Below are 51052 nucleotides of genomic sequence, written 5' to 3' on the forward strand. Positions count from 1 at the left end.
TAAAAGACTTATATTGGAAAATGCTATCCATATCCAAAGAAAGAATAATGCAGTCTGAATGCACTGTTTAAAAACCTTTTTTTGTTGTTTTTTTCTTTCTTGTGCTTTTTCCCATGTGTTCTGAGTTTTTTTTTTTCACATGACTAATGTGGAAATATGTTTAATATGATGGTACATGTTTAACCTTTATCAGATTGATTGCCATCTTATGGAAGGATGTGGGAGGGAGAAAAAAATGGAAACCAAAATCTTATTGTAGCAAAAACTAGTTTTTTTTTGTTTTTTTTAAAGAATCTTTACACAGTAATATCTTGGTTCTGCTTATTTTACTCTTCATTCTTTTGTGGAGACCTCTCCATACTTTTCTACAATTAATGAACTCATCATTTTTAATAATAGAGTAATTTATCATGAACATATATCACAATTTTGTTAGCTGTTTATTAATTGATGGTTATCCCTGAAATTTCCAGTTTTTTGCCACTACAAAAAGAATTGTCATAAATATTTTAGAATATGTAGGTTCCTTTACATTTTTCCTAATCCTCTTGGGAAACAGATCTGAGAAAAGTACAGCTTTGTCAAAAGGTATAGGCAGTTTAATAATTCTAGGCACAATTTCAAATATCTCTCAAAAGTAGTTGGGTTAACTCACAGATCCACCAACAATGAATTAAGGTACCAATTTTTCCATATCTTCTCCAGTATCTGTCACTTTCCTCTTGTATCATTTTAGCTAATCTGCTAGGAATAACATATCTCAAGGTTGTTTTCATTAGCATTAATACTGAGAGCATTTTTTTACTATACGTAGTTTTGATTTATCCCTTAGAAAACTACCTGTTCATACCCTTTGATCACTTATCAACTGGGAAATGATTCGTATTCTTTGACAAAATTCTTTATTTGTTTGAGATATGAGACCTTTATATGAGAAAATGTCTTTAAAATCTTCCCCCACCCCTTCTCCCAGTATTCTGCTTTCCTTCTAATTGTGGCTGCATTTGTATTTTGTGGTTTTTTTGTTTGTTATTTACAAAACCTTTTAATGTAATCAAAATTAGCTAATTTTATAGCTTACCTTATCTCATATTTGTTCACAAATTGTTCACTTATCCATAATTCTGATAGGTAATATGTTCCATGTTTCTCAAATTTTCTTGTAATATCTCCCTTTATATCTAAGTCATGTATCCATGACCTTATCTTGGTATATGGTATGTATACATCTTGTATGTGCAATTTTTTGCATGTTATCTCCTTCTGCTTGAGAACAGTGTTTTTGCCTTTTCTGGGGGAGTGGCTGGGGTTAGCCTCAAAATTTAATATAATGCCTGGCACATATACTGTAAACCCTTAATAAATGCTGATCAGCTTGATTTGACTTGATTAATGATGTGAACATTCTTTGTTATTACTTTATTCCTATTCTTATTGGAAAGATTCCTCTCAGTTATGGTTAATGTTACTGCTGGGTTTGATATTGGATACTATTTAAGAAAATCCTCTTATTGTCCAAGTTTTAGTAGTTTCAACATAAAAGGTGGTGTATTTTGTCAAAAGCTTTTTCTGCATCCACTGATATAATTGTATGATTTTTATTTTTCTTATGTAATAGTGTTGTTTCTGGTTTTCCAGACATTGAACTAACCCTGATTTCTTAATATAAATACAAGTTGGCACTTATATTTCGCTTATCAGTTGTACTAGCAAAATAGTTTTTGGTTTTTTTTTCTTTGTCAGACTAGTTAATGCTTTATCTGCTTTTATCACCTCAGATTTTAGCCAAGTGTGATGTTACATGTTTATATTCTCAGGTATCTTTTTTTCCTTTTACAACTTTTTTGGAAGAGACAACGTTTATTTATTTATTTTCTGGTTATACATGTACGTTCACTTTAAAAAAAATACATTTCTTTATGAATCATGTTGGGAAAGAAAAATCAGAACAAAAGAGAAAAACCATGAGGGGTAAAAAACAAGAAGAAAAAACAAAGTGAACATAGTATGTACTGATTTATATTCAATGTCCACAGTTCTCTTTGGATACAGATAACATTTCCTAAAGTTTATTGGAATTTCCTTAGATCACTGAACTGCTGAGAACCAAATCTGTCATAAATTATGCCACAAACTTGCTGTTGCTGTGTACAATGTATTTCTATTTCTGTTTGTTGCACTCAGCAAGTTTGTGTAAATCTTTCCAGGCCTTTCTAAAATAAGCTTATTCATCATTTTTTTATAGAACAATAATATTCTATGACTTTCATAGACCATAACCTATTCAGCCATTCCCTAATCAGTAGGCATCTATTCATTTTCCAATTCTTTGTCACCACAAAGAACTACTACAAATTTTTTTTTTTTTTTTTTTTTTGCACATGTAGGTCCTTTTCCTTGCTTTATGATTTCCCTGGGACACAAACCCAGTAGAGACTATGCGGGATTAACGGATATGCATAGTTTTATGGCTCTTTGGGCATAGTTCCAAAACATTTTTATTCTTTTAATAAGAAATCATCACAGTTTTATGTTAAAACTAACTTAGGACTATATATGTGCATATTTTCCCCTTGGCACTCTGCCCTAATTTACCACCATGTAGGGAAATAGTAAGAATATCAGGTGATAAATGAAAAGTTGATTGCCTAGTAGGGTTTTGGAATCACCCTGAAGCTCAACTTCCTATAACTGAACAAAGCAAATCAGTATTCTTATGCTTAAGAGGAAAGTTTTCAAAGAATCTTAGTGAAGTGAATGCCTATGAATAATTTTAAATCTTCCCTTAAAAAATTTGGGATTGGCATTCCCTCATGGAATATACAGTTTCTAGTAAACAATAACAGAGGTGACACTAAAAAAGTTTTACTTTAATCCCACTGCCTGTATGGGATGTGAAATATTTCAGAATTGAAGGTTGTGTTACTTGGCTTATAGTACTAGCAATTTCTCTGTTGTCATCTAAGTTGATTCACCAGAATGAGTTAACGAGATTGATGAGATACAGCTTCTAGAGGAAAAGTAGCCCTGAGGCCACGGGGCTTTGGCAGTGCTGCAGTTCCACAGATAATGCTGGTCGCCAGATAACAATCTGTTGGTCAGTTTTCCCCTCCAAACCACAAAATTCAATATTGAGCATAATAAAATTACCATATCAGTGACATGAAGCACCAGATCTCTTTTCTCCCTATAAGTTTGTCTTCTTGCTCCTAATTCTTTGCTAATCCATTTTGAAACTTAGCCCACTGTTAGCAGCATAATAAATCTTTGCTTCTTAACTTGAGGACAAACTGAGTTTGCAAATTCTTTTGCCATACCTGCAACACTGACCTGGGGACTCTAACTTTGTTGGGTTGTCTTTCACTCTCAACAAGATGAACAGGTTCATGAAGAATGACTTATGTTGGTTTGAAATTGACTATAACCTCCATTATTTTCACTGGGGAAGACTTAATTTAATGAAGGAAAAAGAAAGAAACCTTGTGGTTAGCCAGAAAAAAAATCAATGTGAAGTTGAAACAGCTATGAATATCTTAAAATGGTTATGGTTATGGTAGGCCAGACTTTTATCAATGCTTTCTTTCCTAAATACATCTTAATCTTCATGGAAAAAATAGGATGTTTATTAAACATTTTAGAGTCTAATGTTAAGGTATTCATGACATAAGAGACAGAGACCCTCAGTGAGATGTCTCAAACTTGGTGATTAGGTTTTTCTACTTTTTAAAGAACTTTTTTTTGTGGAAAATCCCCGATTCTGCTGATCTTATCCTATATGTTAACACAGAGATCAGTCTGCTGTACTACTTATATTTTAACTTTCTTTTTAAACAGTGGCAGAACATGTGTCCTATTTTATTGGCAGTTTTGCCACTGTTTAAAAAGAAAGTTAAAATTATTGTGGGCATCTAATTGCCTATCAGGACTCTGATGTGATCAATCAGCCTAAAAGTAATCACATGGCAGAAAGAGATTACATTTGGGGAGAATGCTTTTTAACCCAACAGGGCAGTGTCCAGTGCAAACCGCTCCAATGTAATTGCCAGATGATGATGAGAAATCCCCAAAGTGGTAAATAGAAGGGAATTAGATAGGCTAACTGCCTGGGAGAGGAGGTTTGCTTATATTCCTACAGACAGAGAAGGAAACAGATGGGTGGCAATGAGCACCTGGAGAGAAACAGAAAAGGAGAAAAACCTCAAAACAAAGAAGATTTAAGAAATATCTGACACTGAAAGAGCATGGCTGACAATGAGACTGTTAAAAGAACTTTAAAATCTTCAGGAATCATTGGATTCCCTAACACAAGATGACACTGTTTCAAGGAATTGAAAACCAGCAGGAATCATTGAATTCCTTGAGATGAAAAATTGTTGATGAGACTATTGGAGTACTTCAAAGCTTGCAGGAATTATTGGATTCCTGGTACATGAACTAATGGACAATGGATTCCTTTTGGACTATTTCTAGGACTTATGGACATGTGTAAATTCTCATGTTGATTCATGTTATTTGTTTCATCACTACTAGTAATTATGTGTATTACCTCCCATATTGATGGATTTATGTATACCTATTTCAAGTGAGCTCCTTCAGAAACCTGCTAATCTGATTTGATTTCCCATTTCCTTTGGTGTTTTCATCTCCCTTCCTGAGAAGTTAGGGAGGGTATGACCATCTTTTATGATGTTTTTCACTTCTTTTTTGAGCAATCAGGGAAGGCGTGATCACCTTCTTTTTTGGGGTTCTCACCTCCTTGAGAAGTCAGGGAGGTCATGACTACCTTATGTTCTAAATCAAAAGAAAGTGGGAGATGTTAGAATCCTTACAAAGTGTTGAACTCACTGGAATTGATAGAAACAATGCTTATGTACTTTGTGGAAGTGAAAAACAAATTAGTGAAGCCATCTAGAAGAAATGGTAATCTCACAACTTTTTGAAAATAGAACTTATTTTAAAGAGAGTATTCTGTAATTTTGTTTTTTGCTATTAAATGGGCTTATATGTGGAATGTTATAATTTTAAATACAGTCTAGAGACAATGAAACCATGGAAATTACTTAAATTTTTTTTTTTTATTACTTTGTACCAAGAACAATAATGGAAAATAAAAGAAAACTCATTATTTCATGTTTTTTGAAAAATGTATTGAGTTAATATTATTATTAAATATAAAATTGAAATACTTTATTTTGTCTGTTGATAAAAGGGCTCAGAATTTTCAAGGTAACTCCCATTTTCCACCAACTACTCTACTTGGTTTCCACTCCATGGAACAAGATGATACGCCTCCTTATTCACTTTCAGTTTCCTTTTGTGTGCTGTCAATTTTTATCACACTGTAAGCTCCTTGGGGAAAGGGACTTTCTTATTTGTATCCTTATAGTTTATCTAATGTCTGGTACATAGTAGGCACATAATGTACCGAAACTTTTTGTCATATAAAATTTCTTTCTAAAGGTTAACATAATTTTTATAGCATTTTAAATCAAGTTAAGCAAATTAGGCTTCTTCTTAGAGAATCCCAGAAGTCTTAAAGTTTGCTGAAACAGAGAAAAAATTCATTTCATTTAATAAAATTAAAACATTATCACCTTGTGTATATGATCCTGACTATAAAGCTTTCCTTCCTTCCAAACATTCAATTTTTATCATTTCAGGCTTCAAGATTCCATGCAGTGCTCCACTGTTTGTTTGTAATTAGGATTTTGTTTTTCTCGTTTTTTAAATGAAAGAGATGAGTAGGAGGGAGAGAAAGCTAGAAAGAGATTTTTTTTTTGGCCTTTCTTTATAGAACCAGGATTGACTACTGGTGAGTCACACAGTAAGTATAATAAATACCTTTTTTCTTCTATTTATTTTTGTTCTTTATAATCTTTAAAATTCAGTTTTATTTTCTATTCTGCATTGTCTCTCCCTTCCCATCCATTGAAAAGGCCAGAAAAATAGAACATATTATGAATCTTAAAAATATTTTGTTGATTGACTCAACTAATATTAAGTAATTAGTAATTATAAATTAAATAAGTAGTAATAGTAAATAAAGTAATTAGTAAAGTACTATATATGGACCATATATAAGATACTATGAATGGAAGATCTGAAACCAAAATAGTTCCTGTCCTATTTTGAGAGCCCTCCATCATTATAAGAGTGTAGAATAGTGTGGTACAATACAAGGACAACTAGATTTGAAACTAGAAGATCTGGGTTCAAATTCCATTGATACCATTTACTACATCTGAGGAATCCTGGGCAAATAGTTTCACCTTTTGACCTCAGTCTCCTTATCTATAAAACGAGGGGACTAGACCCAGTAGCCTCTCTGGCCACTTCAGCTCTAAACCTATGATAGCATGAATAAGTTTGTAAATAAGTATAATAAAATACAAACTATAGAGGAAAAAAAAGGAAGAGAAATGAAGGAAAAGCTTCTTGTAGAAATGACACCTAAGCAGACCACTGAAAGAAGCAGAGATGAGGAAGTAGTGCATTCCAAACATGGGACAGTTTGTATAAAGAGTGGGAATATGGTGTTCAGCAGGCAAAGTGGCTAAAATGTAGATTTTTATAAAGAAGAGTAGAATGAATGAAACAAAATAAAATAAGGCTGAATGGATATTTAAACCTAGAAGACTTGAAGAACAAAACATCAATAGAAAGGAAAGTAATGGGAAAAAAAAAAGGAAAGGAAGGAGGCCTAGTAAGCGAGTATCTAATAAACATCATAAAAAATGAAATTCAGAACTAGAAACAGATAAGAACCTTTGGGTTTTCCTCCCTGACCTGTTCCCTATTTAGAGGACTGTATGGTAACAGAGAGGAAGGAGGAAATGTGTCATCTGATTAAAGTTACTTTTTACCTTTTGTAATTGCTACTACATACTACAAAGAAAATGTATGGAACAGAATTGTTAACAGAATTATTAGTATACTCACCTGTCTTCTACTGTCTTATTAGAAGGATAGAAAACTTTGAATGAAAATCCACTTCTTGGAAAAGAGCCCTTAAAAAATTCAAGTGAACATTATTATAATTAATTGCAACAAATTTAAATTTGCAAAAGAAATAATTTTAAAGTCAAATAATTAGGCTTGTGCTAGCAGTTACTGTGAAGAAAAATCCATATTCTTTCATGTCAGCATAAATATAACTGGTCATTATTTAGAGGAAAAATCAGATTTTAGATGAAATTAAACAAATCTGCAAATGAGACACTTGGTACTGAATGGGACAAGTGAAGATTTCTCAGAAGACTATAGAGTGGAGTGGATCAGACCCTAAGCCTAAGTTTCAGGAAGCCATGTGATCCCCAGGAAGTTGAAAGTGTTGTCTACTGGTCAAAAGCCATTTCCCATTCCTGAAGAATTCAGTTCATCCAATGAATTTAAAAATCAACAGGAAGAGGGGTGGACCTGTGTCTTTTCTGCTATATAATCCAGTTTCCACTTCTGTACTGTGCCACACTATGCTAGACTGTTCAGGTATGCTGGCTTTCTTATTGTAAGAACTGAGAAAGGCTTTCTATTTGTATCTGGAGAGGCCTTCCAGTAGTCAATTAGGATAAAGGGGGTCTAGCATAAAAAAAGTATCTAGCAAAGTTTCTCACTGGCACAAAAGGTTGAAAAAAGGAAGAGAAACTGTTTATGATACATTAAGTGGATTTTTTTAATGGTATAATAAAAATTTGGAAATATGTAAAAAAATTTGGTTCATTTAAGAAGAATTAACTATGAAGATAACAGATAACAAAAGGAAAAGTTATTAAACGCTTACTATATGCTAGGTGTTGTTCTTACTATTGGGGATACAAGTACAAGCAAGTAAGGAAACTTAATTTTTTTTCCCTCCTTAAGGAGTTTACATTCTAATGGGGGAAGACAACCAAAAAGACTACTATAACTAAAAAGTCAATTTAGAAGTCTATTCATTCTAAAGAAAATTTGAATATAAGAAAAGTTTTTCAAAGACTGTGCTACTTATTTGGGATAAACAACAAAAAGACAAATATTTATAATTCTCTCTCTCTCTTTTTTTTAATAGCCTTTTATTTACAGGATATATGCATGGGTAACTTTACAGCATTAACAATTGCCAAACCTCTTGTTCCAATTTTTCACCTCTTACCCCCCCCCCTCCCCCAGATGGCAGGATGACCAGTAGATGTTAAGTACATTAAAATATAAATTAGATACACAATAAGTATACATGACCAAAACGTTATTTTGCTGTACAAAAAGAATCAGACTCTGAAATATTGTACAATTAGCTTGTGAAGGAAATCAAAAATGCAGGTGGGCATAAATATAGGGATTGGGAATTCAATGTAATGGTTTTTGGTCATCTCCCAGAGTTCTTTTTCTGGGCATAGCTGGTTCAGTTCATTAATGCTCCATTGGAAATGATTTGGTTGATCTTGTTGCTGAGGATGGCCTGGTCCATCAGAACTGGTCATCATATAGTATTGTTGTTGAAGTATATAATGATCTCCTGGTCCTGCTCATTTCACTCAGCATCAGTTCGTCTTTCTGAAATTATCCTGTTGGTCATTTCTTACAGAACAGTAATATTCCATAATACTCATATACCACAATTTATTCAGCTATTCTCCAACTGATGGACATCCATTCAGTTTCCAGTTTTTAGCCACTACAAAAAGGGCTGCCACAAACATTCGTGCACATACAGGTCCCTTTCCTTCTTTATAATCTCTTTGGGATATAATCCCAGTAGTAACACTGTGGATCAAAGGGTATGCACAGTTTGATAACTTTTTGAGCATAGTTCCAAACTACTCTCCAAAATGGTTGGATTCGTTCACAACTCCACCAACAATGCATCAATGTCCCAGATTTCCCGCATCCCCTCCAACAATCATTATTTTTTCCTGTCATCTTAGCCAATCTGACAGGTATGTAGTGGTATCTTAGAGTTGTCTTAATTTGCATTTTTCTGATTAATAATGACTTGGAGCATCTTTTCATATGACTAGAAATAGTTTCAATTTCTTCATCTGAGAATTGTCTGTTCATATCCTTTGACCATTTTTCAATTGGAGAATGGCTTGATTTTTTATAAATTAGAGTTAATTCTCTGTATATTTTGGAAATGAGGCCTTTATCAGAACCTTTGACTGTAAAAATATTTTCCCAGTTTATTGCTTCCCTTCTAATCTTGTCTGCATTAGTTTTGTTTGTACAAAAACTTTTCAGTTTTGTATAATCGAAATTTTCTATTTTGTGATCAGTAATGATCTCTAGTTCTGCTTTGGTCATAAAGACCTTCCCCTTCCACAGATCTGAGAGGTAAACTATTCTGTGTTCCTCTAATTTATTGATAATTTCATTCTTTATGCCTAGGTCATGAACCCATTTTGACCTTATCTTGGTGTACGGCGTTAAGTATGGATCAATGCCTAGTTTCTGCCATATTAGTTTCCAATTTTCCCAGCAATTTTTATCAAACAGTAAGTTCTTATCCCAAAAGCTGGGATCTTTGGGTTTGTCAAAGACTAGGTTGCTATATTTGTTGACTGTTTTATCCCTTGAACCTAATCTATTCCACTGATCAACTAATCTATTCCTTAGCCAGTACCAAATAGTTTTGGTAACTGCTGCTCTATAATATAATTTTAGATCTGGTACAGCTAAGCCACCTTCATATTTATAATTCTCTTAAGAACAATGCTTATCTGAAACCTAAAGTCGGAGTTACTGAATTATATTACATAGAAAATCTGAAGCATTAGTGAGATTCTGTGCTATATAGAAAAATTAATCCAAGGAATTGTCCCATGATTGGTTCACATGCTTTGTAAGTTTTTAACAAAAACAAAAGTGTCATTTTCCAATTATTATTTACCAAACTTATCTTCTGATAATTTTTGGCAATTTAAAAAAATTATACATTCTACAAGGTTTTAAAATACTTATTTTTTTAAGTGCTGAAAATCCTGTAGATGTTTCCAAATAAAAATATTTTAAAAAAATGTTTTCAGTCAATACAAAGTCATAGCAGTAGTTAGAAAGGAGGTAGGTTTGTGTATCTGTTGGAATAACATTCACTTATATGTTAAACTTCTGCCATGTTTGTAAATATGTATGGGTGGATAACATTATTTAATAGTCACATTGTAAAGACAGTAAGTTTAACATCTTTCTTTCTCTGTTATAGCTAAAACAACTTAGTTCTGTTGCTATGTTTCTACACATTGTGAAGTCAGATTAAGTGAGTTAAATTTTAACTTTTAAAGTTAAAAGATATTTTGTTTGTAGCAGTCCTTTTTGTAATGACAAGGAACTGGAAACTGAGTGGATGCCTATCAGCTGGGGAATGGATGAATAAGTTATGGTATACTAATGTAATAGATTATTATTATTCTATAAGAAATGATCAACAGGATGATTTCAGGGAGGCCTGGAGAGACTTACATGAACTGATCTAAATGAAGTGAGTAGAACTTTGTACACAGCAAAAACAAGATTATATGATAATCAACTGTGATGGACTTTGTTCTTTTCAGCTTGAGGTGAATCAGCCAATTCCAATTGATTTGTGATGGAAAGAGCCATCTGTATCCAGAAAGAGGACTATAGAAACTGCATCATAGCATAGCATTTTCACCTTTTTTTGTTGTCTCCTTGGTTTTTTTCCTTTTTGATCTTATTTTTCTTGTGCAGCATGGTAAATATGGAAATATGTATCAAATATGTACATGTTTAACATATATTGGATTACTTTCTGTCCAGGTGAGGGATAGAATGAAGGAAGAAGAAAAATTTGAAACACAAGTTTTGCAAGGGGGAATATTGAAAATTATCTGCATGTGGTTTGAAAATAAAAAACTATTATTAAAAATATTTTTTAGAAATCATTTAAATGGTAGTGAATAATGTAAAATTAAACGAATTCTTACCGGGTTTATGCAAAGGCAGTCTGTGTTGGTAATAGTAAAAGGATCATATTTGTCTGCGATGACAAGGAGATCAGGAATGGGATACACTCTCAAAGTATGATCATATGCCCAATACACTGGACAAACATAAAGTGGTAAAGGAGTCAGGTGTCCTTGTGATAACAGAGTCTTTACAAACTACAAAAGAAATAGAAAAAAAATTAAGAAAAAAAGAACTGTGGTTTTTCAATTCAAAATATGTTCTAATCAAGTGTTTCAAATCAGATAAAAAACAAGATTTATATTACTTGATAGACCACTGTCATCAAAACACTTATGTTTTAGTATGTAGTACACAAATCAACTAAACAAAAACCACAATTGCCTAAGACATGAAATTATACTAGCAGCTTTAAAAATGAATGTGTTTAATTTTCTCATTTTATAGTGAAGATTTAGCAATTAAAAACATATAATTCATTAAAACAGTCCTCAGGAAGTCATGGTTTAGTCAGTGACAAAAAAGCATTAAAATTAAAAAAAAAAAAAAGTAAGAAAGTAAGTAGTATATGACTGCAGAATGATTATTTTTATTTAATTCAATATGAAAATACAATTTAAGAAAAAATATATTTACGTGATGAGGAATATCCATGTTGCTGCTAGGAAAACGGACACAATTTCTACACATTTTATTCACCAAGTCTTCACGAAAGATAATGATTTCTTGTGTGCAATACTGAATTCTGGAATGAAAACATGGGTTAAATTTTGAATATTTAACAGGGATTTTTAAAAATTATTTTTGTTTAGGGATAGAGAATACATCTAATTTCATTTGTTTAGCAAACTCCTAAGTGAAATAATAGTATTTACCATTATGGTAGAGTCATCAACTCCACATTGCAAGAATGTGTCAAAAGGAGGGGCCTGAACCAAGGTCTTCTTAGCTTCAAGACTGACTTTCCATCTATTATGCCCTGCTATCTTTGATTTTTTAATTCAAAGAAAATCATTATGCAGCAGCAAGCTAACTCTTAACATTAACTTGAAGAAAACCATACTATACACCACAATAATTATCAGTGATATAGACAGCAAATTGTTATAAAGTGTCCATTCATTCTTAATTAGTTTTCTTCTTTTCTTTTCTTTTTTTTTTTTTTTGCTGAGGCAATTGAGGTTAAGTGAGTTGCCCAGGATCACACAGCTAGGAAGTGTTAAGTGTTTGAGACCAGATTTTAACTCAGGTCCTCCTGACTTCAGGGTTGGTGCTCTATCACTGCGCCACCTATCTGTCCCGATAAGTTTTCTTAAAGGGTGGGTTATAAAGACAATTTGTGCACACACAGGCAATAATATCTTACATTTACTTTTTTAAAAATTTCAATAGTATTTTATTTTTTTTCAATTACATATAAAGATAGTTTTCAACATTTATTTTTATAAGCATTTGAGTTCCAAATTTTCTTTCTTCCTCCTTCCTCAGCAAGCATCTTGACTATTTTGTTTTCAATAATTTATATGATACATAAAATACTGCTTTTCATCAGAAGTTTTAGAATTAGAATGAAGCTCAGAAATCAACAAATTCAATCCCCACAATTAAACACAACTACAGAAACTGAAGCTTTAAAAAAAAAAAAGACTTACCCAAGGTGTCACAAGTAGAAAGTGTCAGGATTGTAATTTAAGTTCTCCAAATCCTGTTCTTTCCACTATTCTATACTGTCTCTCAATACTGCTTTGAATTCTATTAGTATATTTTCTTTTATGATAAAATCATTTTGATTCATCCATTTAAAATCAATGAATATGTGGAAAACATTTTAATATTTCAGCAAAAAACAAAACAAACTATTACAAAATACACAATAGTAAAGTTTACCTGCAGGGATTTGTAGTGAAAACTGAATATGGTACTCGCTGCCTGAAGTCATTAGTGATGCTTTCAGCAAGTGGTGGCCTATAAAAATAATTTGCATGGTACAGATTAATTGTTAAAAGATCCTCAAATTTTCTTTAAAGTCATTTAAAAAAATGGCTCTAACTCACTTTGGTAAAATAGAACCAGGTCCAGGATCTTCTGGCCCAGGTACAAACACAAAACGACTGCTGTAAACACAGTGCAACATCACTTGTTATTTTTACAATTATTTAACAACATTAAAAAATAAAAACAAGCAATTAAACTACTTCATGTCAGAAATTATTTCAATTTAGACTACTACAATTTTCAAAAAAATGTTGAGTCTGTTTTTGTCATAAACAAAGAAATGGCATAATACATATCTCCCTTATATAGAGATCAATTTATAGATTATTACATATAAGTAATCAAATAAGATGATTTTTATTTTGGGAGATTTTTAGTAAAATCGTACTTTTTCCCCCCGAGGCAATTGGGGGGGGGGAGGAGATTTACCCGCTAAGTGTCTGAGGCCAGATTTGAATTCAGGTCCTCCTGACTATGGGGCTGGTGCTCTATCCACTGCCCCACCTAGCTATCTTAACCTCACACATTTAAAAGAAGTTCATACATCTGTTACAGTCATGTGAAGCACTTTGGAAAAACCAACACCCTCCACAAATGGCGTTTAAGGAGAAAGAAATGCCCCCCTTTTGCTATTAACCTTTGAATGAATTTAAAAAAGCATTTCTTTGCTCATTATATGCAAAGCACTGGAATGCAAATAAAAATAAAATATTATGAACTCACAAGGAGCTGTCTACCTAATTCATGAAAAGGATAAATCCTTCAAGAATGAATGAATTTCAGAGACTCTACCCATTTGCAGTTAAGGCATCCATCTGCAGGTAGCCCTAATGTAACTTCAGTTACAAACCCTCATTCAACATCACAAAGAATTTTTATGAGTAGAAAATAGCATTAAAAATTATCATTTTCTTTGCTTCTTTCACCGAGAGGTTCAGGAGACCTTTCCATATGACTTTTAGATGACAAACTTCTATGTATGTTATCTTTCCCTTTAGAATACAAAATCCTTGAGAGCAGATTCTCTTTTTCTATTTGTAACCCCAGTGCTTTGTAAACAGTGCGCACTTAGTTTATCCCAGTTGTACTCTGGATGTTCTCAAACTTTATGAATGGTCTTCCTAAAATGTAGTGTCCAGGAATGAATGCAATATTCTGGAAGTGGTTCCATTAGAATAAAGTAACCTTGGACAATTGCCTCCTTATTCCTGGAAACTATGCCTTTCTTGATGCATTTAAGATTGTGTCATTTTCATTACCAACTCATACAGTCGATCAAAAACTGCACATCTTTTTCATGTGAATTGCTGATGACTTACACTGTATGTAAGGCTTTATCAGTGCAAAGTACTACATATTTTAATTTCATTTGAGCTTTATAACAACCTAATGAGTTACATAATACAAGTTTTATCATTCCTATTTATTATACCTGTTTATTAAACACATAGGGAAACTTTCATTCAGACAAGTTAAGTGACCTGCCCAATATGAGAAAGCTAATCATGTCAGAAGTGGGTCTTGAACTTTTCTCACCCAATTCAAATTATGGTGGCTATAATATTAAGATCCTTTACTCATTCTTTCTTTCTCAAGAAGTTCAATACCTTGCTCAATTTTTCTAATCCTCAACTTCTGCTCTTATATTAGGAGACTTAATGGTCAAATAGATGCTCTCACAAGCACCTTAACTTCCTTTAAATCCCATAATCTACTTCCTTCATTTCACCTTAGGCACACACAGGGATGGTCATACAATAGATCTCACCATTACTCATCAATATTCTAATGTCCTAATTAGAAACTCTTGACAATCTCCTGAGTGTAATGTATTTAAATGTATTCCAGCAGTACTCTAAGAGCAGCTTAGTGCAGTAGGTAGAGACCTGATCTTGAAATATGAAAGATATGGGTTCAAATCTGGCCATAAAGAGTTGATTGCTGTGACCCTGGCAAGTAACTTAACTGCTGTTGGCCTCAGTTTCCCCATCTGTAAAATGGGAATAATAATTGCACCTATCTTTCAGAATTGTTGTGAAGATCAAATGAGGTATTTATAAAGAGCTTAGCACAATACCTGGTATCTAGCAGGCGCTAAATAAATGCTTGTTCCCTTCCTTCTATCTTTTAAGAATTATAAATTGTAGAAAAGGTATTGAATTATACTAATAGTTTCCTATACAGTGAAATCATAGTGTAGTGGTTCCCTACACTTATTCTTTTAAAAAAAAAAAAAAAAAAAAGGAAAAAATTCAATAATCCCTAAACCAGAAAAGAAGAAAATAAAATAATATATTATTCCAAGTGAGGAAAGGAGAAGTTCTTCATGGGTTCAACTACGTAAATATAAAACAAATTCATACAAAAAATAAAAAAGCTCTACTTTAAGAAGTTATAGGAAATTCTAAGAAAAAATTGGTCCACAGGAGATCATTATATACTTCAACAACAATACTATATGATGACCAGTTCTGATGGATCAGGCCATCCTCAGCAACGAGATCAACCAAATAATTTCTAATGGAGCAGTAATGAACTGAACTAGCTATGCCCAGAAAAAGAACTCTGGGAGATGACTAAAAACCATTACATTGAATTCCCAATCCCTATATTTATGCACACCTGCATTTTTGATTTCCTTCACAAGCTAATTGTACAATATTTCAGAGTCTGATTCTTTTTCTACAGCAAAATAACGTTTTGGTCGGGTATACTTATTGTGTATCTAATTTATATTTTAATATATTTAACATCTACTGGTCATCCTGCCATCTAGGGGAGGGGGTGGGGGGGGTAAGAGGTGAAAAATTGGAACAAGAGGTTTGGCAATTGTTAATGCTGTAAAGTTACCCATGTTTATATCCTGTAAATAAAAGGCTATTAAATAAAAATAAAAAAAAATAAATAAAAATAAAATAAAATTAAAAAAAAAAAAGAAAAAGAAAAAATTGGTCCATATCCAGCATCCATAAAATATAAATAAAAAAGAAAACACAAATATTAAATAATATTCATGTCCCAAGTCACTATTATTTAAGGAAATGCATTTTAAAATAACTTCAAACCCAATAAAATTTTTAAAAATTTAAATTATAAAATCTCCTACTAATTAGATTGTGGGAAAACAGGCACCAATACACTGATAGTGGAGGCAGTACAAATTATTAATGTTACAAAAGTGATGGTATCTTTTGATATGATAAACCAAGGAAATAATTAAAAAGAAAAATGAGCCATTTGTATGATGTTAAAGCTGAGCTATGTATACAGTAATAAAAAAACAGCCTAAATGTTTAATGAGTGGAGAATGGATAAAGGAACCTTTGTGCATCAATACAATGAATAACTGACCTTAAAAATGACAAACAGGGGCAGCTAAGTGGCACAGTGGATAGAGTACCAGCCCTGAACTCAGGAGGACCTGAGTTCAAATGTGACTCAGACTTTTAACCCTTCCTAGCTGTGTGACCCTGGGCAAGTCACTTAACCTCAATCGCCTCAGCAAAAAAGAAAAAAAATTGACAAACAAATTATCTTGTTATTCAGAAGTAGTGACAAAGTAGGAAACAAGTTTTAAGTATTGGCCATATAGTAACTGCTCTATAAAAATGTATAGCACATGTTCATTAAAAGTATATATGCTTTTGAATGTGCATTCATAAAGATGTCATCATATTAATACATTGCCTTCAATGTCTGTACATATCATTTCTTTTTTCTTAATTTCATTAATTTTTAAACAGTCACTAATAGAATTTCCCTTTTGTTGAGAAAGAAGACTATAGAAGCATAGAGCATGGAAAAGTATGTCATTACCTTTGGTGAATATTAGGATAATCACATATTATGTCTGCGAGAGCCTTCAGAGAATCTACAATTTTAAGAGGATATTAAAAATCAATTTTGTATGCTTTTGGATATGAAATCACATCAAAACACTGCAATGTCTTGAGACTTTTAAATTAATAACTCAAATTGTCATTAATTTATAATGAAAAAATAAAAATGACTTTAATTTGTTAACTATTTGAAATCTGAAATGTATTTTCCCAAGATATAAAATTCATGGTTAGGTGTGTAAATCAGTTCACAAAAACCTGTTTAACTTATAACTGAGATCAAGTGTGGTACTTTCCTAATAATGATACCGAATCTAACCATTACTTGCAATAATTTTTCTATGGAAAAGTTCCTATGTTCAAAATTCCAACAAGAACACATTTTCTTTAGGAAAATAAGGAGTGGGGCAGCTAGGTGGTGCAATGAATAGAGCACCAGCCCTGAAATCAGGAGGACCAGAGTTCAAATCTGGTCTCAGACATTTAACACTTCCTAGCTGTGTATGAATTTGGACAAGTTGCTTAACCACAATCGCCCCAGCAAAAAAAACCAAATAAATAAATAAATAAAAGGAAAACAAGGACTCTCTCTTGTCTCAGGGACAGACTGATGGCCCTGGCTCAAAGCAACTTATAAACAGGTTGGGCAAAGGTAAAGAAGAAAGCCGTTGAGCTAAGATACAAACAAAATAAAACTCCTTTTTGGCAGCTTAGTAATAACTGGATGGATCATGTTCCTTTCCTCTGGCATAACCATTGCTTCAAATTAGAATTTTTCTTCTTCTGTGGTCCACAGATTATCATATTTAAGACCCTCTCTTAAAAGCAAAAACCAGAGTAACACTTTTTAAGGAGTTTTAGGTATATTTGATAAAGGTAGGTGTGGTTGTGTAAGATCACAATATCCTTGCATTTATTTAGGCCCTTGCTCCCACTTTATTGAAGCCACTGAGTTGGAGAGAGTGATTGTTCATTTATTCCTTGTTTGTCTTTTGTTCTTGAAGAGAACTGATGACATCAAGAATGTGATGACTTGCAAGTGAACTGTATTTAAGTGAAGCTGGGTCATGCAGAATCACCAGTCTCACTCTCTCCCCAAAAGGCATCTGGGTCTAGTGGCAAGATATAAATCAGGATTGCTGGAGATATCCCCCAGAGGGAAAGAAAGGGAGCAAAAATGTATTATTCAACAAAACCAATTCTTGATACCACATTTGATATGAGATACTATATAACTATCTGAAGAGGAAAGAGGGAAATGCCAGGTGTTACAGAGGAAAATGAAGAATTTCAGGAATCAGCCATTCTTAAGTATATAAAACATAATTACAGAATTGAAAAGAAATCTTGATTATCAGCTATTCTGTTCCCCTAATTCTGCAAGTAAGGAAATTCAGGCCAAGAGGGACGGTAAAATATAAATTTTTTGAGGGAAAGGATTGTCTCCTTATGTAGGCACCACTGGCCATCAACAATTTTTAGCTCATAATAGGTGCTTAATAGCTTGTTAATTGCTTGATGCATGAGGCATGCTTGGTAAGGTGTAGAACTGGAATTTGAAACTAGGATCTTTGACTTCAAATCTTGTGATTTTTTTTTTATCATACAATGTAAAAAGGCTGGAATTCAGGGATGACTTACCACATTTTACACCAATTTGATTAATAAAAACATTCAAGCATTTCATATTTGTGAATTGTCTCAAAAAGATCTTTAATACCTATCAATGACTGAACATGATTTTTCCCATATGGTGCAGATGAAAAATTTCCACAGAAGATGAAACAGGTTGGAGGTACAGAAGAATAACCTAAGAAGTATAAGAAAAGATAAAGATTATTTTTCAATGCAATAAGTAATTTATTTAAAAACAAATTAGCATGGTATATCAGGAGGTTATTTATGACATTATAAAAGGATATTTTTCAAAGTCTAATAAATTGATAAACTGAAATATGAAACAATTATCCAAATTATTATTCCTAAGGACACTAACAACTGTTTTGTTAAAATCTAGAAAAATAAAATGCTAGTCCTTCAATACAATAATTTATATAACAATATATTATATATTATAACAATGCCACTAGGTGCTTCTGTCAACAGATATGGATCCTTCTATACTTTGTGAATGGCCTTCATGAACTGTGTCTAATAAAAATCTCCATCTGGTGAACAATCTGAGATTACTGAATCTCAGATTTCTAGGAAGACTAGTTCTTAGAGAACTGATATATATGAATATATATATTACTTTACAATTTGACAGAATCTGATTATCTTCTGTTGTAAAATTCCATATCACTTCCACACTATGAGGTATAGTGTTATCACTTTAATAGAAATTTTTATTCTTATTAATCTCAAAAATAAAATTTTAAAAAATGTTTCATTGTTAAATCATCATCAAAAATGAATACTCAAATCTGGAATTATGCCCCAAAAGTTATCAAACTGTGCATACCCTTTGACCTAGCAGTGCTACTACTGGGCTTATACCCCAAAGAGATACTAAAGAAGGGAAAGGGACCAGTATGTGCCAAAATGTTTGTGGCAGCCCTGTTTGTAGTGGCTAGAAACTGGAAAAAGAATGGCTGGCCATCAATTGGAGAATATGGTTGGGTAAATTGTGGTATATGAATGTTATGGAATATTATTGTTCTGTAAGAAATGACCAGCAGGATGAATACAGAGAGGCTTGGAGAGACATACATGAACTGATGCTAAGTGAAATGAGCAGAACCAGGATATCATTATATACCTCAACAACGATACTGTATGAAGATGTATTCTGATGGAAGTGGATTTCTTTGACAAAGAGACCTAACTCAGTTTCAATTGATCAATGATGGACAGAAGCAGCTACACTCAAAGAAAGAACACTGGGAAATAAATGTAAACTGTTTGCATTTTTGTTTTTCTTCCCAGGTTATTTTTTCCCTTCTGAATCCAATTCTCACTGTGCAACAAGAGAACTGTTTGGTTCTGCACACATATATTGTATCTAGGATACACTGTGACATATTTAACATATATAGGACTGCTTGCCATCTAGGGGAGGGGGTGGAGGGAGAAAGGGGAAAAATCGGAACAGAAGTGAGTGCACGGGATAAAAATTACCCTGGCATGGGTTCTGTCAATAAAAAGTTATTATTATAAATAATAAAAAAAAAAAAAAGAAAAAAAAATGAATGCTCAAAGGATGTATTTTCTGAGGGTTTAGACTTATTACATGAAATAGCAAGAATAGGATTGATAAATTCAGTACAATGGAAAAAATACATACCAGAAAACATAATGTGAAGCTTTTCTAATACTTCTACTTGGTCCAACCAAACATCAGACACCAGTACAAACATAGTGTCTTCATTCTCTTCTTCCAAATGTTTTAGTTTTGCAGAAGCCTTTACAGATGTAGAAGTTGGTCCACCAAAAAAATTTACATTTCCATAGTATGCTCTGTGTAATAGAAATAGCATCATTATTTTCTTTTTCTTCCTTATTACACTCTAGATCTGAATAAGTTCCTCCGTCATTTTATATTGCTGCCCTATTCCACCTGCAGGTTTTCCCATTTACTTCAAGAAAATATATAATTTGTAGCAATTAAAAATTAAACTAACCTATAGCCTGCACAAGTGCAGAGAGAATAAAGAAGAGTGTGGAAATAAGTGAAAAAAAAAACAGCAAAAACATGTTAACATAAAAAAATGTTATTTGTCTTGATATAATGGTGTCCATATTCAACAAACTCAATGACTATTTTTTGCTATTCTACCCAGCTTTTATTTTAGTCTTTGTTATTTTCAAAAGGAGTAAATTAATTTTGAAATTATAAAAGGAAAGCAGTGAATAGATGTAACAAGCACTTAAGTTGATGGATGAAACAGAATGAGATTATTATATAAAAATGTCACTCGTAAGTTTTGTCTTTTCCTTTTGTATTGCAAAACTTAGATATATCATCCACTATTCTTTCCTCCTTTGCTCCTGTATGGAATATGGGGCAATTCTTTTCCTTCTCAAGGCTACCCCTCTACTTAGGCTTTTCCCAATAACTTATTTAATACCTTAACTCATTAATTTCTAATTTGGCAGCTTTTTCTTAATAATCATTATCATAGTTTACATATAATATTTAACATAGCACTTTTCTCATAATAATCCTCCCATTTTGCAGATGAGGGAAGCATGTATATGAAAAGTGCTGAACTCAGAGTCACAGAATCTGAAGCAGGTCACACAACAAAACCTCTTAATGGTTTTCCACTATATATATATATAGCAGTATAATATGCTATACTATACTGACTTGCATTCTCCTATATTTATTATCATTCTTCATCTTTATGTAACTTTTACTACAGTTACCCACATTCTCTTCTTCCTTTAATGCTTTCTCTTTGTGTGACTTTTCTGATACTGTCCATTGATTCTCCTTATTTCTGATCATAAGTATTCTTCTTAAGTATCCTTCATTGGTTCATTATTTGTTTATTGATATAGATAAGTCTCCCACAGTTAAAATGCACTTCTCTCTGCATTTCTTATCTCAATTACTATACATAGCCTGCTTGAGTGATGTTCTCTGTCCCCACTCTTAAATGACATCATTCTCTCCTTACTCAGATTTTTACAGCTCATTTTGTCTGAATGTTTCCATTGTCCCAATATTCTCTGTTTTGTATTTATCTGTGCATGTCAGTCTTTTTCCCTAATGACTAAGATATGTGCTTAATAAATGTTTACTAAATATATAGTATCCTTAATGCAAAAAACTATTTTAAAAATGTCTCTAGTTACTCTAACCACCAAAATCCTGCAAGACATCTCTTTTTTTTGCAAGGCAATTGGGGTTAAGTGACTTGCCTAGGGTCACAAAACCAGGCAGTGCTAAGTGTCTGAAGCCACATTTGAACTCAGGTCCTCCTGACTCCAGGCCAATACTCTATCCACTGCGCCATTTAGCTATCTCTAAGAAAGATTAATTGTAACTCCTTAAGAGTAAAATGAAGGCTCTGGCACTCAACTCAGGCTTTAAGGTCAATAAGACATTGTGTATTTGTTTTTTCATTTTATAGCTATCTTCTGAGGTAAATGCAAATATAATCATGCCCTGACTCTTATACAACAACTTATATTTTTCAGACTACATTCACATTTATCACTCTGTCTGATCTTCTCAACAACCCCATAATGTATGCAGGGCAAGTATTTTTATGACCTTTTTTTCAAATGATGAAAGAGGGGGCCCAGAAGTTTATAGTAATTAATGCTGAAAGAGATTTAAGTAAATTCAACTCCCTCTTCCCAAAGATACAAAAACAGGATCAAAATTAACAGCTAGACAGAGACAGAAATAATGCTAGCATCTAAGTTCACTAGGTATAAAGGCTTTGTACTAAGCTACAGTTTCTCAATGGTTATTTTTACATCTGTCACAAAGCTTATGCTAATTTCATGTCTGATAATATTGTGTCTCACATATGCTATTGCCACATTTACGAAATCCATATAGTTGCTGATGCGTCAAAAACCAAATTTTTACCTAGTAGTGTTGGAAGGTTCAATGGGAGGAAATCCAAAGGCATTAACATGAAAAATCTGATCTTCAAACCAACCTAAAAAATATTATATTAAACAGACACAATCAGCTATATTGAAATTGGAAAAAAATTAAAATTGGGTAACACAAAGCTGGTCTATGTGCTTATCCAATGTAATATATCAAGACCCAAGCCAGCCAGGTTTTTTTTCCTCTCCAGGCTAATACTCCCCACTCTAAACTATGACCCTCAGAATCTGATACAACCAGATCAGTACCTCTCCCTTCCTCATTTCAGACTCCTCTTAGGTGTCTTCCCTACTAGAATATAAACATCTTGAGAGAAGCTGTTATATTTCTTTCTGTTTGTATTTGAGTAACCAGGGCTTAGCACTGTGCCTGACATATAGAAACTGTTAAAAACAAACAAACAAACAAACAAAGAAGTTTGTTGGTTTGGCTTCTTTGTCACAAAGAAGAATTCAAACAGTTGAGTGGCACAGTGGATAGAGTGCTGGGCCTGAAATTAGGAAGACATAAATTCAAATCTAGCCTCAAATACTTACTAGCTATATGACTCAAACCATTTGCTTCAGTTTCCTTATCTATAAAATGGGATTAAGCACAATCTTGCTATTTGGTTCAATAAGGTTCAATATAAAGTCCAATATATGGTTCAATATTTGTAATAATATTTGTAAAGGACTTATTATTAGTACAGTATCTGGCTAAGAGCTACATGTTTTAGCTTTCATTATTATTATTTTCCTTCTAAAATAGGATGAAAATACAGTTTTTAAGGGAAACTCTATCTGACCCTGCCATCTCTTCAAATTATTATCCTTTATCTATTTTGCTTTCCATAGACACATTTCTCATAAACGTATCTGCCATCATTGTCTCTACTTTCTCAATTCTTACCCACTTGTCAATCCATGGGAATCTGCTTTCTTATCCCATGATTCCTTTGAAACTGTTCTATGAAAGATTATTGAAAATCTCAGATGATTTTGTCACTGCTGACTACCACCTTTTCTTGGCTTTTGTGACACTGATTTTTCCTGGTTCTACAATTTATCTGACAGTTCCTACTTTGTGGCCTTTGCTTAGTCAATCAGTAAGCATTTATTGAGAACCTACTATCTTTCACTGGGAATACAAAGAAAAAAAATGAAGCAATTGTACTCTTAAGAATACATTGTACATTCTTACATTCCACCAATACAGTTTCATGACCCAGAAGCCTTTTCTGATCTTCCTATTTTTTAATGCTCACTCCCTCCTCAAATTATCCTACACTGACTTGAGTACTCTGGTACCTTCCTCTGGCTCCTAACTCCCAGTCAACTCTAGGTTCCTCAGGGCCTATTGAGGATTTTTTTGCTTTTGTTTTTGCAGCTCTAATGGCTGGCACAATGACTTGTATGTAGTCTGCACTTAAATGCCACAGAAAATGAAAAACATTTGGAAGATCAATCCATTAAAATATATCAATACAGATAAATAGAATGAGAACCACAAAATGTATGGGAGGAGGAGAGTAGGCTAGAGTATGTTAACATATCAAAGCTCTGTGAATTCATTAGTTTGGGAATGTCCTCCACCAAGGTACATGATTCTTCAAGAGATTAAGTGAGACTTAAAAGTCAAGATCATGTGGTTGCTCAGAAGTGGAAGTGAACTCAGATCTTCTTGACTCCCTATCTAGTACTGAATCCTTTAGGAAATTTATTTCATTTTAGTAGAATTCACTTGTAAAAATATTTGGTCCTATAGTTTTCTTTTTAGGGATCTTATTTATAGGCTCTTCAAATTCTTTTCTTAAACATTTCTTTAAATTCTTTCTTGTTTTGATAATTGCAATGATTCACCTATTTCGCTTAAGTTAATAGTTTACTGAAACTTCAAACAGGCAAGTCTGAACTTGTTACTCGGGCCTAAAGCAGGGTTGGGAGCTTAACAACATCAAAACAAGAAAATAATAACCAGAAGTCAGTCACACTAGATCCAGCTTCTCAGGGTATGCTGAATGTTTACAAGAGAGAAAATTGAACATGACAGAGAGTGAAATTCAGTCAATATTTCCTTTCTTCTACTTGATCTTTTCAGATTTTAAATCTCAACTCTTTTATTTAGAAATCACCCTCAGAAAGGCTTAGTTGATTTTTGAATGCTTATCTGAATTATTATTACATATAATACATAGAACATATATTTTATATAACACCATATACAATATTACATATTATACAGGTAATATAACTTTTAACAATAATTTCACCTACGTTAGTGATTTAATACTGAAAGAGGACAAGTTAATCTATGTGAGAAGAGAATCCCCCACAGTTTTATTCTGAAATCAGGCTGAACCAAATAGAGTTTATGCAAAATAAATAATTTCTGTAAATATTACAGAACAAAACCACTAAACTGCCTTTAAAACTAAAGAGAGAATTAATAAGAAATTGAAACCAGTTAACGGGGGAGGAGGGAAGGCTCTCATGGTTTTTCCTAATTTTATGTGAAAGGTGGAGTATCACATAGTCACATCCTACAAGAGTGATACTGTCAGTGTCATTCTCTTATTAATGATATGCCCACTCAGGTTTGTTTGAGTTAAAATTTAGAAAAAAGGGGCAGCCAAGTGGTGCAGGGAATAAAACACTGGTCCTGGAGTCAGGAGAACCTGAGTTTAAATCTGGCCTCAGTCACTTGACATTTACTAGCTGAGCAAAACACTAGGCTCTGCCACTTCCCAGCCTCCCCTCCCTTCCCTACCAAAAAAAAAAAATTAGCAGAAAATAGAACCTATATTCAGACCAATACAATATTATCAAGAAAATATTTTATGTGATCTTAAATGAAATTAAATTCAAACTCCCCAGATTACAGTTTTTCTTACTCAAGTTATTTTATATTGATTGCTCTATTATTTTAATCCACCTAAGAATAGTCAGGAGGGAAAAAAAAGTACATTTTTTAAAAAAAAACTTACCTTCTGCTAAGACAAAACACGACTCTGTATATAAACCACTGTGAAATTGGTACTTATTAGTTCAGGAAAATAATGAAATCTCTCTTTGGATGAGGTAAAAGATCAAAATCTATGATTTTTCCAGGGATCTCCTGGATAAGGAAAACTGCCTTCAGAGATCCAGATGAAATATATTTCACAATGATGTCTTAGGCAATGAGATAAAAGTGATTTGCCTACCATCACAGAGCTACACATTCAGAAAGAGACAATATATATCAGGAATAAAAAAAACACCAAAAAAGTGAACCCTTGTTCCAAAGGCAGTAATCAATCCATTACATCATGTTCATTCTGAGCTAACAAGATATCCTTAATAGTGCTACAATAGTGGTCTTAACACAGCCAAACTTTAATTTCAGAGATACATTTAATATTTATAATTGTGGATATACCACAACTAAAGAAAATTGTATATATGCATCTTGTATCACATGATTAATCCTAAGGGGCTTACCTTATCAGGATGATAAAGAGAATTTTTAGCATCCCTAGAATGACTTGTCAGATTTCTTTGTGGATGGAGAGTAAAGTTATAAAACATATATCTAAGTATGGGAAAAACATTTTTATTCCCTTTGTCTACAGAATTTATCTTGATAATCTATATAGGACATTCTGTGAACGAAATATAATTATTTCTCCTCAATTTATGAGTAAGTTCCTCTGAAAAAAAAAATATTGCTTCTTAAGATATAAAGGATATGGCTTTACTAAGATTCAGTTGCACTGTTCCTGTAGGATCTTCCAAGAAATATTTCCCCTAAAAATATTAAAAGAAAAAATAAAATCATGTGCAAATATTAACTGTTTCCTAACCAAAAATAATAATTACATAATAAAGCATAGTGAAATGGCATTGAAGTAGCAGTCTGAACATATGAATTGCATTTCTGGACTTTATTAGCCATGAGAGTTTTAATTTTAATTAATTTTAAATTTAATTAATTTTAATTTAATTTCATCCTCAAGTTTCCACATCAGTAAAATAGAGATAACACTTTATGCCCTATCCCTACTTCACAGGCAGTTTTGAGGAACATATGAGAAAATATATGGTGAAGCAACTTCTTTGATTATTTCCGTCATGTTCAACCCTTGGTGACTCCATTTAGGGTTTTCTTGGCAGAGATATTGGAGTAGGTTGCCATATCCTTCTATAGCTCATTTTACAAATGAGGAACTGACGCACACAGGGTTAAGTGATTTGCCCAGGATCACACAATTAAATGTCTAAGATTGAATTTGAACTCAAGAAAATGAGTTTTCCTGACTTTTGGCCCGGCGTTCCATCCACTATGCCATTTAGCTATCAGAAGCAACAAAAAAGGGCTAAATAAATGGAAGGGATATTATTCTTCTTACACTTAAACAAAAGCATACAAAAGATAATTCATAATTCATGTTTCCTTTTCTTTTTTCCCCACTTAATAATCATTTATTATTATTTTCTAATTAACATGTAAAGACAATTTTCAACATTCACTTTTATAAGAAAATTTTTCTCCCCTCCTCTCCTCTCCAAGACAGTAAGCAATTTGATGTTATACATAAACAATCATATTAATCATATTTTCATATTAGTCATGTTGTAAAAGAAGAATCAGAACAAAAGAGAAGAACCACATGAAAGAAAAAAGCAAAAAGATGAAAATAGTATTCTTTGAGCTATATTAAGACCCCATAGTTCTTTCTCTGGATGTATATAACATCTTCCATCATGAATCTTTTGAAATTGTCTTCAATCATTGTATTTCATGCTTGTTTTTCTAAACAGAGTTCTTTCTTTTATTCCATTATATTGAACTTATTTTTTGTCCTTATTGCAATGTCAAGTTCTTTTACCCTTCAATACTTTTATACCACCACCCAAGTTCTGACTTCACTTTTCACCTTTTCTAATCCTTACCCTATAGTTAACAAATTCAGTTCCTTCTGCCCTTTCCTCTCAAATCTCTTGGCCCTCTGTCCTTTCACCGTTCATGTTTCATCAAATTCCAAACCTGGATTAAGTTCGTCATTAATTATTTGTGAGCTAGGAGAAGTCATCCAATGAAGCTAACTGGGTGCACTAAAAATGTGCATTATCTACAATGATGAAATACAGTTCCAGGGGATGAACAATGAAAAAAATATTCTGAGAGAGAAACATGCTGGGCTCAGGGTACACATGTATGCATATGTATACTTATATACAAAGAGAGAAAGTCACCCAATGACACTAACTGGGTTCACTAAAAATGTATGTTATTGGGTGAATAGAATTTTTGGAAAAAACTGAATGGGTTTAGAAAGGAATGTAACTTTTACTCAGTAGTACATGGCATCTACACAAAAACTGACCATGTATTAGGGCACACAAATCTCATAATCAAATGCGGAAAGGCTGAAATAGTAAAAAATGCATATTACCCATAATGACCATACATAGTTTGCGAGTTGATAGTGATCCTAGATATTCTTTCTTCTCTAGACTTTCATGGTAATACTTTCTCCTGATTTTTCTCCAATCCATCTGAGCAGACCTATCATTTCCTTTGTGGTTTCATGATCCATATCCCTAAAACTCTGTCCTGGAGGCCATCTCTCTCTACATTGTGTCATTTGGTAGCCTCACCAATCAATTAAAAAGCATTTATTATAATTATACGCCAGGTATTATGCTAAGTCCTAAAGATACATAAATCATGGGGTTCATGATCTAGATAAAAAGAATGATATTAAAAACAAATTAGAAGAACATAGGATAGTTTACCTCAGATCTGTGGAGGAAGAAGAAATTGTGAACAAAGAAGAACTGGAGATTATTGATCATATAATAGATAACTTTGATTATATTAAGTTAAAAAGTTTTTGTACAAATAAAACTAATGCAGATAAGATTAAAAGGAAAGCAATAAATTGGGAAAACATTTTTACATTCAAAGATTCCAATAAAGGCCTCATTTCTAAAATATATAGAGAATTGACTCCAATTTATAAGAAATCAAGCCATTCTCCAATTGGCCAAAGGATATGAACAAACAATTTTCAGATGAAGAAATTGAAACTATTTTTAGTCATATGAAAAGGTGCTCTAAATCACTATTGATCAGAGAAATACAAATTAAAACAACTCTGAGATACCACTACATACCTCTCAGATTGGCTAAGATGGCAGGAAAAGATATGATGAATGTTGCAGGGGATGTGAAAAAATTGGGACACTGATACATTGTTGGTGGAACTGTGAATGGATCCAGCCATTCTGGAGAGCAATTTGGAATTATGCCCAAAGGGCGCTCAAACTGTGCATACCCTCTGATCCAGCAGTGTTTCTACTGGGCTTACATCCCAGAGAGCTCTTAAAGGAAGGAAGGGACCCACATGTACAAAAGTGTTTGTAACAGTCCTTTATGTAGTGGCAATAAACTGGAAACTGAATGGATGGCCATCAATTGGAGAATAGCTGAATAAGTTATGGTATATGAATATTATTGTCTAAGAAACAATCATCAGGATGATTTTTGAAAGGCCTAGAAAGACTTACATGAACTGATGCCAAGTGAAATATGCAGAATCAGGAGATCATTACACATGGCAACAAGATTATACGATGATCAATTCTGATGGACATGGCTCTCTTCAACAATGAGATGACTGAAACCAGTTCCAGTTGTTCACTGATGAAGAAAGCTATCTATACCCAGAGAGAGAACCGTGGGAACAGAGTGTGGTTCACAACATAGCGTCTTCACTCTTTTTGTTGTTGTTTGCTTGCATTTTACTTTGCTTCTCTTTTTTTTCTTGTGCGGTATGATAATTGTATAAATATGCATACATATATTGGATTTAACATATATTTCTACCATGTTTAACATATATTGTACTATTTACCATCTAGGGAAGGGCACGGGGAAAGTGAAGGGGGGATTGGAACACAGGGTTTTGCAAGGGCTAATGTTGAAGAATTGTCCATGCATGTTTTGAAAAATAAAAAGCTTTAATTAAAAAAAAAGAACACCAAAATTAAAAACAAAACAAAACAAAACAAACAAACAAACAAAAAAGAGTTCCCATTGGTTAAATTACCTGCTCTATGAAGATGATTCTCAGATCTGTATATCCTTTCTCATCTAAGCCCCAGTCCTATATTTCCAGTTGGTTACTGAGTATTTCAAAATGCATGCTCTGTAAGCATATCAAACTAAATATGTCAAAAAGTGAATTATTTTCTTCACCCTCAACCCAACCTATCCCTCTTCTCCCAAACTTTCTCATTTCTTTTGAAGGCACTACCATCTAACTAATCTTTCAATTTTATAACCTTGTCATTCTTCTTGATTCTTCACTACACATCTCTAAATGTTATTTTTGCCTCAACAAACTCTCTCACCCATGCCCTCTTATCATTACTCACACAACTATCTTAGTTGAGAAAGAGGGAGGGAGAGTCACTCAATAAAGCTTTGGAATCAACTCTGGAACTATGGGTGGTCATTATAGGCAACATACATTTTTTACTACTTCTGCCTTTTTGCATTTGATTGTGAGGTTTGTATGCCTTAATACATGGTCAGTTTTTGTGTCGGTATTATGCACTACTGAGAAAAAGTTATATTACTTTCTATCCCCATCTCAACTGAACTATTACAAAAGCCTCCTAATTGGTGTCTCTGCCTCAAGTCTCTCATCACTTCAATCAATCCTCCACCATGAGTTTAATTAATTTTCATTGCAAAGTAATCTTATCATGTCATGTCAATATTCAAAAATCATGTTTACAGCTACCTTATTGCTTGTATAATAAATATAATATCTTCCACTTGGTATTTAATGCCTTCAAAACATAGCCTCACCTACACAATCTACACAATCATCTACATTAATTACTTTCTCATTTTGTATGGTTCTGCCAAATTGGCCCTTTTACTGTTCATCACAGACAAAGCCTACCACCCAATCTCTGTGCTTCTGTATTCTTCATCCCCTTTGCTTTAGAGTACCTTCTCTTCTCATCTCTGTCTTTCTGAATCTCTTTTTTTCTTTTAAGACTCAGCACAAGCACTGCCTTATATATGAGGCTGTTCTGTTCCTTTAAACGTCTGTGGCTAGTACCCTCCCTCCCCAATCTACTCTGTATTTTAAAAACAGATTTCTATATACCTAAATATATGCACTTTGTCTTCCCTATTAGAATATAAACAAACTCTTTGAGGACAAGGACTATTTCATTTTTGTTTTTACATTCTTAGTGCCCAGGGCAGTCCCAAACATAAGGTTAGTAAAATGTGTTGATTATTAGTGATTTCAATGAAGGCTAGAGGACCTCCTTAACAGATCTATGGATGACATGAAGCTGGATGGGATAGTTAATAGATATAGTCATAATTACGATTTTAAAAAAATCATAATCTTGCTGTGATTGGGCAAATAGTATTACAGACTTTAGAGGCATATCCCCCATGTAGTTTGCTCAGCTATAAAATAGGGATGATGCTTGTAGAACTTGGCATGGTTATGAGAATTAACCTAAGATTATAAACGAAAGTTTAAAAAAAGTAGTTATGTAAAATCATCGTGATACAGAGGAAAGAATGGTAAATTTAAGAATTAGAAGGGACATGTGTTTAAATCCTATCGCTGACGATTATTATCCTTATAAGAGACCAACAGCAAATCACCTAATTTATCTGACCCTCCAGAAATGGTACTTATAATACGAACCAAGGCTATGAAAGTAAAATCACTGATCTAGAGCTAGAAGAGATGTAAAGTATTATTTACCTACCAATTACTATTATAGATTGTAAGCTCCATAAGTTTAGTGACCAGGTCTTATCTAATTTTATCCCACAAGGAAAATAATATCTATAAAATTAAGTGAGATGAATTGGATAGGAATTGAATATTCCAATTAGAATTGGATAAGAATAAATATAAAATCCTACATTTCCCTTTTTAAAAATCAGCTATGTAAATGCATAATGAAGAAGAGATAACCAGACAGTAGTTTATGTAAAAAAAAGTTTGGGTTCTACTCTCCAGTTGATAAATGGTTAAAAAATATGAATAGGCAGTTTTCAGATGAGGAAATAGAAAACTATTTATATGAAAAGGTGTCTAAATCGCTATTGATGAGAAATGCAAATTAAAGACAATTGTGGGGTACCACTATATACTTCTGAGATTGGCTAAAATGACAGGAAAAGATGATAAATAAATGTTGGAGGGGATGTGGGGAAACTGGGACACTAATGCATTGCTGGTGGAGTTGTGAACTAATCCAACCATTCTGGAGAGCAATTTGGAATGATGTTCAAAGGACTATCAAACTATGTATATCCTTTGATCCAGCAATCCCTCTACTGGGCTTACATCCCAAAGAGATCATAAAAAAGGAAAAAGGACTCACATTTGCAAAAATGTTTGTAGCAGTCCTTTTTGTATTGGCAAGGAACTGGAAACATGAGTAGATGCCCATCAGCTGAGGAATGACTAAAAAAGTTATGGCATATGAATGTTATGAAATATTATTGTTCTATAAGAAATGTGGATGATTTCAGAAAGGTCTGGAGAGATTCACATGAACTGATACTAGGTGAAGTGAGTAGAACCAAAAAAACATTGTACATAGTAAAACAAGATTGTGTGATGATCTACCATAATAAACTTAGCTCTTTTCAACAATGAAGTGATTCAGACCAATTCCAATACAGTTGTGATAGAGAGAACCATCTGCAAACAGAAAAAGGACTGTAGGGACTGAATGTGGATCATAAGAGAAGAAAGGGAAGAGGAAGAGGAAAAGGAGAGAGGGAGAAAAGTTTGGAGCTCAAAATTTTACAAAGATGAATGTGGAAAACTATCATGTAATTGGAAAAAAATATTAAGTTAAAACAAAAAAAAACCCAAAATAAAAAATTCATGCTCTCTTATGTTGCCCTGATAGAAAAATAATAAAGGAAGCAAAAGTTCCACCTAATTCCATCTTGACCAAAATACATCTGGAATATTTTGTTCTAGATAACAGTTTTTTGAGGTAATTTCAAGTCACAAAAACTATGTCATGTAATGACATGCCCAGGATACAAAATAAAAACCAGCAAATAGAAAAGCATATTTCAGCTCAACAGAAGAAAAAGCTTTTTAGTAATTCCAAAAATAGAATGGATTGCCATATTAACTGTGATTTCCCCATTACTGAAGGTCTTCAAATGCAGATGTATACATATTGAGGATATTATAAAGGTAATTGACCTGAAACTTCAAGTATCATGCATGGTTATGAAGGAAATTCCCTTTATATTTTTCTTGGATAATAGCATACACCATTTTTTCCTCAAAGCCAGCTTGGAAGGAAGGTGCCATTTATTCTTCAATTTTATAGTTCAAAAAAAAGGGTCGGAATGGTTAAGTGATTGGCCCATAGTCACACAGCTAGTTAAGTATTTGCGATCGAATTTGAAATGCAATCTTCTTGACTTCAAGTCCAGCATACCTCTTTTACACCAGTTTTTAAACTTTTACACCAGCAAAACTACCCAGTATAGCTCTAACCAGATTAAAATGTATTTGGGAAATGTTTTAAAAAAATAAACAAAAAAAATAATACAACAAAGATAATATTAATTTATGGTTTTCTAAATCAATATATAGCCCATAGGAATCCTTTTCTATTTAAGTTTACTCTATATTATACACTTACATAATAACCATGCATGAGTTTATTTTACATTGTTTTTCACAGATTGACTTTTCTCCAGGTAATATCAACATTACCTGTATGTCTACAGCTGATTCTTAGATGTTTCCTGGTTTCAAGCACATGCTATTTTTGCTTTTCACAATTTAGGAAGCATGGACTAAGGGAAAAATAGTACTACATATCTACAGAACTGGGTTTAACATCTTTAATAAGTCATTTGACCTCATTGGACTTCCTTTTCCTTACATGTAAAATAAAAGAATTGGTTCAAATCTCTCAGATTCCTTCTGTCCTTGACATACTATAATTCTAGTTTTTTGTTTCTTAAGATTCTGATTAAGCTTATGCATGCAGTATGGGAAAAGTGAGATAGTTTAAAGCCTTAAGATTTATGGAACATATTTATTTATTGACCAATTCTAGCAACATTTAAGATTATCCATCTATACCACTTACTAGCTAAGTTGGGATCTTGCAATATTATCAATTTTAAAAAAAGATTAAGCAACAGACGGGAAAAAAAAAGGAACTATGATGTATGTAGGTTTTTTAAACTGACATTTAAAAAAGTTGCCCCCCACTTCCCCTCGCACCAATCAGAATGTTGAATGTAAAGCAGTTTAATTTGACCTACCTCTTTCATTTGAGTTATCATCCCAAGAACAATCACTTCTCCAATTCTGGCTGTACTGCCCAATAAAGTTTCTATTGTTTTAAGCTAAAAAGAAAATATTTTTCAGATTTAGAAAATGTACACATTCCAGAAATTTACCTCTAAAAACCAAATATCAACAAATAATTATTAAAATCATATGATAAACTTTTAAAAAAATTCTAAATCTGCACTAAGACTTTTAGGACACAATATTATTATTGTCTGTTTAAAACTGCTTATGTGCACTCCAATGCCTTCAAATAAACATTTAATCCAGTGTCTCAATATGACATGAAGCTAATCCTGGATTCTCAAAAACTATTATTCAAGCTCTAGCTGGTCTTATCATTCTGGAAAGTGTTGGATTATGTCTTAGAATGTATTTTATTTTAAGGACCAGCATAGTTGGTACAAAGAATTTTATCATTAGTTGCCTAGTTATTGGTGAAAAATTCTTTGGTTTCAAAATGGTGCTCAATTATGTGATTCTTTACTAATGTTAGCAATAGAATAAAAGAGGATGCTAAGAATCATAGAGACTACCTATTGACATTAAGTTACCTAAATGTATGCCAAACCAAATGACATCACAATAAAGATGAAATTGAAAATATTTTAACATAAAGTGACTTGTTATTGACCAAAATTATGAAATAGATTAAAGGACATCAACAATTACACAAACTTACACGCACACACACACACAAAATCATCTAATTTGCATAAGCATAAATCAGTTGCCATAATGAGGAAGCCAAAGGAGCCTAAAATCCAATCTTAATCAGCAAACACATGACTTATTTGCCCAGGAGAAAGAGATGGGAGTCATATACAAAAGATTTAACAGATAAAACCTGTTTGATGACTTTCTAATAATTAATCTCAAGCAAAGAATAAAATAAGGTAATATTGCCAAAGTCATTTTCTACTACGCAGAGAGCCAGCTGAGTCCAAATTAAAGCAGGATCCATGCTAAAAGATGTTTTGATTCATGGATAGGTCCATTACAATTTTATGTTACATAACCTCAACCAGGCCTTTTTTGTGGCAAGACAATCTTTTATACCTCCCTAATCAATTCACTGTCCCATTGATCACAATAGCCAAATCTTTTCATCTCCTCAAGCCTCTTTCTATCTTCCCTCATCTTAGAACTTTTGCTCCTGTTTAACTGATAAAAATTAAGGCCATTTGCCCAAGAGCTTCTTTCCCATCCCACTACATTCCTCCAGTCTCCATCTTAAACACTGTCTTATAGAAAGGGAAAGCTCTTTTTGTCAATGCAAACTCCTCCCCTACATATACAAGTAATTCTATTCTTTTGGGTCACCTTAAGCTCCCCCCTTCCCCTCCCATCATTTATTCTTTTCCTGTCTACTGGAACTTACTACCTACGAACATGTCTCTCCCACTCTAAAGAAACTCTTACCTTTTCTATCTCCACTATCATCCAATATCACTCCTCTCTTGTGGCTCAACTCCTTGAGAAGACAAATGGTATTTTCACTTCCTTATCTCTTACTCTAAACTCTTTCTAGTCTCTATTCTCATCATTAAACTAAACCTGCTTACTCAAAAATTACAAATGATTTCTTAATTTAATGGATTAAAAAAAAACATCCTTCTTGATCTTTCTATACCTTTTAATACTGTCAGTCACCTTTGTCTAAGTTTACTTGACACTATTCTTTCTTGGTTCTCCTACCTATCTGCTCCTTCTCAGTCTCTTTTGCTGAATTTTTATGTAGATCACACTTTTCTAAGTATAAGTGTTCCCTAAAACTTTGTCCTGGGCCCTCTTCTCCTTCTATACTATTTTATTTGATGATCTTACCTGCTCTTTTAGATCCAATCATCTTAATGCAGATGATTTTTAGATTTATTTATTCAGCCCCCACCTCTCTGATGACTCTCCAGTCTCACATATAGAAATCCTATTAGACATCCTGAAATGAATATTCTGTAGACATCTTAACCTCTACATGCCCAAAATTAAACACATTATCTTTACCCAGAAGCCCTATTGCTACTATTGTTCTAGTTGCCCAGGTTTAAGATCTAAGTATCATCTTTGACTCCTCATTTACCCGCATGTCAATCTGTTACCAAGGTCTGTCAATTTTTCATTCATAATGGCTCTTATACATGCCTCTTTTTCTTTTCTGACACAACCCAACCATCACTTTGATCCAGGATCTCATCAAGTCATGCCTGAACCTCATGCCACATTTCAATAAAATAGCTTGCTAATGGGTCTATCTGCTGCAAGTCTCTCCCTATTCCATTCCATTATCCACTCAGCTGTCAAAGTGATCTTCCTAAATCATGGATCTGATCATGTCAAACACCATCCCACCTTGTCACCCCTCACATTCAATAAATTCGAGTACCTGCTTCCCCACATATCCTCTGGGATCATATATATATGTATGTATATGTATGTATGTAAAATCCTCTGTTTGGCCTTCAAAGGTCTTCATAAAGATACCTTTCTAGTTTTCTTTACACATTATTCCCTTCTATATATTCTGTGATCCAGTAACACTGGCTTCCTTGTAGTTCCTTGCATTTCCTATTTTCAGACATTTTCTCTGGCTGATCTCATTAAAGTCTCTCGTCTTCTTATAATTTCTGGCTTTTCTGGCTGCCTCCAAATCTCAACTAAAATCTCATCTTTTTCAAGAAGCTTTTTCTGATCCCCATAATGGTAATACCTTTCCTCTGTTAATTTCCTCTAATTTGTCCTTATTGTTTATACATAGTTATTTTCATATTATTTCCTCCATTAGGCTGTGAGCTCAAGGGCAGGGAAAAAGGAAAGTATAAAGGTTCTGTTTTTGCCTTTCTTTGGACCTCCAGCATAGTACCCAGCACAGTGAGTACCTAATAAAAGAAGCAAGGGCTTCCACAAATAAACATTAAATTGAGCTTAGAACTAAAGAGATGAATAGGTTGGATTACTTTTAGGAAATTACAATGTTCTTTTTGATGAAGTCAAGTTTTTTCTCCCTGAAACAAGGAACCATCTTTTTAATAATAGTATTCTCCTTATTATACAGATGAAAGTCATAGAACAATGTCTACAAAGAGTTAAAATTGAAATGGTAGTACAGAGCAGTGGATATGAACAGATTAGAATATAATATGAAGCATTATGAGGGAAAAATAGTGTAAAGCATGTCATCAAAAATATACAAACCAATATCTCGAATCACATACTCTAGTGACATAAAAAAAATGGGAGTTACCTGAATATAAAAAAATCACACCATGAAAAATGAGAGAACCAGTGCTTTTTACTATTATAGTAATTGAGAACATTCTTAACCAAACAAGAGAAAGAGATAAGCACAAAATATAAAATAGATAATCTCAATTACATGAAATTGAAAAAAACTAATGCATTTAGGTTAAGAAAAAAAAATGTTCAACTAGAAAAAAGATTATATCTCTGATAAGGGTCTAATGTTACATACACTCCCCTTCCCCCTAGTAGATAACTAGGACACAAATAAATATATAAGATCAAGAATCATTCCTCAATGGATAAGTGGACAAAGGATATGAACATATAGATCTCAAAAGAACTAAAAATTATTAATATCCATATGACAAACAGTTCCACTATAAGAGAAATGAAATTGAAACAATCCTGAGTTTTGCCTTACTCTAACAAACTGGCAAAGTTTAAAAAAATTTTGATAAACTAGTTGGTCTCACCTTTATGGAAAACAATTAGAATCATTCTTTAAAAAATCACTAGGATGAGGGGCAGCTAACTGGTACAGTGGATAGAGCACCAGTCCTGAAGTCAGGAGTACCTGAGTTCAAATCTGGCTTCCAACACTTAATCCTGGCTGTGTGATCCTGAGTAAGTCATTTAACCCCAACTGCCTAGGGGGAAGGGAGGTAGGGAGGGAAAATCACTAGGATGGCCATACCTTTTGACTCAGAAATACTAATTATAATATACATCTGCTAAAGTCTACTATAGAAAAAAATATTATATAAACCATTTTTATAAAAATCAAAGAGCTACAAACTATGTAGATATCTCTTAGGTAATGGTTGAACAAATTAAGGTAGATGAAAGTATGTACTTTATGGTGCAGTAAGAAATGATGAACATGAAGAATACAAAGTAAAAAACTTTGGAACTTTTCCAAAGTAAAAAAGCAATTAAGTAGAAGCAAGAAAAAAGTATACAGTGACTATGATAAAATAAAAATAATAATTTAAATTATTTTAAATTTAAAACTGAATTTTGCACATTATAATGTGCAAACTGAATGCTGCACATTATAATGATGAAGCCTGGCAACAAAGAACAGGCACTACAGAAGTGTGGAATACTGCATTTCCTATCTGGACTCATGGATGTGCTAGTTAATTTTGCTGAACTGCTTTTTTTCCCCCTTCCTTTTTCTTTTTTGATATAAGCTATAGTTCTTTGGGGAAGATTAGGCAATATGAAAACAAAATATAGCAATAACAATGAAATTAAACTCAGTAAGAAAAAACAAATACATGAACGAAAAAGAAAATGGCCTCATCATGGATTAAGAATCATCCTGTGTGATTTCACCCCATTCACGAATAATCAACATAAAATGAGGAAGACTCATAGAATATTGAATATTACAAGTTGTAAAATTATTAGTTAGACATGAAGAAATCACACAAAATGGGTAGGCCTGAAAAGGCTGTAAAATGCATAAATTTGAGTACATATTGAGCTCTAACAGCTAAAGCTATAGCTTGACAATGGATTACTAACAGCTTTAAGTATTCCTCAATAAAGAATTAAGCAACATTTTATAAAATGACATCATACAGGAAGAATCAATGAATCAACTAGTAATATGTGAAATAATCTTATCCGCTCATAACCTTGCAAATAGCCAGCATACAAGTTACTCAGAATAACAGGTACATCATAAAAATAATTCATTTTAATATCTATATACTTAGTGGATATGAATGGGTTATTAAAATACATGTTTTGAGAGTTTTTTCTGATATTTTCAGAAAAACTGTGATAGTTATTTAAGCAAAATCATATCATCATATTTCAATGAAAAGGATAAGTATGGAATGGGGTTCTCATTTTTCTAAAATCTGACCCTGAAAGAGCACAGTTCTAGGTCCAAATTTGTTATCTGTACCACTTCTGAGCAATAGGTTTTGGCAATTATGTACAGTGACTGCCCATTTCATATAGGTACTCTAATTGTAGAAAATCAATCCAGAAATACAAAGGTAAACTTTAATAAGACTGGAGAGGCAACAAATACAATATTATCTCATTTAAATTAATTTAAAACTATTATGAGAATGTTTTGGACAAGACAAAGAAAAGACTTCAAACTGTTTCACAACTCAGCATTCAAGTTCCACAGACATACAGCTGTATTAAATATAAAAGTACATGTTGGTAAGTAAGTAACATCTGTTTCCAAAACTCCACAAATGAATTTGGACTGTAGTAAACTCTTGTAATATAGTTTAAAGTTCTAATATGAATGCCTTATTATTATTTTTTAATTTATTATTTTCATTATTTATTTATTATTATTTCTTATTTTTATTATAATTCTGCTTTCCCTTTGTCTTAATGAAAAGAACAACATGACAATACTTAATAAAAAGACAAGTATGTCCTTCAATTTCACTTGATATTCAAGAAACAAACAAAAATGACTAAATAGTAAACCTATTCAATTCACTCACAACAAATTTCTAATAAAATATTCTAACCTGGAATTTGCTTCTGCTTTCATCAGGATGAGCACCTGTTGCTAGAGGAGTAAACAATTCATGTCTTTGTGTTCTCTATGAAAAAAGAAGATTTCCTTGGGTTAATGATGCAAACATTTTTTAATTCCTGAGTTTCACTATAGAAATTTGCTTTAAAATAATTTTATAATTGGCATTACAATAATTATAAGAATCCTAAAGGAGTAAACATGGAGAAGAAAAAACTTTGATAAAATACTACAAAATATCTAATTAACATACTGTTGCATTTAAAGGACTAAAAAAAACATCCATCACTTCTTTCAATTAAATTTTAATTTAATTTTCGCAAGGAATGTACTTTGAAAGGGAGTTTGTTTGGAACCTCCTATTGAATCAGAGCAAAATGAATCAAAATTATTTTTAAATAAAAAAATTGGTATTACATAGTGAAAATTTGCTAAATCTGCAATTTCAAATGTCATAGTTTAAAAAATTCAGGAGAATTCATTGCATGGCTTATTCTACACTAATATTTAGTTCTCTAAGGTAACTAAAAATATGCTAAATGCCATAGCTATTGCAGGAGGAATAACTACTCCTAAAGTTGTTTTCTTAAAGCCTTTATTTTTCTAAAACAAAGGTTTATTATCCTTTGCTCCTTGTAATATTCAGTCATGGAATCTGGGCCTGACAGATTTATTCTGGTCAAATCTGGCTAGGTCCTAGATAATTACCATTTTGAAAATTAAAATATCAAAGAATCTCTGAATTGGAAGTGACCTATCTCTTTGGTTTGCAAAAGTTGTGTAGGAAAAGAACTTGAGCTTGATAAAGAATTGTGAAAGAAATCTGGAGTGTGAGAAGAATGTCATAAGGTGAATTTAGGAAAGGGAGAAAGACAAGTGGGGAGGGAAAAAGGAGGACGGAAGGAAGGAAGAAAGGAAGGGAGGGAGGAAGGAAGAAAGAGAGGGAGGGAGGTAAAGAAAGGAAGTAGGGAGGTAAGGAAGAAAGGGAGGAAAAGAAGGAGGGAGAGAGGGAGTATTGTCCTACAAGTGGCCAGTTGGATCCCCAGTGGGGCAGCTACTACTCTACAAATTGTTTCGCCTTCATTCTCTAAGAGGATCTGACTTGCAAGTGAATTGGATTTAATAAGACAGAGCTGTACAAAGTCACCAGCCTGCCTTTCTCCTCTGGAGGCATCTGGGTCTCACCTGTCTACATAAGAAATATTTTACTTGCCGGTGCTCTGCCCAAAGGAATAAAAATTCTGATCACTGAAACCTTGCAAAATACCTTGCAGTTTCCAGGCTAGATTATTTTTCCCTAAGGATCACGCCTTAAACCCAAATCAACCTGGCCAGATCAAGTCTCAGTTTGACTAAGGCAATGCCCATTCACTAATTAAGGAGAGGGTTCTCATTTCAAATGAATTACATTTTCTCATTAAAGTAAAAGATGAAGTCCTTACTTAAAAGAGATGGGGGAGGAGAGATGTAGGAGGCTAGAAAGTTTTTGATACATGAAAACAATTAGGAAAGAATAAAACAATTGCTTTGCTGTAGTGAGGGCCTAGTCAAAGTTGAATTTATAAGTGTATCCAACCAACAAAATTGTAGGGGAAGAGATAGAGGAAAGAGGAGAGGAGAGAGCAAAGAAGAAAAGAGGAAGTTAAAAAAAAAAAAGGGGGGGGGAAAGAAGAAAAATATTTATTAAGTGCCTACTATGTATCAGGCACTATGCTACTATGCTTTACCAACATTATTTCATTCCATCCTCAAAAAAATGATCTTTATTTTATAGTTAAGAAAAGTGAGGCACACAGAAATTAAAGAGACTTGCCCTAGGGTCACCCCGTTAGTATCTGAGGCTAAATTTGATCTCAGGTTTCTTTTGACTCCAGACTCAGTGCTCTACTGATTGTGTCACCAAAAGGCATGGAGTTATCCAGGACTGAGGTGTGGCAGGATGAGTGGCAGTAAGAGAAGACAGTGAGGAATGTAAAATAAAACAGTGTGGACATTTAATCTATATCAGATAGTTTGCTGTCTTGAGGAGTGGGGAGAACAGGGAGAAAAATCTGGAACACAAGATTTTGTGAAAGTAACTGTTGAAAATTATCTTTGAATGTATTTGGAAAAATAAAATACCATTAAAAAAAAGAAAGAAAGTAAGAAAACTGTAGGATTCAATTGGCTTAGTTAGGGTGAAGATTGTGAAAAAGAGGAAAGTAAAGTAAAATCAGAAGCAAAGGTTAATTATAGAACCAGAATCCACAAAGGCATGGTGGAACAGGTGAGCAAGTCTGAAGAGAGAAATGGCTCGGTTAGGGTCAAAGAGAATGAGGTTCAGTGTGAGAAGCAGGGCCAGAGAGAAAGAAGGCAAGACACAGAATTCTACAGGGATTTGGAGGAAGTGATTAAAATATTGTAGTGATACTTTGTGCAACAAAATTAATTAATTTAAATGCAAATGATTACTAAACAAGACATTTTCATTCAGAAACTAATTTTTAAAAAGAAATATGTAACTTAAGTGGATCCAAGAGCAGGTAACAGAGGATTAATACAAGAACACTATCAGAAACACTAAAACTATTTATTATATTCTGAGACTGGCAACTAAAGTTTACAGACATTAAAAAGGGATGGGAGGATGTTTTATAAAAAGAAGCAGAGAAGAGAATAGGACTCCAGTAGAGAACAGATAAGATGATAACAAAGAAGAAAGAATTATTCAATTCTTGTTTTATTTCTGCTTTATCTGATAATAAACATATTCTATGGGATGGAAAGGACAAACAGAAATGTTTCTAAGAGATATAACTAACCTACTGTAGCTGAAACCTGAGATAAGCAAAGAAAAAGTAAATAACTCTTAGCTCTCTTTGACAAATTTATATTACTTGATCCACATGAACTAGGATAATGACACAATAAGCAAATGTGATGGCTGAGTCCCACTAGCAATGTTTTTTGAAAAAAACTCAAGGAACAGAACAGGTGCTATAGGATTCAATTAAGAGAAATATCTCAATTTTCAAATGATTTATTTTCAAATAAGAAAAGAGAAACAAATCTGCAAACTACAGGCTGGTGGATTAATCTGGCAAAAATTTTCAAAGTATTATTAAACCATCTAGCAAAGAATGTTTAAAATAAAGCCAAGATATTGGGCATCATCCAGAAAAAGTCATGACATTAACTTCAAGGACATGTTGTAAATATAGTTTACCTAGAAATCCTTTGACAAAGTCCATCATATTATTTTAAAGAAAAAGATTGATAGGAATGGGCTAGATAGCACACTAATTCCAGAATTGAGTAGCCAGAATCAAATGGTAGTCAGTCATTAATGGGTCTATGTCTACTTGGAATAAGGTCTCAAGTGGAGTGTCCTATCTATTTAGCATTTTATTCAATGATTTAGGTAACAGCAGAGATTATGTGCTTATCAAATTTGCATATACCACAAAACTGGAAGGATATTAAATATACTGGATAAATGAGTTAGGATAAAAAAATTTTTAACAAAGACGTATAGTTAAATATGTAAGATGGGGAGAAATGTATGCTTGGCTTAAAACAATCAACTTTAGAAGTTACAAGGGAAGATGAAGCTAGACATCAATTTATTTGAAAAAAGGATTTGGGAATTTTAGTAAACTTAAAGCTCAATGAGACAATAGTAAGATATGATAGCCAAAATACAATATTAAAGCTTCATCAAGATAAGTAGAGTTTTCAGGAATAATAAAATTAAAATGTATACTGCCAGAGAAACTACCTGAAATACTTTTCACATTTTAGAAAGGACATCCATAAGTTGGAAGCCTCTAAAAGAAAACAATAATAATAGCATTGGGACCATAATGCTTTGTGAAGATTTGTTGAAAGAACTAAAAAAATTTAACCTGACATATAGAAAATTTTGGGGGAAATAGAATACCTACTTTCAAAATCCTGAAATATAATTCCCTAAGTTTATCTTTACAAATATATTATGAAAATCCTCAAGTTAAACTGTAAATACCACGGAACCAAAGTCTGCCTCCCCTCTGCTTTTTTTTTTTTTTAAACTCACCTGCCATAAAATGGTGTAACGTTCACGAAACACTTCTGCTTTGTCTCTTGCTTTCCCAAATAAATTTGGTGAAGAGTGACTGGTCATTGAAAGGCTGGAAAAAGAAAAATGGCTTTATTCTTTCTAAGTACCTTTCTTGTTTCTTAAAGCTAGGTACTATATGAAATGAGCACAGATAAAAGGATATTTCAATCTGTGAAAGGCAATGAGGTATAGGAAAAGAGCATGGGGCACAAAAGCAAAGGACATGAGTTCAAGAACTGACTTTCATGAGAAAGTCACTTATAACATCTATGATTCTTAGTTTTTCCATCTGAAAATGGAGACACTTACAGAACTGATTTCTGTTAAATGAAAAAGTATTTCATAAGCCCTTTGATCTTTGGAAGGAAATTGTACCATAATTATAAAACTCCTAAATACTTACTAGCATCAAACACTGGTTCTATTTCTATTCCTATGAGTCATAGTTTGATTGTCCCACTGCCCTCTCCACCTTTTTTCTGGCTTTGTTTTACAAACAGAGAATAAAACAAAGTGTGCTGTGCTATAGGGCTTTTAAGAAGAATTTTTTTTTTTTTTTTTTGGTAAATCTTTAAGGGCTATAGAAATGTGAGGCATTATTCTTTTTTCTTCTTTTTTTTAGTAAATTTATTTATTTTTAATACTCATTGCTTTATGAATCATTTTGGGAGAAAAAAATCAGAGGAAAAAAGAAAAAACATGGGAGAGATAAAAAAACAAATGAGAAATGAACATAGCATGTGTTAATTTACATTCAGTCTTCTTAGTTCTTTTTCTAGAGAGGCATTATTCGTTATATGAAAATTAATATTTAAGCAAACTTACGGTAGAAATTTCTTTCTTTCTGGATTATACACAAAGTGTGGAACATCAAATGCACCAATGATATTAAGAATATGTTCTCTGGGGAGAAAAAAATAAAACACAAAATAAAAAAAATCTGTAAGATTCTACTTCAAGATAATATATAACTTGAAAAATATTCTATTACATATGAAACTTGTTATTTCTTTCATTTATTTATATATTTCAATCAACAAACTTTTATCAATGATTATGTGCCAGCTGGTAGTGGGATCTGAGTATAAAAAGACAAATGAATATTCAAATGGGAACATCATGTATAAATTTACATATAAATCAAATAAATACAAAGCAAAGTGGGATGAAAAGACTAATAAGCTGCTAGGAAGAATTAGGAAAAGGTTCATAAGTGTTGTTTTAGCTGAGCTTTGAAGGAAAAAAGAGGCTAGAAGAGGAAGGAGTTCATTCCAAGTATGGGAAACAGTCTGTTCAAAGACATGGAGATGGAAGATGCTATATCATGTGTGAAGGCAGCAAAGTTGGTATAGCCAGAATAAAGAGGACAGGATTGTCTTTCATGTACTACAAAAAATAAAATACTATTTTTAAGAATTGTGATTCTTATTAACTCAAAGAAAAGTATAAAGCCTAGGTTTTATACAAAAGCAAACATTACTAATTGAGTATATCATTTGGCCCAGTGACCTCAGTAATGGAAATATACTTCAAAGAAGTCAAAGACATAAAAGTAGTCATAGCAGCACTTTTCCCGGGAGCAAAGAACCAGAAAGAAAATGAGAGGTCACAGACTGAATAATAATAATAATAATAAAAAAAAAAAAGAGTATGACATTAATAATGGAATATTGTTATGCAGTTTAAAAAAATGACAAATATCATCCTGCCATTTAGGGGAGGGGGTGGGGGGATAAGAGGTGAAAAATTGGAACAAGAGGTTTGGCAATTGTTAATGCTGTAAAGTTACCCATGTATATATCCTGTAAATAAAAGGCTATTAAATTAAAAAAAAAAAAAAAAAGAAAAAGAAAAAAAAAAAAGACAATCAGGAAGTAGTTAATGTGATTAATAAAATATTTCGACTCAAAAAAAAAAAAATGACAAATATAATCAGAGGCACTGTGAAGATTTATATGAACTTATGCAGAGTAAAATAAGTAGAACCAAAAGAACAATATACACAATGATTATAACAATGTAAATGAAAATATCACTTCTATAAGCTAAACTTCTGTAAGCTACTGAAAACATTCAGGACAGAAAAGCAAAAAAAAGGGAAGTAGTAGTAAAGAATACTTTTAAATATTTATTATATATAGTCAAGATCACTAGATATTTTTTATTCAATTGTTTTTCTTTTTACAAATAAATGTTCATTCAGGAGTGAGAAGTCTGGAGATTTTTTCGATGTGTTTCACAAAGTCCTGTTTAAAGATAAAAGGCTTTGGTTATTGGGGTTTTGTTTTGTTTTGTTTTAAAGTAAGGAGGGTGGGCTGTGGTTGTCCAGTTGAATAGCCTGAATTAAAACAGCTCTTCAGAACTTCCTACCTTAATTTCCTAATTAGAAAGAAACATTCTGATCTTAATTTTATTTCCCAAATACATTCCTCTATTTGGGAAAAAAAGAGCATTTTTTAATATAAGTTAGTAAACTGTCTTCTATCAGTTTTCCCAAACTGCCCAGACTCTACTAAATACAGGAGAAACAAGACTTGGAATACAAAAATTCCCACATATAACACAACAAAGCTCTAATTCAAAATTACCAATCTAATACTGACAAATTATCTTTTTAGATGTCTAAACTAATTAACCCACAAAAATGTGGCACCAGCAAGTCAATATAAAAATGTACCTTGTACTTCAAAATGCAAATTAGTCATTTCATAATAAAGATTTTAAAAACCTTAAAACCCCCAAAAAATAACAGCTGAAAGAACAGAATAAATACATCCTTTGAATGAAAATTTTTAGAAATAATTAAACTTTCTATGACAATACTGAGCATCATATATTTCTGAAAAAATCTATGAAAATTAATTTTCAATAATTTATAAAATGATTACTTATGTCAACATACACAGTTTCATCTACTGACTGACTGCATTCCTGGACTGCTGCTTCCACTACAGATCGTTCAATCATATTTGATGACACTGCAAAAACAATTTAAAAGTTAAACTTTTTTAATGGTTCTTAATTTTTAAACATTAGCATAATATTTTTTGGAAAAATATTAACAAAAAATTATTTCAACTTTCAAGAAAAATCTTTTAAGATAAGAGTTCTTAATGTGGGCTCTGTGAATTTTGTATTTATTTTAAAATATTTAATAACCATATTTTAATATAATTGGTTTCCTTTGTAATTTTATATATTTTTTTATTCATTTGAAAAGCAAAAATGTTCCTAGCAGCCTTTTTTGAAGTGGCAAGGAATTGGAAACTGAGTGGATGCCTATCTGTTGGAGAATGGCTGAATAAGTTATGGTATATAAATGTTATGGAATATTGCTGTTCTACAAGAAATGTATAGCACATGAACTGATGCTAAATGAAGTGAATAGAACCAAGAGAACACAGTACATGGCAACAATAAGATTATGTGATGATCAATTCTGATATACTTGGCTCTTTTTTCAACAATGAAGTGATTTAGGCCAATTCTAACAGACTTGTGATGCATTTCATTTGCATCCAGAAAGAGAATTGTGGGGACTGAATGTGGATCACAATATAGTATTTTCACCTTTTTTGTTTTTTTTTTTCTTTGCCTTTTTGATCTGATTTTTCTTGTGGATTTTCTTGTGGAAATGTGCATAGAACAACTGCACATGTTTAATATATATTGGTTACTTGCTATGTAGGGGAAGGGGTTGAGGGGAAGGAAGAGAGAAAAATTTGGAACACAAGATTTTGCAAAGGTTCAAAACTATCTTTGCATATAATCTGAAAATAAAAAGATATTTTTTAAAAATAATGATCTGGGGTCATTTTACCTCTGTATTACATTTTCAACCACTAAAATATATGTGCAAAAGTGGCTCCATTATATCTACAGATTTTACAATGAGATATGCAAACTTTTCCTACCTGTATTGTCACAATATGTTCATGTCATAGACTAGGTTCTCTCTTCCAATAATAGCAAAAGGAATAGATGAGAGAGCAGAGTCATTGAAGACTACAACCAGGACACTTACACTACAAATGTGTCCTTTTGTAATAACAAAAGTTGATGCACATTTAGAAGGGCCAAGATAACTAACATAAAAGTCATTGGTTACTGTCTGCAGCTTGAACATCCAAGGAAATGAGGGGTGCTACCTAAGTTGATGACAATTTTTAGAAAGTCTGGTATAATACTGCAGTTAGTTTTAATACTTAAAACAAAACCAGAAGCCAAGGAAAGATGAAAAAAGAGCTATAAAATCATCTATGATTTATACAAATTAACAGAGGCCCTTAGGAAGCAGATCAAAGTTCAAGTTTAATACTTTGGCTATTGTCAAATTAAGGAAAGTGTGATAAATATGTCTAATATGGAAAGTACATTATGTTGTAACAAATATTAAGTCACCAAATTTAAGGGTCAAATTAAATTTATACTTATATAAACAATTTAAGTTACTTACAAGGCTGCTTTTCAACAGCATCAATGATACTTTCCAATGCATCTTCAAGCTTTAATTCAGGGACACGCTCAAGAGCTTCAGTGAGATATTTAGTGGCTTCACTAATAGGAAAAAAAGAGGAAACTTATTTTTAAAAAATTGATAATTTAGGGGTAGCTAGGTGGCGCAATGGTTAAAGCACCAGTCCTGAAGTCAGGAGGACCTGAAGGAGGAGAAAAATAAAATAAAAAGGTACAAAAATAAAATACATGCTTCTTTCTTCCCTCCTTCTGCCGCAAGATGGGGAATATGTTTGGCCAATTTATACTCTTACATCTCAGTAAACTCCAATGATTTCATGAAATATAAAATCTCTGGCTTTTAGAGTCCCTGACAGCTTAGCCTTTCCCACCTCTCCAGTCGTCATCCTTTTTCCCCTCCACTAACTCTGGAACCTAGTGCCATTGGCCTCACTCCCTCTCTGGACTCCGTGCCTTTGCACAGGCCAGTCTCATCTCTCCTTTGCCTCAACCCAACTCCGCACATTCTTAATTCTGTTAATTCCCTCCATTTAACCTACTATTGTATATTGTGTGTACTTAGCCATTTGCCCTTTGCTTCCCATCATTAGACTGGTAGCTCCTGGAGAGCAGGGCTTTGCCTAGCTTTGTATAGTTAGTGCTGGTAACAGTGGGTGCTTAATAAATGCTTCCGAAAAAGGCCCACGAGGCCCTAAGCCTCCTTCCCAGGACAGGGTAAGATTTCAGTACGCTGAGCTGGGATGTTGGAGAATTCAGGTTAGCGGTACAAAGGACGACAGGCTTCGGGTATTCGCCCACTCGACTCCTTCCCATAACACCCTCTACATGAAACGTAGCCTTTGAGCACTCACCCCCGGAGCAGGTAGCCCCGCAATTTAAAGGCAGAAACCACTTTGCTATGCATTCGATCCGGAGCCATGTTCAGATTTTGGCGGCAAGAAGGCTCCGCCTCCTTTTCACCCAGGACACTCCCACGTGACTAGAGGACAGCCTCCTCCTCCTCCTCCTTCCGCTCGGAAACAGATTTTAAGCTACAGAAGCAGTTGTGGGAGAGTCCGTAACCCGGCGCCTCTTCCCCAGTGTTCTTTCTTCTCTCTCTGTGGTCTCTCCAAACTATGTCAGCTCTTTTTATTATTTTTCACCCTCTATCTCTTTTGGAAAGCATGCCCTTTCCCTTTTGAAGGAAAAAGCCTTTAGACTAACGTTTATAAAGGCTTGCGTTTGCAGTACGCTGGTTTTAGGGACTACTGTTTTTAAGAATAGTACTGACCAATCGTTTTTTTATTTCTTTTTTTTTTAAGGAAAGAACATACTTCATGGATGTCTTCAACAAAGAGAAGATCTAACTTTGTTTCAATTGATCAATGATGGACAGAAGCAGCTACACCCAAAGAAAGAACACTGGGAAATGAATGTAAACTGCTTGCATTTTTGTTTTTCTTCCCGGGTTGTTTATACCTTCTAAATCCTATTCTCCCTGAGCAACAAGAGAACTTTTTGGTTCTGCACACATATACTGTATCCAAGACCTACTGTAACCTATTTAACATGTATAGGACTGCTTGCCATCTGGGGGAGAGGGTGGAGGGAGGGAGGGGAAAAATCGGAACAGAAGTGAGTGGAAGGGATCATGCTGTAAAAAATTACCCTGGCATGGGTTCATGGGTTCTGTCAATAAAAAGTTATTAAAAAAAAAAGTTAAGAACATATTTCAAAAGAGTTCGGAATTATGTGAGAGAAGGCACTAAACAAATGCTTGTATTGGAATGCACTAACAATGCATATCCTCATCTTTAGGTTTTTACAAGATTTTTTCTTTTAATTTTTATTTTAAAATTTATTTAAATATTTTTATTTTAAAATTTTAAATTTATTTAAATTTTAAATTTATTTAAATTTTTGAAATTTTTAATTTGATTTTTAAGAATAGCTGTTTCACTGACTCAGCAGTGCCATTACTGGGTCTGTATCTCAAGGAAATCATAAAGGAGGGGGAAAAAGGACCCATGAGTGCATTGGGTTTGTTTTGTGTTTTAGTTTGTAACACCTTTTTGTGGAAGCAACGAATTAGAAAAGAAGTGGATGAGTACATCCTGAGTGGAAGTGGTAACTCTGATCTAGAGGGAAGTCTGGTCCACTTGGTTGGTTCTCTAATAAAGTGTTCTTGGCTTGGAGCTCTCCCTCAGTTTCTCTTTTGGTCACCTAGGATGATTTCCCCTTCCTCCCATTCTCAACAGAAATAAACTGGAAGTTTTCAGATAGAGAAATCAGTCTGTAGTTATGAACGAGATGAGGCCAGATCTTTCAAGACAGTTGTGAAAATCAAGTAAGGCTTCATCTATTTCAAAGTTTGAGTAGACCTGAAGGACTTTAAGCATTAAGCCAAGGGCATACTTAAGCCCCCTTGCCTGCTATCCTCCTGAGGGCATACTTAAGTCCCCTTCTTGTTATCCTCCCTATTTCAGTCAAATATGGGCAACTATGTACTTATTGGTCAAGTTAAATTTCTTGGGTAGTTCCCCATTTAGAATGTAACATCCTCAGCCAATGAGGAAGCATGTCAGTGGTGGGAGGGGGTATTTTCGTTAGGGATAAAAAGTGTTGACCCTGCCCTCTAGGTGCCTCCTCTCCATTGTCTGCTCAATGGGTGGGGGGGCTGATTCTCTGGAGATGGTATAATAAACTTTGCTTTGCTTCTAGATATCTCTTCAGCTTTTTTTTTTTTTATTATTAAATGTTGTCTGAACCACACAGTTTTATGAAAAAAGCCCTAAATAACTCTTGATTAGAGAATTTAAATTAAAGTTATTCTGGCACCTATCAGAAAAATGGAGGGCATGTAAGAAAATTGGGACATTAATACATTGTTGGTAGAGTTGTGAACTGATCTAATCATTTTGGAAAGTCATTTGGCATGATACCAGAAGGACTTTCTATAAAACTTCATATTCCTTTTGACTCAGCAGTACCACTATTTGATTTGTATCCCTAAAAAAATAAATAAATAAAAAAGGGAAAAGGGTATATGTGTACAAAAATATTTATAACAGCTCTTTTTTGTGGTGGCAAAGATTTGGAAATC

General features: G+C 33.1%; 1 protein-coding gene across 1 annotated transcript; it reads right to left on the reverse strand.

The window, feature by feature from the left end:
• Window positions 1-4999: 4999 nt before the first annotated feature.
• Window positions 5000-49263, reverse strand: POLE2 (DNA polymerase epsilon 2, accessory subunit). Its single transcript, XM_031952819.1, has 19 exons — window positions 48822-49263; window positions 47951-48051; window positions 46397-46472; window positions 44320-44397; window positions 43471-43564; window positions 39409-39483; window positions 33631-33714; window positions 26016-26072; window positions 25271-25319; window positions 22279-22351; window positions 20017-20189; window positions 18451-18540; window positions 16708-16762; window positions 12951-13010; window positions 12784-12861; window positions 11533-11641; window positions 10917-11093; window positions 6940-7007; window positions 5000-5543 (listed from the first exon to the last, which is right to left on the reverse strand). Exons 1-19 carry the CDS (start codon window positions 48887-48889, stop codon window positions 5534-5536), a joined length of 1575 nt encoding a protein of 524 aa, XP_031808679.1. The 5' UTR covers window positions 48890-49263; the 3' UTR covers window positions 5000-5533.
• Between the last annotated feature and the right edge of the window lie 1789 nt (window positions 49264-51052).

Source organism: Sarcophilus harrisii, chromosome 2 (assembly GCF_902635505.1).
Source record: "Sarcophilus harrisii chromosome 2, mSarHar1.11, whole genome shotgun sequence".
NCBI classification, from domain to species: Eukaryota; Metazoa; Chordata; class Mammalia; order Dasyuromorphia; family Dasyuridae; genus Sarcophilus; species Sarcophilus harrisii.

Coding starts and splice junctions, on each gene's coding strand:
- POLE2 (XM_031952819.1), bottom strand. CDS start 48,889: ATGGCTCCGGATCGAATGCATAGCAAAGTGGTTTCTGCCTTTAAATTG. Junction 22,352..25,270: donor GTGTTTTGTCTTAGCAGAAG/GTAAGTTTTTTT, acceptor AATATTTTTTAG/GTTGGTTTGAAGATCAGATT. Junction 18,541..20,016: donor GCTTCACATTATGTTTTCTG/GTATGTATTTTT, acceptor TATACTTCTTAG/GTTATTCTTCTGTACCTCCA.